This window comes from Miscanthus floridulus, chromosome 6 (assembly GCF_019320115.1).
Source record: "Miscanthus floridulus cultivar M001 chromosome 6, ASM1932011v1, whole genome shotgun sequence".
Taxonomy (NCBI): domain Eukaryota; kingdom Viridiplantae; phylum Streptophyta; class Magnoliopsida; order Poales; family Poaceae; genus Miscanthus; species Miscanthus floridulus.
Window position 1 is genome coordinate 21,951,515 of NC_089585.1, and position 69,643 is coordinate 22,021,157.

Here is a 69,643-nt window from a genome sequence, read left to right on the forward strand (position 1 = left end):
GGATATTATCCGGATATTATTCAAACGACCTTGGATGGAGAAATGATCCAAATAAAAATTGTAGATCTCAAAAAGTTATGAAACTTTGTTGTTTACAACTTTTTCGTTTGAAATCATTTAGTGCTTCAAAATTTAAACTGTCCAAACTTTCTCAAATGGAAAACTAGTTTATAGGCGTCAAAATTTAAAAATCACAAATTTGAACCATCCAAACTATCTCAAATGGAAAGTTGACCAAAACAACAATTGTAGATCTTGATGCGTTGAACAAACTTGGTATTCAAAACTTTTCAATTTGAAGTCATTTAGAGTTCATAATACTAGAGTCAAAGTGTTGTTTTTTCATTTGACCAAATTTGACTTGGTCAAACTTGCTCAAATGAGACACTAAATGACCTCAGATGAAAAAACTCTGAATACCAAGTTTGATCGTCTCAGCAAGATATACAATTGTTACATAGCTCATTTTCCCATTTGAGAAAGTTTTATCAAACACTAGTCATAAATTCTTGAATCTCATATAGACTTTCTGAAACTATGTCACACACTTGTGAAATTTGAACTATATTTTGTTCAAACTTTCTCAAATGAAAAAATAGCCTATATAAGGATTGTAGATCTTGATGAGATGAACAAATTTGGTATTCAAAACTTTTCAATTTGAGACAATCTAGGGTTCCGAAAACTAGTTTGTAAACGTCGAAATTTAAAAATCACAAATTTGAACCGTCCAAACTATCTCAAATGGAACGTTGACCAAAACAAGAATTGTAGATCTTGATGAGTTGAACAAACTTGGTATTCAAAACTTTTCAATTTGAAGTCATTTAGAGTTCATAATACTAGAGTCAAAGTGTTGTTTTTTCATTTAACCAAATTTGACTTGGTCAAACTTGCTCAAATGAGACACTAAATGACCTCAGATGAAAAAACTCTGAATACCAAGTTTGATCGTCTCAGCAAGATATACAATTGTTACATAGCTCATTTTCCCATTTGAGAAAGTTTTATCAAACACTAGTCATAAATTCTTGAATCTCATATAGACTTTCTGAAACTATGTCACACACTTGTGAAATTTGAACTACATTTTGTTCAAACTTTCTCAAATGAAAAAATAGCCTATATAAGGATTGTAGATCTTGATGAGATGAACAAATTTGGTATTCAAAACTTTTCAATTTGAGACAATCTAGGGTTCCGAAAACTAGTTTGTAAACGTCGAAATTTAAAAATCACAAGTTTGAACCATCCAAACTATCTCAAATGGAAAGTTGACCAAAACAACAATTGTAGATCTTGATGAGTTGAACAAACTTGGTATTCAAAACTTTTCAATTTGAAGTCATTTAGAGTTCATAATACTAGAGTCAAAGTGTTGTTTTTTCATTTGACCAAATTTGACTTGGTCAAACTTGCTCAAATAAGACACTAAATGACCTCAGATGAAAAAACTCTGAATACCAAGTTTTATCGTCTCAGCAAGATATACAATTGTTACATAGCTCATTTTCCCATTTGAGAAAGTTTTATCAAACACTAGTCACAAATTCTTAAATCTCATATAGACTTTCTGAAACTATGTCACACACTTGTAAAATTTGAACTACATTTTGTTCAAACTTTCTCAAATGAAAAAATAACCTATATAAGGATTGTAGATCTTGATGAGCTGAACAAACTTGGTATTCAAAACTTTTCAATTTGAGACAATCTAGGGTTCCGAAAACTAGTTTGTAAGCATCGAAATTTAAAAATCACAAATTTGAACCGTCCAAACTATCTCAAATGGAAAGTTGACCAAAACAAGAATTGTAGATCTTGATGAGTTGAACAAACTTGGTATTCAAAACTTTTCAATTGGAAGTCATTTAGAGTTCATAATACTAGAGTCAAAGTGTTGTTTTTTCATTTGACCAAATTTGACTCGGTCAAACTTGCTCAAATGAGACACTAAATGACCTCAGATGAAAAAACTCTGAATACCAAGTTTGATCATCTCAGCAAGATCTACAATTGTTACATAGCTCATTTTCCCATTTGAGAAAGTTTTATCAAACACTAGTCACAAATTCTTGAATCTCATACAGACTTTCTAAAACTATGTCACACACTTGTGAAATTTGAACTATATTTTATTCAAACTTTCTCAAATGAAAAAATGGCCTATATAAGGATTGTAGATCTTGAATCCATGACCATGACTCCATGAGACCCATGAAGCCATGAGCTTGGCTATTTCTACTCATACCGCGAAGATTGGTGCTTGTATGATGTTTGATGTATGATGTATCTGTATCTTTATCTTATTTGTTGCTTTACTCTTTAGTCTTTCGGCTTAATCTAGATGGATTATGGACTCATAGAGTGGTGTAATGGTTTGCGCACATATGATATATATATATATATATATATATATATATATATATATATATATATATATGCTGCTTTTACTCAATATCCGAATAGATATTTGTATCCGACCTTCTCCGAATCCGATTCATACCGTATTTGATACTCATTATTCGTATCCGTAACCGAGTCAATCCGTATTCGTATATGTATTCGAACGCTATCCGTGTCCGAATCCGAATCCGAACAGAAATATGAAAACAAATATAATATGAGTAATATCCGTTCGTATCCGATCCGTTTTCATCCTAGCAGACAGCGACCTACACGCTTGGCTGGCGCGTTCCGTGCTTCCAAGTAAACGTGCGCATCCGGAGACCGGAGGACAACGATCTAGACTGGGCCACTGCAGGCTGACAAGTCACATGTCCATCAACAGGAAACGCAGTGGGATACCAATCGCAATATGGATCCAGATGAAGAGCGAGCGGGACTTTCTACCATTTTTTTATAAAAAAAAAAATCTATTTTCAGGAGACGAGAGTTCATCTATACACGAGAAACGACGAAATTTGAGAACAATGAAAAACATATCTCCAGAGACATCGACAAGTTCATGGTTTCTGAATTCTGATTGATGACAGGGGGAGTAGGGGAAGCACAGCTAAACTACTGCTCGAACACAACCCCTCACTGCACACACCAGGTCACCTACGATTGGCATTCTTGCCGTTCGCTTATTTCTGAAACTACATGAAACTGGAAAGAGTCTCCAGGTCCAAGGATGCTCGGTTATGTGCTTGGCTGCATTCTCAATCACCAAAACGGCGCCGCAGCATGACTAGCAAAAGCACATTATTCTGCAACACTTAGTTCCCGTTCAATCTCTTCAAGTGATCGCCCCTTGGTCTCGACCACATTCCCAGCTATGTAAAGAACTGCAAGGGCGCACACTGATGCAAATCCCAAATATACATTGCTGATCCCGAACTTGTGGACGACACTCAAGAAGTACAGGCCAATAAAGAAGTTGGATACCTGAAGAAAGAAAAAGAAAAACAGGTTAAGGACTCAATGGTATAAGTAAAGCCAAGGTTAATTACTTAATTATGGTAGTGTTCATCATCTTAGCAGCTAGAAAGGATTTCATAGAATTTAGAAATTTGAACAAATTTAAGGGCAAAAGCTTCAAAAAATCTAGATATTGACTAACATACCTCAGGTGAATAAAACATTTTTTAATGGAGCGAATGGGGAATGGCTGAAGCTTTTACTAGTAATGCCTTCAAAGTTCAAACTAAACCTATCTACCAGAGCAATCGATATTAATCAAGGACGATAAGAAAACGAACTTAACATGGCCAAACATTCAATCAATCTCTATTCACCAGAACAATTATCTTACCTTGTATTTTGCAAAATCATGTGTCGCAAATTATATAGTGGAATGAGAAAAACAAAGCAAGATATACCGCAACTTAGGACAACTATATACATTTGGTATTAGCGTATGTATGAACAGTTGTGACTCACCCAGTGCATGCCTAGAGATAATGCAACAGCCTTGGCCCTTATTCTAGAGGCAAATATTTCAGGAAGAAGTAGGGCAGGAACAGGACCAGCTCCTAGAGCAAAAGACAGCACATACCTGCACAAAATCATACTCCAGTTATATCAAACATTCAACTTATACATTCAAATAGAATCAGCAAGACCAAACAAGATGAATCATTAACTTACAGAACAGTGCCAACAACAGCAAGAGTACCAGAATAAGGTGCCAGAGCTTTCCAGGTGAAGGACAATGCTAGGAGTAGCATTGAAGCACCCTTCAAGGGAGAAAAAAGTGAATATGAACCCTCCATTGCTGATTGAGTTGAAATAAACACATGATTTGTTGAACACAAGGGCATTACCATTCCAGAAAAGCTTGTTATCAGAAGACTTTTCCTTCCTTGCTTGTCCATTAGAGAAGATGCAATCATGGTGCCTACAAGTAAATATATACCCGCATCAGAAAACATGTTCTGTCAATATTAAAATCTTGTTACTAAAAAGTAAACTTACCAAAAACATTGGCTGCTCCAACAAGAGCACTAGCAGCAACATCAGATGCAATGCCTGCACTGCGGAACACCGATGTAGAGTAATATACAACGGCGTTTATACCAGCAAGCTGCTGGAACAAAAACAGTGCTGCCCCCACACTCACGACTGCAAATGAAAGATATATCAGAAAACATGTCTTGTAGCGTCTTCACCATAGTATCAATTCCTTGACATTTTAGGTTGTATGCAGTCAACATATCAAAACTTTCATCATCAATTACTTTGTGTACATTCAATTGAATATTACAAATGCTAGTAAAAAAAGATTTTAATAATCGTACAATTTTGCTATGGTTTCTCAATGTTGTAAAGGACAAACTAGTAGTCAAAGTTGTGTCTTTGGGGATGTATCAATGTCCACAACATCGCTTTTTGGTGACTGGAGGAAGTAATATAGGTTGTTCAGATGTAACTATGAGAGATGACATATGTCCATGAAACACAAGGCCATTGCAAATGTAATAGCATAAAATCCATTAACATACTTATTTTCCTGATAAGTAATGAATATGCATTTTTGTTTCCATAGACATGACTTAAATTAAGCAATTGATATGCACCAAACCACTTTCATCCCATTAAAAATATTTGGAATTCCAAGAACCATCAATTTCTGGTAAAGCGGCAGATATTTCCACCAAGTTATTAACTTCATTATATTGGATGATGCTAGCAATAGAATGGAATGAGAAGAGAAAATAGTCAGAGAACATTTCATCATGCAATTATTAGGGAACCAAATTTGCCAATTCTGAAACTGTCAAAACAAAACTACCTTTCCAGTAACGCCTGCTGAAAAGATCAAACCAGCCAGCTTCGGGTTCAGAAGAACTTTGGCCACTAGCTCTCAGATCATACATAATTTCGGTAACCATTTCTTTTCCATACAGTCTTTTTACAGCTGATTCTGCTTGAATAACCTTTCCTTGCTGCAGTTAATGTCAGAAAAGTAAATCTTGAGTATTGTGCCACAGTCTGGAGGCCAAAGTACACAGTATGTTCAAAGAATTTGCAAACAGAAACCTGGAATAGCCAACGAGGGCTTTCAGGCGAAAAGGCCATTCCTACAGCCAGCAAAACGGATGGAACTACAGCAATTCCAAACATTGTCCTCCACCTGATTAATACAGTTACAAATGACTAGAGCATGAATATAATCCATATATCATATGGAATTTGTTGCCATATGAATTGCATATCTAGATGTAATTTATAGGATAGAAAGGTTGAAAAAAAAAATGTGCAGTTCTTCCACTGTCAATATTTCAATATTGCTTCCGTTAATCAAGAAGTAAAATGAAGTGGGGAAACAAATGAACAGACTAATGGAGAACTTACCAGGCAGGATTTCCTGCCAAAGGCAATCCAGCTAACAAAGCTGCAAGAATTCCAATGCAGATAAAAAGTTGATTAACAGAACCAAGCGTTCCACGAATTTCAGTTGGTGAGATCTGCAAAGTACAAGAAGTTCATTTGTTGGAGATGTTCATTAACACAGGCAGTAGCTATTGAACAAAGACAGAAGTAACTGTAACATATCATAATAGCATTAGGTTTTGAACAAAGCAACTGTCATTTCAACATATCACAACCTCAGATATGTAAAGGGGTACAAGAGCAGATGAGATCCCAATACCAATTCCAGCAAGCAACCGACCAATAATCATGGTGCGGATATCTTGAGCTGTTGCACTGCAGATGTTTCTGTGTCAGTTTCATATAAGATTGTGTACTTACAAGTTACAACTAAATAGTTCAAAACACACCTCAAGAATGCACCTAGAGCAAGCGGGACTGCATCCAGGATGAATGTTCTTGTCCGCCCAAATTTATCTGCCAAAGATCCCCCGGTAAAAGAACCTAATGTTGCACCAGCCAGGGATGTGCTAACCACCCATCCTGAGTAACAAACAGATGTCTAGTGAAGCATATATGGCAAAAAGATATCTCACAGAAGCAACTATAATCATTGAGTGATTATAGTCATCTATCTGCTACTTTAGAAAACATGCCAATTGTATGCCTTGGCAAAGAAAGCATCACACTGCACAATCAATCCAAGTGCCAGATGTTCCTTTACAAACACGGAGAAAAAGTATGTGTAAGTTGAGCATGTAAAAGTATGTCATACCCTGTAAGACAGCATTTTCAGCAATCCCAAGATCCTTCGCGAGATATTCAAGCGCGCCATTGACCACACTACATTCCATGAAATGGATTCCTGTTATTATCTAACAGTTTTTGTGCTCACAAGAAAAGTGCAGAAAAGATGGAACTATTTTACTTTCAGCTTGTTATTCATTTTCTTCATTTAAATTTAAGTAAATTATGCTTTATCCAATTGTGTTTAAGAAACAATCATCTTGTAGCCACGATAAAGTACATACCCAAGATGATAACCAAACAGAATAGCCCCCAAACAAGCAACACCAACATATGGCAGAACATGTCCTGAGGATTTAACTTGAACCTTTTCCAGTGGAATATCTTCAGGGTCAACTGTATAAGATAGTCAAAGCGAGAGATTAGCAGGGACTAAACACCATTGCTATTTAAATTTGCAGCAGAAAAGTTAGGTGCACATGAAAAACATCTGCAACACCGAAGGTGATACAGTAATCTACACATCATCTTACGTTATGGGTCACACAAAATACGTGGACTCTATAATCATGCAGATTCCTCTTCTGCAAGTATTCTTATCCACTTTCTCTGGTTTCTAAAAAGCGACTTAATTTAATTGTGAGTGGCAATGTTCCTCCTGCCTTTCTTAAAAACAAATATTTGAAACTCAGACAGCACTATTCAACATTACACATAAAATTTGCATTCATAGTAGAGACACATGGTTCAGAGGGACCATACCAAATATTATGACGCCTCAAAAACCTGAATCAAATAATAAGCACGGCAGGTCCCCAACCAACCACCACCCAGGACGATCACATCAGCTTATTCAGATAGTGAAAATGCACACCGTTTCCATGAATCCCCAACGCAAACACAACAAAATTGCTGAGCATAAAACAAGCACTACCAAATCCATCGACCTCCAAATCCAATACCACGATCCCCTGGCAGCTGGCACAGAATCTAACCGCAGTCAGCAGTTACAGAACCCCTCTCCCAGAACCAACGGCCCCAGTACCACAAGCGTGTGTTCGTGACCCCAACCCCAACAGCATCGATCCGCAACTCCAACGCATCAATCAATTCGTAGCTCGAGAGTCGAGACGCACCTGCGGCCGTGGCTTGCAAGCGCCCATAGCGCGGGCTCGAGCGGAAGAGCCCCCCGACGCCGCCACGAAGGCTGGCCATCTCGAGGCCGGCGAGATCCGCCGCCCACGAACTCAGGCCGCCGCACCACCCACCACCGTTGCCCGTCGGCATCCGCACGCTGCAGGGGTTGACCGCCGGCGACCTCCGATCGCCGCTCCACGAAGCGACGCACCCGCCGCCCGTTACAGCGCAGCGTATCATCCCTCTTCTTAACGATGGTGACTGTTCCTGCGATCGCACATCACCACCACCACAAAAAATTACATCTGTATATAATTAAAAATAGGTTAAAAAAACAGTCGCCACAATTTCGCGTTGATGAGTTGACTAGTGGCAGTGGGTACTAGTAGCAGTACTACGTTAGCTTGCAGATTAGGAAAACGACTAAAATTTAATCCGAGACCTCGCGGCCGTACCTTCGATTAGAAGCTCGGAAGAGCGGCGAGGTCTCTGTTTGGGGATTCGAAATGCGATTACGAGGGAGACGAAGAGGACGATGCCTTCGCAAGATCCGATAGTTGCGAGGCAAGCAGCGGATGAGGCCGGAGCTTGCCGAATCCTCTCCTCCCCCACTTTTTAGTTTTTTTTTTTTCAGGTTTCTTTTGGCACGGCTGCTGGTGGCTACACTGCCTGGAGTTGGAGGACTTGCCGTGCTGGCAACGACGTCGACACGTGCACCGGATAAGAATCGTCCGAAAATCGATAGCAGCAATTTTTTATCGGGTGCACCATGGCTTCATTGGCAACGGAGAAAGCGATACCCATACCCATGCGGCCTGGTAAGACGTGTGCTTCAACATGGCCCAATTGAAGCTACAGTAAGGCAACCTCAGACTTTGGCACTTTGCCCAGTATCAATATCAGCTCGGCCCGGCACTTTGCCCAGTCGTTCCCGGCGTCAACATGGCCCAATTGAAGCTACAGTAAGGCAACCTCAGACTTTGGCACTTTGCCCAGTATCAATATCAGCTCGGCCCGGCACTTTGCCCAGTCGTTCCCGGCGAGAGCGTAAGTTTTGGCTTGACGAAATACATTATTTTTTTTATTATGTACGAGTATCTACTAGACATAGTATATATATACTATATATATGAGAACATATCTAGTGCAAACTAACCACTCCATACAATCTTGGAAACTACGAATCTGGGTCACAAGATACCAATCCAATGGACATGATTAAAGATGAGATTTTGCACTTAAGCCCCCCACCAGCAGACCATTTTTTCAATACCCCCTGACCCCTCTAACCATGTCCATTGAATTAGCGTGTTGTGGCCTAGATTCACAGTTTCCAATGTTGCACGGAGTGGTTGGTTTGCACCAGATATGTTCCCACTATATATATGTCTATATAGCATAGTAAAAATTACATGTATATAGAAAATTCAAAACGTTTGTTTTTTTATGCTGATTGGAACGAAGGGAGTATTATTCAATATGCTGATTTTCTTTTTTTTCGTTTATTTTGTTCAAGTTCAATTTTTGCATCCCAGTTACATCCATATAATTCTTTGATGACCAAGACTCAGCCGCTCGGTTGCTAGTATTTTAATTATTTCTAATTTCAAGAGGACAGAGTCTTTCTACAATAAAAAGCCGCTGCTCTGGGTGGGACCTTCGTTCAGCAGAGCGCCGGAGCAAAAGGGAGCAGTCAGTTCAACCATCTCAATCCCTCACAAGTAGTAAGGACTGTACGGTTAGTGTGAAGTAACAGAGCTCAGCAGAGACATGTCACACACACTGACGGTACTGCCACGGTAAAGAAAATGCAACTTAAATTTAATTCTAAGTCAAAAGATCTTAAAGTTGAACAAGTTTATATAAAAAGTAATACTAACATAATAATATTAAATTTGTGTCTTTTGTTGAGTGTTGACACTCGAAATTGCCCGAAGGAGGTTAATTAAAGGTTTTCTATGAAAAAATAGCTAGGTTGGGTTCAAATTTTGGCATGGTCAGGTCTTGTAACTTTGTCAAAATATAGAATGAACTTCACCATTGTTTTCTCTCTTCGAAACAATAAAAAACATATATAGAACACTTTTTTTAGAGTTTGAATGAGAAAATTATGACTTCGAAAAGATTCACCACGTAGAACTCAGCTAGACCAGGCAAATTATAGAAAACATGCAGTATTTGATAGAGATTTAGATAAAACCACCCTTTTCTATATATGAGAGGCCTATGATTGGTCGAGACATCCAAACAATAAAAACACAACCAATCTAATATTAACCCTACCTTTTCCAACCTTCTACAAGCATCTCGACAATGTTTAGGTGGTATTGCTGACCCTAGAATAATCCTAGATACGCTTTCTCGATGGGCTTCTTCCCATGAGGCGTTTCTTGGTTTTCGTCGCGGTTGACCTCCAAAAGTCGGCTAGGCTGATTTTCCCTGCTAGGTTGTGAATTCGATTCTCGAGTGGTCTGTGTGATTCGGGCATGGCCGTTTGAGTATGTGATCGATCTTTGCGTCAACATTTTTTTTAAGACTCTGTTAAGGACGAAGATGTTTTGGTTTTGATGGCCGAAATCAACTCTAACAATATGTTGTCACTTGAAGAATTCGTTGAAGAATTGGATAAGGAGTACATGCAAGAATTTAAACAAGCAACTACAAGATTGTTTATGTCCTGTTACAAGACGTCGTTAAGGTAAAAGAGTGCACCAAGTAGATGCAATATTCAGGTACATTATCTAGTCATCCATCCAATCTCATCAATCCAATCTCATCAATATCATGTTTAATAAGATGATTAGGATCCAATTCCTAATATTCAATTCGGGTATTGAAGAAAATAAATTAATTAGTAGAACAACTGAACAACCGGCTATTGCTAATATTAATACAAAACTTGTTATTATTGTTTAACTTGCAAAATAGACCGGCTACTAATGTTGTTGGCCAAGATTCGTCCGTCTCAAGCCAAATCTAATGTAATTAGTAACGAAAATCTAAAACCTATTGAAAAAACATAGAGCCTACATCCAGTACTTTTACATTCGAGGGCAACAAAGAGAGGATTTGCCTAACCGATTAGATTCAAATCGGTGTATTAAAGCAAAGCCAAATATATTATTAGACCAATAAAGCATGAGATTGGTGTTTGAAAAACTATTGAATCCAAAGTTCCTAACAAGCATACTACTGAGAAGCTTTTAGTTAAGTGCTAAAAATAAAAAGAATACCAAAGATGCTAGTCGGCCTACCAATTCCAAACAAGTCAAATCATATACTATGAAGCAATTTGGAATCGGAATCGACAACGAAATAATTATCATGAATCATGTCATGTTTTCAATATGTATCATATATGGCTAAACCATCTATGCCTTATTTCAGCACACCTTATTTTGTATCATATATATGGCTACCCATCTATGCCTTATTTCAGCACGTCTTATTTTTCTCTACTATGGTATTCTTATAATCCATGGATGGTATCTACTATACCTAAATAGAAGGAACCCACTACAAGAATCCTAAATAGGAGGAACCCACTACAATAATTCTCTGATATCTCAGCAAGCCACGTCATCCATGGACCCACATCCTGAAGCGTCGTCCCCTGGTGACTCTCCGTTTCCATTCCCAAACCTGGTAGTGGTATGCGAAGTTACAGAACTGAAGGGCCGTTGGTGATTGGTCTTCTTCTGTCTGCTCCTATTCCCCAGCCACAAGCTGCCACCCTTTAGGGCATGTAAACGCCCGACAGGACATACAATCCATGGTCTATTTCATTGTCTACAGGTTGTTTAATGCTTTGCATATAGTCAAGATCAATAATAAATTATTTTTTGTATACCATTATGTTGCATGTAGCTTCTTGATTAAACACTAGCCTTGCAAAGGCACGTCCAGGTGTTCTACAAGTCACGTGCATTCCAACAGTTTCGGATATGGAACAAATAACAGTGATCGGCAAGTCTGAACATATGGATAAAAGTGATCTGCAGGTCTGAACATACATAAAAGTGATATTTTCAGAACTGAAATCTCCAAAAACACATTCCCCACCAATTGAAATCATCAACATGGTGAGATCAACTACAGCAGTGAGTGAAGTCACAAATATTCACAAGTATTCAGTCCAAATTTTCAGACAAGCTACAGCAACAGCATCCAATAAATATTCAGGTATTTTTTTTGCAAAGGATCACAGCAGCAGCATCGCAGCAGCTAGCATCATAGTTCATACCAGGATGACCCTAACATGCTTAGTAGTTCATAGTTTTCAGAAAATTAGTGCAACGCCGAAACAGAAACCAAGTGAAATGTACAAGTACAGGTACCACTTGTCATCGTTCAGTTCACTAGTAGAAAACAAGCAAAACTGCTATTTCACATTCAGACTCACACTATTAGGTAACATTTTACACTGTCATTTCCAGAATCAAACAGATACACTAGTTTTCAGATAACATATACACTAGTTTTCAGATAACAATAGTAACTGGTGTCCTTTGACAATGACTGAAATTTCAGAAAAGTAGCAGCTTGCAAAATCAGCCACATAATCTGCTTCTCAGTCCTAACCATTTCGTTCTCGTCATCATTCACTAGAACAGGTTGCTGCTAGTATTGGTTGACAACAACTGCTAGTATTGTTTAAGAAAAATAAGATCACTGCTACTACTAGTGTTTAAGCAAAATAAGATCGTTGCTACTTCAGATCTGTTTTCAGAAAAAAATGCAGTAATCCGATAATGAAAACCATGTACTGATAATCAAAATTCAGAAACATCTACTGATAATCAAATATGCCCCCGCCGTGGCTAGTGAAGCCGCCGATAGGGGAGGATTGGGCCATGCCGGATGCAGCCATGGATGAGTACGATGCTGATGTTCGCCGTTGCCGCCGCTGATAGGGAAGAGAGGCGCCGCGCGGGCCGGATACGCCGCCAAAGGGGAGGAGGCCGGCCGCCGAGCCGGATCTGCCTCCAACGGGGAAGAGGCCCGCCGCCCTGCTGGATCGACCAATGAAGGAAGATGCCCGTCCGCCGCCGACCTTGCCCTTCGGCCCCGCCGCCATTCTCATCGCGGTGCCGCCGCCATGGATTTGGCGCGAAAATCCATTCCCGCGCGCCCTCAACTTCCTCTGCGCGCGCGTCCGTAGTGGATGGATCCTCCGGCTCGTCGACTCCCCCGTACAACGCGACTCTAGAGAGACGAGGGCTTCTTGGACCAGCTCGTGGTCTCGCGAAACGACGGGGCGAGCTCATCTCCTCACAACCGGGTTCTTTTTGTAAAATATACGACGTACAGACGGGTTGTACAGACGCGCTGTACATGCCCTTAAAGCTAGCTGAACCATTTACTGTGCCACCGTGATCGTGAGCAGCTGGGCTGCCTCGGTTGCTCGCCGGTCGCCGCAGACCAAGGGACAGTGCCAAAAGGTCACGATAGCATCGTTCGGACCATCTTCTCACGACACGGATACGAAAGCAGCAGCGTCGCAGGACCCAGCGGCTTCCGACGCCGCCTCGGGCCTCGCGCGCATGTCGACGCGCTCCACGCCGTGCTCGGCGACCTCCTCGACTTCCACGAGGCGCAGGCCGCGCGCTCTCCTTCTCAGCCGGCGGCAGCGGCGACCGCCTCCTGGATGCCTTCCTCCGCCTCGATCGCGCGCGCACGGCAGCTTCTAGGTGGCCGTGGTGGAGCTGAAGCGGGACGTGGGAGAGGTCGCAGCGCAAGGCCGTCAAGGACCTCGCCCGCCTCGCGGCCTCCGCCTGGGCCTGGGACAGCGTGACCACCGGCACGCCCTCACGCCTCGACCTTGGCGGCGCAGTGGAGGTCGAGGTGGCCGGGCTGCTGGTCGAGGCCGCCGTGGCCACGGCTGCCCGGTCGGCTGCGTTGTTGAACACCGTCGCGGCCATGTTGGCGAGAACTCGATGCAAGCAAGCGCCTGATCACGACGGAGGAAGTTTTTTTTTTTGGACAACAGACGGAGGAAGCTTGATCCATGCGGAAGAAGATTGGCGACATCGACGAAACAATAGGCAGCGGCGTTCCAAACTGAGAAACTCCAAAGACACTTTTACATGTTGGGCGTCAGTAGTTATATGTATGCCTTTCTCCTTTTTTGTCATATTTATTTACTATATACATCTATTTTATTTATAAAGAGATATATAATGTTTGGTCAATAGGTGCTTTATCAGGCTTGGATCACTGTTTTTTCCATTAAAATTTTTAGCTACATTCACGAAGAAGCCAAGGAATATTGTAATATATAGGTGCATTTTTCTCTACATGAAGGGAACTATCTAATAGTTGCTAAAAATGACATGTTTTCTGCTTACGTACAACATTATAAAATTCCCACAGCAACGTGTTGGGTATCATCTAGTTCTTATAATCCATGGATGCCGCCTCTTCCTAGATATTTTTGTTCGGATTATGTTACTCACTCACTTACTTATAGAGAACCAGAAATTCACAAGCCATCACCTACAAATAATGATCATTCTAATCAAACAAACCGGTCTGTGGAGAAAAGAAGCACAAGGTGATTAGACAAGTCTATCATGTCAAGAAGGATGAGAATTTGAAGAAAAAAAAAGATTTGGCACAAGACAAAGAAAAGCTAGTAATTCAAGAAATATATATCAGCTAGTTTTGTTGATCAAATTGTCCCTGATGACGAGCATGTTTCAGAAAAGATAGCTGAATAACAATCAAGTTTGGCTAGGGGCAAGATAGGAGCAAAATTGTAGGTGCAATAGAAACTAGCCTAGCCGATCGCAAAATTAGCTTGGGCGATTTTTCTAAAAAAAGCTGAAGAGGGTTTCAAATTAAAGAGTAAGGTGAAGACGAAGCCATGTTTCGAGGAGCTTTTATCAAAATACCAGTAGATAGCCATGCAAAAGCAAAACAATCAGGCAAGGCAATATCAAAGGAAGAATTCTTCATCACCAAGAAAAGACATGCATGAGCATCACTGGCGGTCACCTCATTCGTCTGCATCATATACATCAATCCATGCGCCATGGACTATCTATTCAGGTATATCTAACCATAATTCATGTTTTTTATATAATCCCTAGTTGTCATATTATGAATATCGAGGTCCTCATTATCCTTAGGGACATAATTTATATGATCGGTCGTTACGGAGGAGAGAGTGAAGGTGTATCACCATGATGAATTGATGATATAGTTTTGACACAAAATCAGATAGTTTAGCATTAAACTCAATAGTTTGGTCCCACTTTTTTGAGGCACGGTGGATGAGAATAAGTTCTCTTGATAGTATTATTACGTATAGTAATAGAACACTTAAACCAATTTTTTAGAGTTTTCTTAAGTCAAACTTTTTTTGTAAGTTTGATCGAATTTATAGAAAAGAACATCAGGATTTGTGACATGAAATTAGTATTATTAGATACAACATAAACCGTATTTTCATAATATGCTTATTTGGTGTCACAAATGTTTGTACTTTTTTTATAAATTTGGCTAAACATAAAAATGTTTGGCTTAAGATAACTTTAGAGATTGATTTATTTAGTGATAGAGGTAGTATATATGTATTACAGAAATTGTTTCTTTGAAAAAATTCAATGCCTCCATACGTTATGAGAGTACAATACTCCCTCTATTTCACAATATTGTTCTAGCTAATCTCACACAAAATAAGGAGCGTTAAAGTGAAAAATATTCTCTCATCATTAAGTATTAAAATCGCAATCCATCGGCTTGTGCCTTTGGATAAGGGGATGTGATTGGCTGTTGGGGCTATATTGATCAAGGATAGCAAGTTAATGATGCTTTAGAATGTGAGAATGTTGAGTTATTTTTGGAAAAAAAAAGATGAATTCAAAAATAACAAGTATTGTGAAAATGGTGAGTAGCTTAATCTGATGTTCAACTAACTAGTGGGCCACTGGGCCCACGAACGGAAATGAATGCCGAATCTACCAAACCTCTGGGAAATTTGGAGAAGTACTGTGAATAGCGTCAGACCGGCTGGGAACTTGGGAAGGGTGGAAAAACTGTGGGAGCAGAGCACCCATGCGCTCACGCGCCGAGTCCCTGTGCGTCGAGGACTCGCGCGTTGCAGGCCCGGAGAGGACGTGACGCACTGACGCCAAACGTGGGTGGCTGGCTCAGGCTCGGAAACGGAAAGGGGGAGGCGCGACGCCAGGGAGGCAACGGCTAGCTCGGTTCGAATCGCGAAAAGGGCCCTCCCGCCAGCTCAGAGGCAGAGACGGCACGGACGGCTCGGGCTTTGCCAGTCGCCACTGATCCGACAAAACCACCGCCCTCGGCGAGCGCTTTCGCGCTCCAGGTCCAGCTGCGAACCCCACCACCAGTCCACCACGCCACGCACCACCACTCGTCTCCTCCACTCCACCACGGCAAGTGAGTCGAGCGCGCGGGGCGCGGGGGTGGCGCTGGCGCGTGCTCCAGTGACCAGTCGGTCGCCATCGGTGTGATTTGCTCGGGTACCGGGGCCAGGCCCGCGCCCACAGCACAAGGCGCGGGCCAGTTACGCCGCCACGACGATTTGTTTGTCGGTTCCTACTGCCGCCACACACACTTGCTCCGGCTACGTACACCGTATGATAATGATAATCATGTGTGGATCAACGATTTTTCGCCGTTGTGCTAATGACGGACCACACCAGTGGTCCATCCCGTGCAAGGGTCGGCGAAAAGGCCTACGCGGTATACGAGCAGAGTGTTGAAAACCGCTTGACGTGGCGAGGCTATTTGCTAGGAACGCGTACGCCGTGGCGATTGGAAAGCAGAGCAGTTACGCACGCTACCCGGTGCGAGTAGGATCACCGGTGCTTCGCTAAAAATATGAATGCGGCGATGCTACGAGATCGCGATCGCTGCACCCGGTACGCCAATGCCCAACAAGTAGCTAGGTCCTAGATACTGTACCGGGGAAGCAGATTTCTCGCGTTCATTGGCTAGATCAGCACTCGCAATCTGACTGACTGACTGACCCAGTGGGAATTGTATAATATACGTATACTGGTAGCACAAACACGTAGCCCATCGATATACAGATCGTGGTTTATAAATCTACCCATGATGTGCATATCCGGATCCAACAAAAACACCATTTCAATGCGAATTAACCCCGATCCCGGTAGCCATTAACGAGCTGATGTAAACCGAAAAGGGAGTAGTAGCAGTACTACCGCTAAAGGCGCACCACCACGATACATTACTCTGCGTGCTACTGTAGCTTCTTGTACGCACGATCCAGCCAGCGGCAGCGGCAGCGGCAGGGGCACAGGGCAGCGGCTGCACAGGAGCCGTGCCGCTGCCGCTGCACCCCAAGCCCCACCACCCAGCATAAAACCCCCCGCACCACCACTCGCACTCTCGCAGCAGCCAACTCGATCCGCCTCCCTTGGCCAGCCCATTTGGAATGTGAGAAAGAGAGGGAAACTGCCGCCCAGCTATCAATCTATTCGTCGCCGTCGCCGTCGCCGGCCATGCCGAGATCCTCCACCCCCGGCTCCGGCTCGGGCTCCAAGCCCATCCTGGGGAGGGCGATGGCGGCCATCCTGGCGCTGCCGCTGACCCCGATCTCCAAAGCCAAGCTGGGCCTGCTCCTCTTCAAGAAGCGCGCGTCCTCCGCGTCCGCCGCCGCCAGGCGCCGCTGCTACAACTACAAGCCGTTCCGCCACTACAACTATGCCTACGTGGGGGAGTACCAGTTCTCGCCCTCCCGCTCCCCGCTCCTCTCGGCGCCGCCGGCGCCCCCCGGCGTCACGGCCTGGCGGAGGGCCAGGGCCGCCTCCAAGAGGCGCCGGAGCAGGGCCAGGGTCATCCTCGCCTCCCTCTTCTGCGGCGCCGACGAGCTCGACGTCGCCGTGCTCGACGGCCTGCAGGCTCGTCGGGGTGGCGATGCCGAAGGGCGCGGGGACAGGGACCAGCTGGTGCTCGCCCCGGCTCTGGAGTGGGGCCGCGAGCGCGACGACGATGCCTACGCCTACAACGACGACGAGGAGGAGGATGAGGAGGAGGAGGTGGTGGACTACGGGGAGGAAGGGGACGAGGAGGTGGACGGCCGCGCCGAGCGCTTCATCCAGCGGTTCTACGAGGAGATGAGGCTGCAGAGGCAGCGCTCGCTGGTCCAGCGCCGGCTCTAGGCACCTTCTCCTTTCGTCCGTTGCTACCTACTGCTTCCTTTTCGATCTGGGTAGAATCAGTTGATTGTCGCTGCTATCTTAGCTGCAGTTCGGTTAATCTCTTCGTGTCTTGCATTTGCATCGTTCGAATGTTACCGTTGCTTTTTATCATGTGATAATTCTGTTGTTCGAGTCTGTGGGGTGAGACATTCGTCTCCCCTGCTGTAGTCTTAATTTTAGTATTTACCTATAATCCATCCTTTGTGTTGCAATGTTCATTTTTGCAGTGTTTTGAGTTTGTACAATTATTACAAATCAATGCGTGCTAGTACCTGTTTCTATGGGCACAAATGGTAGTTTCGGATTCAAATTCGTGTTCATGGATTCTTTAATTCGGAATTGGAATTTGGAAAGGAGCGGCCACCGGCCAGAGTAGGTACCAGAGCAAGAGCAAATCATGGAAAATGATCAGCATAGCATATGTATATAATGTGGGGAGAACAATTGGCGGTCAGCCGTCTCGTATCCTGGATAAATTAAGCTAATCGAGGAATGCCTTTTTGACAGAGTACTGCTTCGAGAACTGGCGCTGATTTGTTCTCTAATTTTTGCCTGTTTCCTGCCAAGTTATCCTACACTTGACCGGACAGTTGACAAGCTGACAAGCTGTACAAGCCCAGGAATATATATACAACAGCAACAAAGCCTTTAAATCCCAAACAAGTTGGGGGTAAACCCAACAGAAGCAATTAAGGTTCAGTCACATGAATAGCTGTCTTCCAAGCACTCCTGTCTAAGGCTAAGTCTTTGGATATATTCTATCATTTCAAGTCTCCTTTTATTGCCTCCACCCACGTCAACTTCGGTCTTCCTCTGTCTCTCTTCACGTTACTATCCTGCCTTAGTATTCCACTATGCACCGGTGCCTCTGGAGGTCTCCGTTGGACATGTCCAAACCATCTCAACCGGTATTGGATAAGTTTTTCTTCAATTGGTGCTACCCCTAATCTATCACGTATATCATCGTTCCGAACTCGATCCCTTCTTGTATGACCGTAAATCCAATGCAACGTACGTATTTCCACGACACTTATCTATTGAATATGTCGTCTTTTCGTAGGCCAATATTCTGCACCATAAAACATAGCAGGTCTAATCGTCGTCCTATAAAACTTGCCTTTTAGCTTATGTGGTACCCTTTTGTCACATATGACACCAGATGCTTGCCGCCACTTCATCCACCCTGCTTTGATTCTATGGCTAACATCTTCATCAATATCCCCGTCTTTCTGTAGCATTGATCATAAATATCGAAAGATATCATTCCTAGGCACTACTTGACCTTCCAAACTAATATCTTCCTCCTCCCGAGTAGTAGTGCTGAAGTCACATCTCATATACTCAGTTTTAGTTCAACCGAGTCTAAAACCTTTGGACTCAAAAGTCTTCCGCCATAACTCCAGTTCTGATTCATTCCTGTCCGGCTTTCATCAACTAGCACTACATCGTCCGCGAAAAACATACACCAAGGGATGTCCCCTTGTATGTCCCTTGTGACCTCATCCATCACTAAGGCAAGCAAATAAGTGCTCAAAGCTGACCCTTGATGTAGTCCTATCATAATCGAAAAGTCATCCGTGTCTCCATCACTTGTTCGAACTCTAGTCACAACATTGTTGTACATGTCCTTAATGAGGCCGACGTACTTCGTTGGGACTTTATGTTTGTCCAAAGCCCACCACATAACATCCAGGAATATATATATATAAATGTAAAAAAAAATAACATTTCTAACATTTCCGATTCAATTAGTGGTAAACTGGTACTATTTCATTTTGCAATCACCATGCCAAAAAGGTCGAACATGTTGATTTTGAATTCTCTTGGTTGCATCGAGATTCAGAGTGGGATCCTAATGCAGAACATGGGCAAACTAACGGTCTTCCAATTCATGCTTTTGCTTAGCACTAGATCCAGCAAAAGGTGCCTTTTTCATCACACAACAAAATGTACCCTGGCGTACAATGTTATCAGTTGGGTAAAAAGGAGAGCGACGAAAAGGCCACAAAGATTAGGAGACACTTTTAAGCTTTAGCACGTTTCCATTAGTAGAACATACAAAGGGTAAAACAACCGGGAGGCCCTTCAACCTTACATGACTTTGTACAAAATTTACTGCAGAGAAAAAAAACAAACATATCCGCAGTATCTTATTTATCCATAATCATGCGAGCAAAGTCCAAACATGTCAATATCTCACATAGAGCAGTCAATACGCCGTTTCACCAAAGGTCAACTGCGAACTCACAAACAAGCGCCTCAAGAATGTCGTTCTCGATTGCAATGCTGATATCAAATGCTTCAACCTGGCTTGCATCCCACCTGTCAGTCACTTGGTCCACTTCTTTGTCAGACACTTGTCCAAGAGCAGTCCCACTTGACTCCCTCCAGTTGGTGATATCTTCCAATACCTGGCGCTTCAACAGATCTTTGCTCAAACTGAGAGGCAACTTCAGCCAAGCCTTGTATCCACATTTGCCAAAATTGCAGAATTTTGAATCCAGTGATTCTATAATGCAGTCAAATAGGAAGTTGGTATGTTGATACTTCTTATCTTCAGTAAAATCTGAATACTCTCCTCCACTAAACATATCCATAGTATTTTCCAGCACTGCAACAATGAAAGGATGGCGTGGAAGACCTGATGTTGTGCTATGCAAGAGGCTACTGCCCAAAAGCAGTTCAGCATTTGATTTAGCTTCTTCAATGCTGCAGAGCCTGGATTCTAAGATATTAAAATCATGTGAAAGAAAATTCTGTAAACATAGTAACTTGTCATTGCCGTGGAGTGTTTCTTCAGCATCAGTTTTCCTTGTGTCAACTGACATTGCTAAATCGACAATGTCAGACTCCAAATTAAAGAGATCTTCCATCTTGTTCTCAATTGACACAATCAAGTCTTTTCCTTCTGAAAGCAAGAAGATAGAGTTCATTAACACATCACAAGTGCTACTGCTACCAAAATAACATGAACAAAACTTATACAGTACCTGCCCAAAATTTACAGGCTAATTCCATTGTACCACTCATAATAATTCTGGACTAAACGCTATCAACTCTAATCAGAGCAGCCAATTACAACAACAACAACAACATAGCCTTTCAGTCCCAAGCAAGTTGGGGTAGGCTAGAGGAGCCAATTACAAGCATTTTTTTTTGCTAGAAATGTCGAATTGTAAAACAATTAATAATCTGATTAACAATAACTAAGCATCTCGACCTGGCACAATTCAGAATTAATTTTCTTAATGGTTGAGCTCTGACAAACATGCCACTGAATTTGGTACTACAGTATCCAAGACATGATACACTTGTCAGTTTTGTGCTAGGCAGAATTTGGTTTCTTTTGACATTTCAGTAATATGTTTGATAGCTCCAAGCGCTGACAAACAAATAATACAAGTACCTATAGAAAAAGTCAAGGTAATAGAAATATTTACCATTCTTTTCAACTGGACTTCCTAAAGAAGTATCATTTGAGAAGGATGCTTCAAGGACTGATGTTGGACTTGGCTGATTAGGCTCATTGTTTAATGATGTGGCAGAAGAATCAACATCTTGTTCACCCTGTACATAGAATGAAAGAGGATGTCCAAATAGTTACCAAAGAGTATAGTAGTTAATTCATCAACCTTGTACAAAATTGTTCTGGAAGCTACCAGTTTGGTAAATGGTTAATTAAAAAAAGTTCAACAGTGCTCTAAACAAAAAAACAACTTTGTTGATAAAGAAAACATGAAATATTGTAAGTTCTATAAAAGTAAGAAAAGGATGTGGATGGCAGATCAACCGTTCATTTGCACAACAATTTCCAATGCATCTGACAATTGTATAAGGTTCATTAAAGAATGGTTCATAATGATGACTGATTTAACGCCATAAGAAATATTTTGATATAATCTTTTGTGTGGGACCAGAAATCTTCAATGTATAAGAATGCATGTAGAACATTGGTTAACAAACTGTATAAGTAGATGCATGCACTGATAACCTTAGTACCTTACCACATAGGAACGTCATATAGTACATGTTTTTTTGAGCAATAGTAGCCATCATACAACTTGGTTCATGTAACACTACAAGCACTAAAACTACACCATGTATTTACTAACCAAATTGGAAAAGAAAATGACATGAATAAAAATATATAGTTGTGAATCATCATGATCAACCATAGCAGCATTTTCTACAGAAACAACAAATCAGAAGCTCTGAAATAATAAGTGATAACAGACTAACAGTAAAGAAGGGTCCTGGCCTCTAAACTGACCTGATAGCATTTCCGAACATCGGGTGATTGATCATTGGAGAATATAAAACGCTTTCGATTGATGCAGTCAACATTTCCATTGCAACTTAAGGGTGCTGATGCACCAGAGTAGTTGCTACATTGGGAGACTGAAGTGCCCATGTCGTTTGTAAGGGCAGAAATGAGCTTTTGCAACAGAGGTGCATTCAATTTTGCTGAAGGTGAATCATCTGGTGTACACTCAATCCTGTCCGGCATGCCAAGCTCATTGATTCTTGCTTCCAACAGCCTGTTAAATTCAGCTTTCTCAGAAGTAGACATAACAGAAGGTGAAGCTTCCATATATCCTCTTTCACGAGCCGGCATATCAGTTGCTAGTCTACTTGGGGATCCACTCTTCGATAGATTGCTCCGCGATGAAGCTCTGGCCACTGACTTTGTAGATGATCTAGAAGTAAATGCAACTGCATTTCTGTCATCTCTGTTACTAGTTGCTCTATCATGCCCCACCTTCCTCCCTGATCCCCTTTTATGCGCAGATCCATTGCTTGAAATCCTACTTGTGGATGCAAATCCATTTTGGCTGTTCAAATCCCTGCGGATCGTGCTCCCTTGTCCACTGATCGATCCCACGAGCTCTCTTCTTGGACCAGAACCACCGTGTGCAACCTTCCTAGTAGCAGACACCAATTCACGAGCGCGTCCAACTAGGCGCGTCGAACCAGCCAAGTCCCCAGACTCTGTAATCCCAGAAACCTCCGGACGAGTAGCTGTTGCCCGTTTGCGCAACAACCTCTCATCTCCAGTTTGAACGGCAGCAGCACTCGATCTGACTCTGGCACAAGTGCGCATTACCTCATTTCTTACTCTACTCTCCCTGTGCTTGGCATCCATACCAGAGCTCCGTTTGCTCCTGTTTCCATCACCAAAATCCATTCTAGGCAACAATACCATGCTGGTACTGGTACTGATCGCTGCATCGGCATTGTTAGTGGAGCAATGGTCGTGCCTACGCGAGACAGCAGCGGTGTCGCAATCTGTCTCCGCAGGAAGACCAGGAGGCTGTACCTGTACCCGCGCGGAACGCTCCAAGGGCAGGCTGTCCGAGCGAGACAGGAAGTCGTCGGCCATTCCCGACGAGCCGTGAAGCAAGGCGCCGGCGTGGCCATCCTTGCGGCGGTGCTGCGGGGAAGAGCAGGCGTACGCGAGGGCCACCCTGGCGCTTGCCCGTGAGCCCTGGTCCAGCAGCTTGGCCGCGGCCGCGTGCACGAGCCGGGTCCGCCTCGGGCTCCGCGCCGGCAGGTCGGCCCCGTGGTGGCTCCTGGCCGTCGTCGGCGCGGGCGCAGGAAGGCGACGGCTCCGGGTCGTAGGCAGCACCAGCTCGACCGCCGAGTCGGCGGCGCCGTCCGGGCGCGACGCCTCCACCTTCCTCTGCTTCTGCGGTCTGGGCGGCGCGGCGGTGGCGGGCCAGGAGTCCAGGCCCATGAGGCGCGCGACGACGCCCGGGGCGGGCCCATCATCGGCCGGGTGCGGCGGCGGCGGCGTCGGGGAAGCAGGAGGCGGGCACGGGAGCCTGCGTGGGGAGGAGGAGGAGCGGAGGGAGAGGGAGGAGGGGAGGAGGCGCCGCGGGGAGAATAGCCTGCGCTTGCGCGCGAGGCGGCGGTGCCAGTCGAGGAGGTGGAAGAGCACGCCGCCCGTGCAGCCGCCGCCGGGGAACGGCGGCGGCTTCTTCTCCACTATGGCGAGGCTGCTCATCCCTCTACCTCCTCCTCGCCTGCTGCTAATGCGGCCTCCCGTCTCCGTGCCAGGCCGTGCCGCTCGGGGCCCCGTGCTTTAACCGACCCGTGCTTCGATCCGGGAGCTGAAAGGTGTAGTAGCTGGCACGCAACGGCAGCTAGCTCCTCTGCCTCTGCTCCTCCTCCACCCCGGCACGCGCCGCGAGGAGGAAGGTCCAGGGAGGCAACAGGGTCGAGCGTGGGCGTGGCCTCCCTTGAAGAGAAGGTGGCGACCCGGTCTGTTCACGGAGGCAGGGGTTGCGGATGACAGGTGGGGCTGTGTGAAGTGCGGGCGCAGGTGTCGGACTGTCAGTGAGAGGAGGTAGCGTGGAAGAGAAGAACGCGTCGCGAGGGAAGCAACCTTCTCTGGTGGCGCAGGGCTCTGCACGGGACGCGAAGCGGAGGAAGAAGGACCGAGGACGAGGACGATGGCCCATGCATGGGCATGGAAATAGAGCAGCCGAGTAGAGATAGCACAGTAAAATGGTGACTGCTGGTTCGGTGTGTCCGTGTGTGCGTAACAGCTGACAGGTCGGGCCTGGGCATCAGAGTAGGAGGCAGCGCGCTTCACCGACGAGGTAGAAGGAATTGGAGGGACGATGCAAGTGGATGGCAGCCTTCTCCGCTGCCGCCTGCTTGTCCTTTCTTTGTGCCGGCGGGAGCGGAGGCGGTGGCCGTGCGCTCAAAGCTGCTAAATAAGATAAGGTTAGAGCGGAGAAATTTGTGGCTTTTCAGTTTCCTTGTAATAATTTCTCAGTATGGTATGTAGTGGCCGGTCAAAAGCTTCAAAAACATATACTACAGGAGTCCCGAAAAGCAACAAAAGTCGAAAGATTTTTTTTTTAAAAAAACATGAATGGGCTCACAAAGGTAATCTGTATTTTTAGCTTATTTTTAATTAAAAATTTTCTCACAACAAATCCCTATTTCATTTTTTTTTCAGGCCCGCGACCACCGACAGGGGCAGAAACTCGTCTGTTTCTCTCTCCATGACTATCACGACGTAGTCATGCTCAAATCATGGCGCTGTGTTTTTCATGCGTACTGTAACAAAAGACAAGGACGTACTCCTCAGTCCCTAAATGTCTCGTTTTCGTTTATGGATAAACAACTTTTACTAAATATATATTAGAAATATTAATATTTATGATACATAATTAGTATCATTAGATAGATATTTGAATCTAATTTTTTAATATATTTATTTTAAAATAAAAATGTTGCACGTATTTTTTATAAATCGAGTCAAAGTTATCGACATGTAAATCGTGGCACTAACATTTACGAATGGAGGGAGTACTGTTGTCTGTCAGATTAATGGCGACGGGATATGCAGCCTGTTTGTTTGGCTGGGCTTGTTCGTTGCTGAATCGTGAAAAAGTACTGTTTGTTTGGCTGGGCTTGTTCGTTGCTGAATCGTGAAGAAGTACTTGTAAGAGAAAAATACTATTGGATGAAAATTGGCGGAGGGCAGGAGATTGTAGAGACAGGCGTCGAGCCGAGAAGAGCTCCGCGTGTGTCTGGCCGACGGATCTACACACAGGCGAGGCGAAGGCGATGCGAAAAAAGGGTTCCTCGCTTCTGACACTCGTGTCCCCGCAGCGGACGTCTGCGCCGCTGGCAGGCAGGGGCAGGAGTGGATCGATTAGTCAAAGCGGCGGTCGAAGCGACTCCGTGATGCCGACGACGGCTGGGCCACGGGCCAACAGTGCCGGCGGTCTGCATCGGCAGGAGCAGGGATCACACCGACGCCGTGTCGCCGACACCCTCCTCACAGTCGCACCCACAGCACAATCTGTTCTCGCAGCGTGTGCCCAGCTGCCAATGCCAGTAGCCTGGCCAGCCGAGGGCCATTGTTGCAGTTTGCGGCTTCGGCAAGCAAATGTTCGCTCACAGCTCTCGATCGGATCGGCATGTGCATCTGAGAATCTACGGTCACAGTTACTCTACTCATACAAATATTATTATTATTTTTAAAAAATGTTTAATTAAACTTAAAATTGTTACTTCTAGACAAGCCAGATTTCATTCTTTCCGGTAGTTAACCCAGTTCAAAGGTCGTCTGTGATTAGAGGATGACCAGCAGAAACACTGGCATCTAGATATTCATATGCGTAGTAAGTACTTGAGTGGGCAAATTATGTTCCTGCCCTCATTTTGACATATAATTACACATTTGCCCCTTCTTTTTAGACTTTGCAAATTTGCCCTTATTTTTCTAACTTCCAAACTTCCGTTTACCCCTACTTCAACAAAGCGTCGCCCGAAGCAATTTAATGGAAAATAAAAAAAAGAAATGAAAATGGTAGTCCAAATAACTTTAATACCCCTGCTTTATCCTCGAGACCATCCGTCTATTTTCTTCTCACGTCTGGATCATATCTAGACTCCCTGAACGGTGGACGCACGGACTGGAGGAGAGGTCTGCCATCGCATCTCACGACGCAGGCGGGTGGCACCGTGGCCTAGCAGCACGGTAGATGGGGCAGGGTAACCGAGTTTTCGTGAGCGGGGTAGGCACGAGACCGGCGTTGCGAGCTGCGCCAGTGGGCGGGCGACCAACGCAACAATATGTGTGGGTAGGCAATACGGCACGACGGCAAGCTCTGGCAAGCGGCATCGTGAGCTTCTCTGACGAATAACGATGGTGGAATTGCTTCCTTGGTTACTGTGTAAACTCTTCAACTTTTATGCAAGTATAGGTTTGTTTCGGTTTATTGGAAGATTTAGGATTAATAATTTAGCATTTACTCTCATTATTTTGGTCTACTTAGATGTGACTATTGTCATTTACCTGGAAGATATATTTGACAGTTATTTAATATATCAAATGTATGATGCCATTGTTATTTAATCGGAAAATATATTCTACCATTTTTTTCATATCCAGGTATAAAAACGTATGGATCATAGGGTCATTCATGCCAAGGGCATATATGTCTTTGTGGCCTCTAACACACACCATTAGTATTACCGAATGAGGGCAACATGAACACGCAATTTCAGAAAGTAAGAGCAAATCTGTAAATTCCAAAATGGAGCAAACATGCAGTTAGATGTGAAAACGAGGGCAGAAATGCAATTGGCCCCTATGACTTTAATATGGAAGGAATTATAGGTTAACACCAATGACAATGTGAGAAGCATGTTTTTAAGGTGACGGATAAAGGATTTAGGTTTATAGCAATAACGTGTAAGAATTTTTTCTATAAAAAACTGGTGAACAGTCCATAGACAAACAATAACCGATGGTTACGGTACATTATTGCTAGCCTGCTAGCGCGCTACGTGGAATAGACTGTATCATTGTAAGCGCCAGCCCTTTGTTCGAACGGATCCATGATGCGCGCCTCATGATCTGCAAATCATTTTCCTCGAGAATTAAATCTTTTTTGTTTTGAGTGGCCCCACCACCCCACCAACCAGCATGGCTTCATGGCTAGGTGCTTCAACTAGTAGTGGATCATGGCCTCATGGGATGGTGATAATGATACCACTGTGAGCAAACTAACCTTATTGTTATGCTCCAGAGTGATTATAAGTCTCATTTCTCGATGTGTTAATTAATCTCATATCTAATTAAATGTATAAAATATAACTAATATTTATGATAGGTAACATGAAATATATATTCTTAACTTATTTAGAGATACAAATGTTGTTTTGTTTTTCTATAAATCTAGTTAAACTTAAAATCGATTGATTCATAAAAAAAGATTTACATTTCATTTGGAACTGGAATTGTTAAATTCATTCTTTAATACTCCCTCCGTTCCAAAATAAGTCTCCGTCTAGCATATCAAGGAGTCAACCAATATTAATTTTGACTATATTTATAGAAAATAGTATCATAAATATTAATATTTTTTAATATATATTTTGTCAAAGTTTGGATTGTTTAATACTCCCTCCTTCTGCACACAAGTGTCAGCTCTAGCATCCACCTATCACCTGCAACAGAGTAGGACAAACCATGAGTATTCAATTGTACTCCGCAAGACTTATCCGTCAGAAGAAAGGAAACGACTCCAAGGATATGTAAGGCCATCTGACTTATGGATTTATTGTATCAACAGGAGCATTACTAAATGTGCGTCCTTATATTCAATTTATTAGCAGTTATCATTAGTTTATTAACTAACCATTCTATACAAGCACCTATTCTAGTTTCAAGCAGGTGGTAAGCAATCAGAAACATTTTACCATCTTTCATATTCTAGTTCTTACTACGGCGCTTGATTTATCGGAGACCAATACTAGGGTACCCAAAGAGGAGGAGCTAATTACCATAAACATTGATTCATCCGAGCAGTCAAGAGTGCGACTACGGCTCGAACCGACCCCCAGGCGCGCAAGCTCCGCCTCGCCCGACCCTAAGGCCACAGGTTCCGCCTTGCCCGACCCTAAGGCTACGGGCTCCACCTCGCCCGACCCATGGGTTTGCGCTCTGCCTCGCCTAACCCCTAGGCCATAGGCTCCTCCTCGCCCGACCATTGGGTTTGCGCTCTGCCTCGCCCGGCCCTTGGGTACGTGCTTCGCCTCGCCCGACCCCGAGGGGGCAGGCTCTGCCTCGTCTCCCTTTAGGGGTAGGCTCCGCCTCGCCTGACCTTGAGGCCGCGTGCTTCGCCTCGTCTGACCTCCGGGGACAGGCTCCACTTTGCCCGACCTCTGGGGGCAGGCTCCGCCTTGCTCGACAGCCGAGGCCGCGAGCTCCGCCTCGCCCGACCTCTGGGGACAGGCTTCGCCTCGCTCGACCCCGAGGCTGCGGGCTTCACCTCGCTCGACCTTTGGGGGCAGGCTCTGCCTCGCTTGACCTCTTGGGTGCGGGCTCTGCCTCACCCGATGGGGTTCCATATCACCGCCAACCACTCTGGGTACAAGCATATGGGCCTGGGTCAAAGCTCTAACGCCAAGGAAAAGACCAGCATGCCCTGATATAACCTGTGGCCACGATGGGCCATGCCTGAGGATTCACATCAAGAACAGCATCGGGCGTACCGGTACTATTCTGCCTAACCCTCGTAAGAACACTGACAGGCACGCTGGTTCACCATAACGTCCACTAGGACAGAGTGGAGCGCCATGATCGGTAGACGACGCCTGCGCCTAGTGCCAGTGACGGACAAGACCGCGATATGGCACCATCCCTATTGACATCTACAGTGTCTATGGGACCCGCATGAAGGAGAAGAAGGACCCGATGATCCTGAAGGCCTTCGGCTCTCCCTCTCTCGTTCTCCTCTTTCCCTCTGCTATAACCCGTGCTTTCCCCTGGCCTATAAAAAGGAAAGCAGGGCACTCCATTGAAGGGTATCTGATAACCAATCGGATCGATTCAAGCCAGGTCCAAACAAACCCATCGAACCCCGAACACACGGCTAAGCAGCAACCGAGCTCTCTCAGCACCCGTTCACTCCTTTCACCAGAGACTTGGGACCCGTCCCTCTCTTGCCCCTTCATAACCCCTACTATAAACTTTCTGTGCTAGTAACACGAGCAGCAGCAACAAACTGAACATAGGGATATTCTACCCGAACTAGTATAAACCTCGTGTCCTCTAAGCACACTATCCGAGCCAGACGCGTAATATTAGAAATTTATTCATCGTTGGTGACTCGAAACATCAACAATTGGCACGCTAGGTAGGGGCCTTTTGCTCATCTTGACATCCACACCAGGCCTCGAATGGCTAGTCATAATGTTAGCTAGGTCTAGGGCGCGCATGTGCGCTTTGAGAACCTGGACTTTATCGTCACAACAGAGGGAGAGTTGGTGTGGACTCCTATCATCGTCCAACCTCTCTACTCCACCGTCCTCGATGCGATCGCCGAGGTGGTTGAGAACTGCAGCAGCACGCACCGGAGGCCTACGCCTCTGGGAGTGACCAACTCCTCAGCTTCGACTACGGGAGGTTAGAGCGCCAGCTCGGTGCCTTCCTAGGACCCCGACCATCCTGAGAGAACCTGCGCCACCTCACCTTCTCGTTCGCTAATGTCATGACATAGCTCGCTGGAGGAGAGCCGCTCTCCCTAGAATACCTCATTCGGAATGCCCCAACAGCACTCCTGTTCGGTCTTCGCAACGCCGTGGAGACCGTTGGCCACCTTATGGCGCAACGCACGCCTCCATCCCCTGTGAACGACGAGTTCATGGAGATGACCGAATATATCATGGAGACTTTCCACAGACTCCTCATAGGAGAATTAGAGTTGCCCTCTAGCTCTGACTCCAGCAGGGGGAGCCATCACCCTTCTCATGAGTGTTTCATGGCAGGTACCCCCGAGAGACACATCGAAAGCATTCATGAAGAAGAGGCTACCCCAATGAATGACATTGATGGTGAGGTTGAGGGGGATGTTGGGGCCCCGCCTCGCCTATGGGTGGAGCAGCTAAAGGCCTAGCACCAAGAGCTCGAAGAAGCACGACTTCAGCTTGAGCAGGAACATGCAGAGCTTGTGCGAGGGATCGAGTGCCACAGAGACGGTGGGCGTGCGCACGCCATGGCCCATGATGTGAATCGGAGGATCATCGAGGATGATGAAGTGCTCCCACACTTCACCTGAGCAAGCCAGAACATCGCTACTGCGGTAGCCTTGATCCAGGTGCTCTAGGGGCCCACGACGCCCAAGGATCGTCGGGCCCATCGCGAGATTTGCACGCTACTCGAGCGTGTGGTGGCATAGCAGGTCGAGAGCTCGCTGTCCCGATGACATGAGCTCAACGCTAGCCAGCGCACTCCCTTAGAGCGACCCAACAAGGACATATCAGTCCACCAGGTGCTGCAAGGTGGTAGGCCACGCGCTGCAGTCCCGATGCATGAGCGTCTCGGCCGCCACCCTTGATGCCCGTAGGCATACCCACGACGATGCGAGGGAGGGAGCTAGCTGTGGCTACCGCCCTCATCATGGTGGACGCTACAATAGCGGCGAGAACCGAAGCCTAAGCGCCGACATGCCGAGACCTCAGTCCTTTGGCCGACACATCCTAAACACTATCTTCTCACTATAGTACCGACCACCAACCAATATCCTAAAATACTCTAGGGAAATGAACCCCAGACTGTGGCTCGAGGATTATTGACTTGCTTGCCAAGCCGGTGGAGCGGAAAATGACAATTTCATTATCCGCAACCTTCCGTTGTTCCTGGCCGATTCGGCACGAACATGATTGGAACACCTTCCACCCAATAAAATCCAAAGTTAGGCGGACCTGAAAGAGATCTTTGTGGGGAACTTCTAGGGCACATACATGCATCCTAGAAACCTATGGAATCTCAAAAACTATTGACAGAAGGCTAGGGAAACCCTTTGTGGGTACATCTAGCGCTTCTCCTAGCACTGCAATGAGCTGCCTAACATCGCCGATGCCGATGTCATAGGAGCTTTCCTTTCTAGAACCACCTATGAGTCCCTGGTCCATAAGCTAGAACGTGAGGGCCCATGAACCACCAAGGAGCTCCTCGACATCACCACCAGCTATGCCTCAAGCGAGGAGGCGATCGGAGCGACCTTTGACCTTCCTCAAAGGCAAGGCAAAGCGGGATGAGGATGTCGGTGGAGGTGCCTCCAACCATCCTAGCAAGAAGAATAACAAGCAACAGCGCGAGGGCTCGCTCGTGGACACCACCGACCATAAGGGGGGGTCAGAAGCCCACAGTGGGTACCCCGAACCACTTCGAGAAGCTGCTCGAAGAGCCATGCCCGAACCATGATTTCCCCATCAAGCACCTATACGAGGACTACAGCCTCATAAAGCGGTTCTTGTCCGGAGGCTCCAACAAGGGCGAGCACAGGGGTGACCCCAACCTAGCCATAGAAGACGTTGGGGAGAAGGACGATGGCTTTCCGACACTAGATGGCTGCCTCATGATCTTTAGAGGGTCGGCGGCCTATGACTCCAAGCATCGCCAGAAGTTTGCATGCCACGAGGTCTATACAGCAGAGCCGACCATGCCTACCTTCCTTCGATGGTCGGAGTTCGCCATAACCTTCGATCGGACCAACCACCTAGAATGCATCCCATAGCCAGGATGATATCCACTTGTGGTCAACCCAATCATCGACACGAAGCGACTCACCAAGAAACTGAGGGATGGAGGCAGCGGCCTCAACATCATGTACGCGGAAACGCTCGATGCCATGGGCATCGACCGAGCGCGCATCTAGCCAACCGGGGTGCCTTTCCACGACATTGTTGATGCAAAAGTGGATCTACAAACACAAAGGGCTAATACCCGAATCGATATCCAAAGCGTGCCAGTCGATTTGACCTGTTAATCAACAAGGATGAGGATACGAGCACTTTGGTCCTGACAACAGCGATACGCCCGAAAGTCACGGCCAAGAGGTACTCACGCGGAACTCGAGAATCGCCGAAGGTCGCACTGAAGCGATGCAACTCGCCGAATCAATGAGAACTCGTAAAAAGGAAAAAATATACAAATTGACGAAGTCGCCGAAAAGTAAGTAGATGCAAATAGGAGTAAAAATTGGTTTTGATATTGATTGATTTATATTGCATTGCCCCTCAATCTATATTTATACCCTGATCTAAAGAGACATAACCAAATACGACTAGGACACCAAGTCCATATCTAAGGAAACACGTGACTCTTACATGAATCATACTCTAACAAATATAGAAAAGGAAATCAACTCCTATCTATTTCCCTGTCCGCCTCAATTACGATAGAATTCTCACCGACCTCCTTTCCATCGGCATACTTCCTGTTTCATCGGCAGTAGTTTTCAAGCCTTCCTTCATCGGCATCGACTATAACATCTCCAACCTTATCGGCAACGCCCGAGTCTAAATCAACCTTTCTATCGATCACCACCATTCATCGGCAACCATCTTTACAAGCTGATTTTTATCGACTGTCAGCGTATACAGTAACTTTCCTCCTGCCGATTAGCCCACTCTGATCATTTTGACACGTGCCAAAAACGGTGTCAACACATGCCCCCCCAATTTCAGAGTATAAAACCATTAATGCTCTAAAATTTACTCCAGATAACGTTTGCCTTCGCCCAATTACCGTAACTCATCCTCCAAGCCAAAACTTGATCTATTATCAAATCTAATCAAATCTAGTCCTGATTCACGCACCTCAGTAAACATCGCACAATTTCCAACCACTCTTGCCCTGATTATGGTTAAGATACCGAAACAATAATCCATCGGCAAGATCCTAACATAATAATGCCGCCATTTTCAGAATTAAAATATCCTATACCGAGATCTCTTCCAAGTCATAATTACTTGCCATCAAATCATTTGTATAATCCCTTGATTATCATGCGAACAGTTACCATATCCATCTGAACCACCTCGACCCACATGCGCGCGGCATAGAGATAAGTCCAGAATACCCCTACTCCAAGCGGCTTATAAATAGATTTCTCCGGAACGCTCGTCTTCTACCCTCAGACTCCAATCTTTGGCATTCTCTCTTTTCGGTGGCGACTCCGATGAATAACTGCGCGACCTCAACCAACAAGAACTTTTCTCTAGCGTCAACCTCGAGTCTCCAGCTCGTGCCTCCATCTACCTCAAGATAATGGCAATCAACTTCGACGTCCCTGCAGTTCGTTCCACTTCTGTTACTTTTTACCTCGATTCCTCTGGTCTTTGCGAGTTCATACAGTTGGTAATTTTTTCTCTTTTTCTTTGTTCTTCGGATCCTCTAAACTTAGGAACTTCGCAACAAATTAGTTATTCCAACCGATCAGCCGCATTTCTAATGCCTAGGACCAATGGGCAACCCAGATCCAACTGATCTGATTAATGTAGAGGTTAACAGAATCCCTTTTAGAGCCCAAAATTTCTCTCTGAATTTATGGAAAGATACATTCCGATCTTGGCCCAAAACCACCAAAGGGTGGAAAGATTGGTACTTGAGGGTCAAAAGGTCGATGCAAGTACACTAGGCAGAACGGAAGCTAGACCAATGCATTAGGCTATCCATTGCCGATATGCAAAAGAACGAGTCAATGATGATTGCAGCTGCTTACTTCTGGTCAGACACAACAAACACTTTTATGTTTGGACATGGCCCAGCTACTCCCACACTTGCCGATGTCTACATGCTCACTGGCTTAGACATTTCAACTACCGATGAAGGCTCCATCTATGGCAGAAAATCTGAATATAGGGTGAATACCCGCAACATCGGCGGTTGGACGGGATATATTCAAGAATGCCAGAGGATCGGGACAGTTAACCAGACGGAACATGCCACATTCTTGAATATGTGGTTAGAAAAATTTATCTTCTGTGGTCGATCAGTAGGACCATCCAACGCCTTCCTCCCCACGGCTGAACTCTTGGCCAATGGTGTAAGGTTCCCTCTTGGCCGATACCTTCTGAGCTCCACTTATCATCTTCTTCATCAAGTGTCTCAGAAACTTTTGCTTGGTGAACCCGTCGGCAACTTAGGAGGCCCGTGGTGGTTTATCAACATGTGGCTGAATGCCCATATGCACAAATGTTTGCAATGGGACTTCTTTGCCCAACAATTCCCACGAGAAATTGCTGAAGACCATGTGCTTGGGGATGAGGAATCGGCAACATGCTCACCCCTCAATTTTGGTGAAGCCATAATTGTCCTCCCTGGAACAAAGGCCAATGAAGACCAGATCGGCAGATTCTTCCAAAGCTTCTATAATGGTCTTTCTCGTGATCATAGGGCCTGGGTACCTTATATTGACGAAGAAAACAAATTCCCCCTTCTTTTCAACTTTGCCGATGACACTCTGAATTAGGATAATGAACTCATGATGGTCATCATTACTCCTAGGGCAATCCCAGTAAACACATTCGGTAGCGGGAAAAACACCAATATCACGTATGAATTTTACAATCCATCGGCAGTATCCTGTCAATTGGCTTTTGGGCAACTGCCAATCAAACTTTGTTTTGCCGATGTGATCAAACCCAGAGAAACAATCACCTGCGGAACAGATTGGAGCAGGGTAGTGCGACTCTCCCCCGATACCGATACTACAGATGTCGATCTATCCATCTGGACGCCAGCATCTTTCATCACCGAATCATATAAGCAATGGTGGCGAGAGTGGAGGGAACAACTGTTTGCAACATTTGCTCACACATATCGGCACATGATCGACCCTAAATACGCCATTCCCGATGACGCAGTAAGTTTCTTTTAACTCCCTTCTGCTTTTTCCTTTCATATATCGGTAACTAACTTTCTCGTGATAGGTTAACAACCCAGCACCATCTATGAGCAAAAGTGGGAAACCCTTCGATCTTCGGCCTGTTTCTCCGATATCACCGATCGGCTACAACGCCCCCACCTTAGCTGCTTTGACTCACCAGAAGACTCGTGCCAAGACCATCACCTCCAAGTCCAAATTGGCTACAGCTAGGGCTACTCCATTGGCTGCTGCTACAACCCTGATCAAGGCATTCAAGGTAACAACCCTGTTTATTTCTACTCATGCCGATCACAGACTGTATTAACATTAATCATCAGGGTGTAAGAGCCGCTGCTGGATCGTCATCAAGCACCACTACCTCTAATAAACCTTCAGAGGTATTCCTTTGATTTTACATTTTATCTGTTAAATATCATACCTTACACTTGTTTTGCAGCAACAAATGGGTACATCGGCAAGCGTACCAGATGTTCAAGCTCCACAACCAACAAGTGCCGATGCCCCCAGCCAACCGTTGCTGAGGCCCAAGCAAAGTGCAAAGCCTTAACAGATGCCGAGGCACAGCCAAAACGATAGAAGTCCATGCCGATCCCCACATCTGCCCCAACGTCTGCAAGCCGGCAAGAATCAGTCGATGCAACTGAGCAAGCAGTTAATCCTCCTGTACAGGACATACCATCGGTCATCATACCCCAAGGGCCAACCACTGATGAGGCCACAGAGGATATCCCATCGGCAAGCTCAGCCAATCCTCCACATGGCATACTCCAGGCTGCTTCCTCCAGCCAAGTACAGGAAATTGCCTTGAAACAGGTAAGCCGATTGACCTAGTTGATTTATAATATTCATACTTATCCTTAACTGACCTCTTTTTCTTTTTCTCAGGAACAAGACTCCCCAAACAGCCTATTTTCCTTTGCCATTGACGTTTCTGATGATGATGGAGAGGAAGCAAGTTCTTCCCTTGCACTAGGAACAATATCGGCAGAAATTAAGTCCAAGTTGGAAGCTCTCCTGGACTTGTTACAGCAGGATACCACCCAACTGGTAGATGACTCAGACCCCGCAAAGGCAATTTTCAAAACAATCCGTGGCCAGGTCCCTACGGATATTGAAGAAGCACTCTTCCCAGCAGCCCATTTAGAAAGCCACCAACTGCAATATCAACGGGCTGCTCAACGCATTGCCGATAGAGCAGCTCAGGCTCAACTCAAAGAAGAGATGCTACAACTGAAATAGATTGCCGATGAGAAGCACAAGGGCATCAGCAACTTGCAGACTTCGGGCGCTGAACTTAAGCAGAAAATCTTAGATTTATCGGCAAAAAGGATGGCTCTATTGGCTGAATTGAAAGAAGTCGAGGCAGCCTTAACTCATGCCCAACAAGAAGAAAGCTAGCTACCTGATGCCATCAAGTCCCTTCAGCAAGAAAGAGACATCCAGGCTCGCAAAGCCTTGGCCATGAAGAAAAAACTCAAGCCTATGAAGGGTGCTGCCGATGAAGACATCAAAGAAATGAAGGAAGCCGACCAGATTCGCCTGCGTGTGATATTGGCTATCCAATCCTTGTTAAACTTGTAAATCTTGTCTATTGCATCGGCACTTTATGAGACATTGACATCCTTATATAATTCTAGCCGATAGGACTGTTATCGGCACTTATACTTTTATACATCCATCCAGATACTAGGGTAATATTTCTTTAAATATTTTCCATTTAATGCTCTGGAAAACACAACCCCTTCAAGAGTTTCTAGAATATATGCGTTACTAGAAACAGACTGATTTATCCGATATGGACCTTCCCAATTAGGAGACCACTTTCCAAACTTTGAACTTTTAGTCCCAATCGGTAAAATCAATTTCCAAACCAGATCTCCATCGGCAAACTCCTTTACCTTCACCTTCTTGTCATACCATCTGGCTACTCTTTTCTTATTTTCTTCGATGCTAACTAAAGCCCTTAACCAATGACCCGCCACATCTTCCAACTCATCCTTCATAAGAGTATCATAATCATTGGTTGTCAGCTGATTTTGAGAACGTATTCGCCTAGAGCCATTTTTAATTTCCCAAGGCAATACTGCGTCGTGTCCATATACTAACTGATAGGGCGTTACTTTGGTTGCACCATGACATGACATCCGATATGACCACAAGGCTTCATTTAATACTATATGCCACCTCTTAGGATTTTCTTTAATTTTGCGCTTAATGAGTTTGATGATACCTTTGTTAGAAGCCTCAGCCTGACCATTAGCTTGAGCATAATATGGAGAAGAATTTAAAACTTTAATTCCCATACCTACAGCAAACTCATCAAATTCTCCCGATGTAAACATAGTACCCTGATCGGTAGTGATAGTTTGAGGAATACCAAATCGGTAAACAATGTGCTCTTTCACAAAATCGATCATATTAGCCGATGTCACCTTTTTTAAAGGAATTGCCTCAACCCATTTTGTGAAATAATCGGTAGCAACCAGAATAAATTTATGTCCTTTGCTCGATGGCGGATAAATCTGACCGATGAGATCAATAGCCCATCCCCGGAACAGCCAAGGTTTAATTATAGGGTTCATAGCCGATATAGGCGCTCTTTGAATATTACCAAACTTTTGACACCCCTGACATCCTTTAGAATATTTAAAACAATCTTCAAGAATAGTCGGCCAATAGTATCCATTCCTTCTAATCATCCACTTCATCTTGAAAGCCGATTGATGCGCTCCACACACTCCTTCATGAATTTCACCCATCAAGCTTTTCGATTCATCACTGCTAACACATCTGAGTAAAACTCCATCTATAGTTCGATAATATAATTCATCATTGAGGAGCACATACTTGGTAGCTTGGAACCTTATACGTCTTTCAACCTTTTTATATGGATCCTTTAAATAATCGACAATCTCTTTTCTCCAGTCATCGGTATCGACTGCCGATGTTAGCACTTCCTGAATAGGCTGATACCCTGAAGCATGCTGAGCTAGTCGATTAGCCTCTTCATTATGCAGTCGAGAAATATGTTCAAGACAAAAATCTCTAAACCCTTTCAACAATTGCAAACATCTTTCATAATACGAAATTAAAACTTCACTTCGGCATTCATAAATCCCAGTCAATTGATTTATAACTAGCATAGAATCACCAAAGATTTCAACAGCATCGACACGTATCTCCTTCAGCAATTCTAACACTTTTATCAAGGCTTGGTATTCAGCCTGATTATTTATCGATGTAGCAACAATCGGCAATGAAAACTCATACTTCCTTCCTTAAGGTGAAATCAACATAATGCCGATACCTGCTCCTTCACCACATGTGGACCCATCGAAGAAAAGTGTCCAAGGAGCAACCTCCAGAGAGTCCACTGTATTACAATGCTGAGTGACAAAATCAGCCATAACCTGCCCCTTAACTGCCTTAGTCAATTCGTAACATAGTTCAAATTCTGATAATGTTAAAATCCACTTGCCGATTCTACCACTTAATATCGACATCGACAGCATATACTTGACTATGTCGTCTTTGCATATGACCGTACATTCGGCAGATAACAAATAATGTCTTAATTTGACACAAGAAAAGTATAAACACAGACATAATTTTTCGATGGCCGAATACCTTGTCTCAGCATCCACTAATCTTCTGCTCAAATAATAAATAACACGTTCTTTCCCTTCAAATTCTTGAATAAGAGCTGAACCGATAACGGTATCATCAGTTGACAAATACAACCTGAAAGGTTTCCCGTGTTGAGGTGGAACTAGCACTGGAGGATTTGTTAAATATTTCTAAATTTCATCTAGGGCTAACTGCTGCTCAGCTCCCCATACAAATTCCTGATCGGCTTTTAATTTAAGTAATGGATCGAAAGCCTTGATCTTACCCGACAGATTAGATATGAATCTTCTAATGAAATTAATCTTACCGATCAAAGATTGTAATTCAGTTTTATTGACAGGAGCAACCACCTTGTTAATTGCATCAATAGACTTCCTACTGATTTTAATGCCCCGCTGATGCACCATAAAACCCAAGAATTGACCTGCCGATACACTAAATGCACATTTATTAGGATTCATCTTCAATCCATGCTTCCTTGTGCACTCCAGTATCTTTCGTAGATCAGCTAGATGTTTTGTGATATCTCCAGACTTAATCACTACATCATCAATGTAGATCTCCACTAATGTACCGATGTATTCATGAAAAATAAAGTTCATAGCTCTTTGATAAATAGCGTCGGCATTTTTCAAACCAAACGTCATGACTATCCACTCAAACAACCCTACATGACCTGGACATCTGAAAGCAGTCTTGGGAATATCTTCTTTAGCCATGAATATTTGATTGTAACCTGCATTACCATCCATGAAACTGATAATTTGATGTCCGGCTGCAGCATCAATCAACAAATCAGTAATCGGCATTGGATAGCCATCCATCGGTGTGGCTTTGTTGAGATTCCTAAAATCAATACTAACATGAAGTTTTCCATTTTTCTTATAAACAGGAACCACATTAGAGATCCACTCTGCATATCGACACTGCCAAATAAACTTTGCCTCAATTAATTTAGTTATTTCGGCCTTAATGTCAGGAAGTATATTAGGGTTGCATCAGCGCGCTGGCTGCTGATGTGGTCGAAATCCAGATTTGATAGGTAACCGATGTTCAACTATCGATCGGTCTAATCCAGGCATCTCAGTATAATCCCAAGCAAAACAATCTTTATACTCTTTTAACAAATCAGTTATTTGCTGCTTACACTTGGAATCTAACTTAGCACTAATAAAAGTAGGTCTTGGCCTATCGCCATCACCAATATCTACTTCTACTAAATCATCTGCCGATGTGAACCCTTGACCTAATTTTCCATCATCGGCAAACCTATCCATTAAAACTCTTCTTCAGAACCGACTGCTTGGATCGGTGGAATTTCATAATCAGCAACTCTAAGGAACCCTTTTTCCCAAACTTCTCCTGATATGCATTTAGTTCGCTTATAAGTATCTGATTCTGCCGATGCGATGATATAAGAAGAATCACCAGGGACAAACTCAATCTTATTCCCAATCCACTGTACGAGGCATTGATGCATTGTAGAAGGAACACAACAATTAGCATGACCCTTGCCATTAATAACAAAGAACGTCATCAGCAAGGTTTTGCTGCCGATGGTCAATTCAACGCATACTGCCCCTTTAGCCGGTGACACATTGCCTTCAAAATCCTTCAGCATCATATCGATTTTGGTCAAGTCTTGATCTCCCTTACCAAGTTTCCGATACATCTCATAAGGCATAATATTAGTCGTAGCCCCTCCATCGATAAGTATCTTAGATACAGGCTGCCCATCAACTCTGCCTTTCACAAACAAAGCCTTAAGATGCTGTCTCTCATCATCGGTAGGTTTCTCAAAAACAGCCATCATTGGATCTAGTGTCAACTGAGCTACTTGATTAGAGAGAACAACTTCTTCCTCATTATCAGATAGTGCCAAAAACTCCATCGACAACATGAATACCATATTAACATCTGCCGATGGACCCTTATTTTTGTGTTTTACCTGCCACTGCTGATGACCGGACCTCTCATTGGAGGAATTTTCCTCTCGGTATAAATCCTCCTGATGCTCACGTTGCATCCTCCTTTTCTGTGTCTTTGTCAGACCCTTCGGGCACCATCGAGGAAACTTGGTTTTCCAAACCGGCTGATAACAGGTCCCAGTTGATTCTACACGGCATATATTAGGGTCCCTGTAGAATATTTCTTCATCGGGAACTCTTGCGTTTGCCATCTCCTCAAGCTCCTCTTGATTTCTTGGAAAATATCCAGCGCGTTTACCAATCCTTTCATGTACACTAAGTCTGCCCCCCCAGCCGATCATGCACTGATGCTCTGCCTCTGATCGGCTCATTGATAAATAAACCCTAATTGCCAGGTTGAAACCTCCTTTCTGACCGATTGACCCCATAATAACCATTGCACTCGGGGCAATTTTCAACAGTTGGCAATTTAATACCTTCTTCCCAGCAATGGATGAAAAATGGGCACCTCCAATGATCTTTATGCCGATACCATTCTTCCTGATGTCTCTCTTCTTGCTGTTGTCGATATCGGTCCTTACGCTGATGCCAACCCTCCTGCTGCCTTCGATGGGTAATCACAATGCCAGGTCGAGGAGGGTTTTTGGAACTACTGCTTTCTCCCAGCAAACCCTTACTTTTTGCATTATCGGTAGTTATCCGATGTTGGGGATCCACTGATGCATTTTTCTCAGCAGTCTCTGACGTCAATACCTTGGTCTTCCCTTTGGCCTCCAACATATTTGCTGGAAAAGGGTGTTGATCAATTTTCATCGACTTCTGGGCCTTAGAAGTACCAAACTTAATTCTCCCAGATTCAATAGCCGATTGTAACTGTTGCTTGAACACCTTGCACTCATTTGTACTGTGTGAAGTTGCATTGTGCCATTTGCAGTACAAGATCTTCTTCAACTCTTCTGCCGATGGGATCACATGATTAAGTGACAGCTTAATTTGGCCCTCTTGAAGCAGAAGATCAAATATCTTGTTGGCCTTGGTGATATCAAAGGTAAACTTTTCTGGCTCTTTCTGACCAAAGGGACAAGATATCGGCTTTTTATTCTTAACCCACTCAGCTAAGCCGATAACTGGTTCTTCATCAGAATCAGAATCTCCTACTTCTTCAACAAATGATACTTTTTTACTCCAATTCTTTTTAGATTCAAAAACCCTAGTATCTTGATCAGAGATCCTTTGCACAAGATGACTGAGGCTTTCAAACTCCTGAGAAGCATATCTGTCTTTAAGATGTGGCAATAACCCTTGGAAAGCCAGATCGGCAAGCTGTCGATCATCCAGCACCAGACTGTAGCACTTATTTTTTTTACATCTCGTAGCCTTTGCACAAAGCTTTCTACCGATTCATCATTATACTGTCTCAATTTTACTAAATTGGTAAGCTTCTTTTCATGGATTCCAGCAAAAAAATACTTATGAAATTGTTTTTCTAGATCAACCCAAGTAATAATAGAATTTGGTGGTAATGAAATGAACCATGTAAATGCCGATCCAGACAAAGATGATGAAAATAATCGAACTCTTAATTCATCTCTGCTAGCTGCCTCTCCACATTGAATAATGAAGCGATTGACGTGTTCTATTGTTGATGTATCATCTTGCCCAGAGAATTTAGTAAAATCTGGTACCTTGTACTGATTTGGGAGAGGAATTAAATCATATACAGGAGGGTATGGAGTCCGATAAGAATAAGTATTGACCTTGGGCTTTATCCCAAACTAATCCTTCATAATTTCTGCTATCTTATCGGCCCAAAAAGCATCAGCCTCCTGCTGATGAACTGGCTGAATTTCTACAGAAGGTGCCTGCTGATATCCCTCCACATATCTTTGTGGCCCACGATCTCCAGCAATCGGCATATTTGCCGTTACTTGTGGTCCATTAACCTGTTGGAAAGGATTCATCGGCTGAGCTGCCAATGCTTGATTCTGGAAACCAGCTTGCATATGACCTTGTTGAATCCCTGCAACCTGTTGATTTTGCTGAACTATATATTGAACAGGTAACTATCCTGACCAACCATTATTAGAACTCATCGGTACAAAACTTACCGATGACTGGTAATTTGCTGACATTGTTAGATAATTATAACCAGCTTGAGGAATGAACTGAACCCCAGTTTGACTCATAGCAGGGGCTTTCTGCTGCATCGGCAGTAAGCTTGCCGATGGACTTGAATTGGGTGTTTGAACCAAAGGCATCTGGAAACCTCCTGGAGTTGGTTGCACAGTAGTTGCTGTGACATATTGAGGCACTTGAGCCATCAACGAAACAGCCGATAGTATAGGAGCTTTTCCTACTGCATCAAACACTTAAGGTAACCTAGGATTGAAAGCAGATGACTCCGGAGGCATACCATATCCCCACCAATTAGCAGGAATCTGGCTATTCTGAGACACAGGGCCTAACATAGCTGATGCCGATAGATCTGTATTAAGCTGAACTCGTCCTCCTGGTTGTACCGGATCTGATTGTATCGGTGTAGATTGAATATTAGGTAAGCCTGCCGATACTGGAGGAGAAGTAACTTCTGTACCCACAACGGCCGAGGGAGCCGATGGAATATTGACAGATGCTGGCTCTGGTTGGTGATAGGCAGGCCCAACGTAATGCGGTGACGCTTGTCCTTCTTTGAGAGTTCGAACCACATCATTATGAACAGTATTGGACAGCACATTGGAATGATTAATCAAAGCATGATTTACTGCAGAATTAACCATCTCTTGAAGTTTACCAGGATTGGAGTCAAAGGTAAACTGCCGAGGCAACGACAAATCTTGCTTCTGGATGACTTGTCCACTCTTGTTCAGGCTAAACAATTTCAGACAAAGCTGCCTGTATTCTTCTATAGCCTTTTCCATAGCCTGCCTCTGCTCTTCCTTAAGATCTTCTTCTGATACCGCGATAATGTTCCCTGAATCGATATCGGGATTGAACATATTGATCGGATTGATTTATCCCACCGGGCGTGCCAAAAGATGTGTTGATGCAAAAGTGGATCTGCAAACACAAAGGGCTAATACCCGAATCGATATCAAAGCGTGCCAGTCGATTTGACCTATTAATCGACAAGGATGAGGATACGAGCACTTTGGTCCTGACAACAGCGATACGCCCGGAAGTCACGGCCAAGAGGTACTCACGCGGAACTCGAGAATCGCCGAAGGTCGCACTGAAGCGATGCAACTCGCCGAATCAATGAGAACTCGTAAAAAGGAAAAAATATACAAATTGACGAAGTCGCCGAAAAGTAAGTAGATGCAAATAGGAGTAAAAATTGGTTTTGATATTGATTGATTTATATTACATTGCCCCTCAATCTATATTTATACCCTGATCTAAAGAGACATAACCAAATACGACTAGGACACCAAGTCCATATCTAAGGAAACACGTGACTCTTACATGAATCATACTCTAACAAATATAGAAAAGGAAATCAACTCCTATCTATTTCCCTGTCCGCCTCAATTACGATGGAATTCTCACCGACCTCCTTTCCATCGGCATACTTCCTGTTTCATCGGCAGTAGTTTTCAAGCCTTCCTTCATCGGCATCGACTATAACATCTCCAACCTTATTGGCAACGCCCGAGTCTAAATCAACCTTTCCATCGATCACCACCATTCATCGGCAACCATCTTTACAAGCTGATTTTCATTGACTGTCAGCGTATACAGTAATTTTCCTCCTGCCGATTAGCCCACTCTGATCATTTTGACACGTGCAAAAAACGGTGTCAACAGACATCATGCCTGGAAAGCAGGCCGTGGCACTCAAATAGATTGATCTTCTCGTCAACTTCGAGGGTTCGTCCAATTATAGGATGGAGACCCTTACCTTCGAGGTGGTCAGATTCCATGAAACCTACCACGCCATCTAAGGACGTCCATGCTACAAGTTCATGGCCGTTGTCATACCCCAAAATTTTTGATTTTGGGTTGTGCATAGAAAACACTAAATAAAATGAATTATTTTAATATTTTAAATAAAATTTACCAAGTTTAGTTTGAGCTAGCGCAAATTTAGTTATAGAAAAATGTGAATTTTCAAAGCTTTCTAATTTTGATGGGCGTTTGGATGTTGTGATGTTTCCTTGTTGTTTCTTTGTTGTTGATAGTGAGCAAAGTCTTTAAAATGTGTTAGTAGGTCGATTTTTCTTCTCCGGCATGTTTTTATCTTTTTCTATAATCAAATTCTTGGTTTCTCGGCTCAAGTTTTCATTGGGAGCTTTCTAAAATCTTTTCTTTGTAACGCAAATCACTCCTTTTAGTTTCTCGTCCGTCAATCAATCTCTACAATTTTCTCAGAAAATTTTCTAGCTTTTTCTAGAACTTGTTTCTACTTGTCTGTGAGCATAATTTAATTTTTAGATGCTCCAAATTATCTTATCATGGGCTTCAAATACTTTATTTGGGTTCCTCATGTTCCATAATATCTCTGGGAATTGTCCCCGAATTTTCAGAGCTTTCGGAGTATTTTTCGCTGCTTAAATAATAATTCTAGATTTTTCTAAAATTATTTTATCCATGAAATTAATTAATTCTGAAAATAATAAATTTCTCATTTTTCCCAATGCTCGAAGCACACGTGCAATAATCCTCGTAAATCCTAAAGACCCATGCATTTATTTACTAATGGGCTTTAAAGATTATTTAGGTCCATTAGTAAATGTGGAGGGTGCAACATTAATTAATAGCATATTGCTAGTTGATGTAGATGTGGAGAGTTTTTCTCCCTATAAATGTGTGCCAACTTCTTGGGCAAAGCACACCAAAACTATCGTAAGGGGAGCCCCTAATTTAGGAAATCCCCCGTGTAGTAACTTAGATTTTTCTCCACTTTCTCTCGCCGTCGCCGCCGCGCTGCCTAGCCCGATCATCCTCTCCTCGGCAACAAGTAAGGCCGCCTGCCATGTTCCTGCCGATCTCCAACGTGGTTACGTCCGATCAAGTCTTTGTTCCCGACAATCTGCTATTTGCTGATCAACAATCACATGGTGCCTTGCCAACTATACATGCCGACCACATCCATCACAGCATTGCACGCACGCCGCCCAGTCGCTGGAGGAACACGTACTGTCTATGTCGTGATTTACATGCTGAATAGCTATCAACACTAATCTGCTCCTCTCCATGTGTGTCGCAGCGGACACGTAATGCCAGCACGGTAGCCTCGCACCGAGTGCCTTTACTGAGCGCCATCGCCGTTGCCATTGGCCGCCTGACTCGCAAGGTCCGCAGTCTTGAGTCGGAGACTCTAGCACCGGTCCGATGCAATCTGAGGTCGTAGTTTTGCTGCTGAGCAACATGGCCTCCATCAAGCTGCCAAGGCGGCCATGCACCTGCAGTCCATCTGCTTCCAGCCTTGGAGTTCAGCAAGCAAGCAAGCTCATCATTCACATGAAAGCAAACAAGGGCCATGCGTGTGTACAAACAAGCAAGTAAATCCCCCATGCACTGCAGCAGAAGCAATTGGCCAATGGGAGAATATCCGTCCGCACTTTTACTTTCCTTTGATGAGCTATACATGGTGAATCAAGAAGCAGATCTTTGAAGATATGGATCGAAAGAAGGATCTAATTTTAACGCAATGTTGTCGTTTGTCTCGCTGTCGTTCCTCATTGGCTGAAGGTAAAGAAATCATCTATGTGCCTCACATCCATGTACATTACAAGTTGGCCTTTCTTTTCCTTCACCCGTGGCACACATCTCTCTGCTTGAAGAAGTCCATGATTGCTGCTACACTGAACCGTGTGGCCTTCTGCTTGATCTGCGTGCTGCCCTAATTATCACCAGTAGCCAAGGCCAAAGTGGTTGTCTGCTAGCTCCATCACTATTTTCATCAAAGAAATAGTACTTTGTATCCGTATCAGTACGTGACTGGACAATCACAGTACGTATCTACTTCTCCTAGTTTTTTTTATCCTCTGATGTTTTGTTTCGTTTGAATTCCATTTTGCTCCGTTCAAGTTGCGTTAGATTCGTATCGATACGCTCTACGTAGTAGTGTTCATGTTTTGTTTGTCACATGTTTTTCTATATGTAGTTAAATATTAATATACGTGCAACTAGTTGTATAATTAAAATCGATATAGGTTTTATACTCCGATATTTTTATACATAAACACTAATATGATTAATTGCTAGTATAAACATGTTCCTAAATTATAATCTGCTTAGTTCAAACCCGTTGCATAGGATAAACTTGTTTAGGTGCTCTCACATGTCTTTTATGTAAGGTTAAAGTTTAACTTTATTAAATAATATGAGACATGCTCATAAATAAAATATAACTAGTTCTTACTTGTTTTTTTAAATTAAAATTCACATTATTTTTCTTAATTAAAATAAATCAAGCTCATAGATGTTTCTTTTATAATATAAAATTCTCGATAGTCGTTTCTTTTTAATGATAGTTCCACTATCGATATTTCTTGCGATTCCGTGACCGTAGAATTAGCTCTCTTTGAGTACGTTGTTTTATCTTGTGTAGTGTACTGTTCTTAGTTGCTTTTATTCGTTGTTTGTATGTTTGCCTATGTGTGGTGCTTGCTACGAGTAGAACAAGATCCGTTTATGGATGCTGAAGATCAGAAGGTGATGACCAGAAGCAAAGTATGAGGAAAATGTGAGCAAGAGTAAAAGACAAGTATAGCATGGGATCTTCCTTGTTGTCCTATACACCTTTAATCATTTAATTCATACCGCATGTGCCTACCTTGACTGCCACTAAGGATTTTCTAGTACTTTGTACCTTGTGCCTTGATACCTATGGGGTATTGCATTGGGTAGTATGATGCTAGTGCTCAACTACAACCATGATATTGTAATTTGACTAATGATATATGCAATAAACATTAAAAGATGTTTTTAGCAACTTGGAACCAGGGGGCTAGAGCATTGGGCTATTTTTATGGTGCTCTAGATTTCTGTCCCTAAGGACTTATCTATAAGTGATCATCTGGGACTTACAGTACAGCTGTGAGGGCTACATAGCTTTGGCTTTAGCTCAGTATGATGACCTTTTCTAACTTGTTAGAGGTTACCTTTATGGCGTAAGAATGGCTTGCCGAATCGGGTATAGGGCAGCCTTTACTCTTATGTGTATAGCCGCAATGGAATTATGCCATTCGACAGGGGGTTCCTATATCTGTTTGTCGAGTGAATCTAATGGCCCTAACTTGTTAGACAAACCTTTGAAAGGCTTCATAGTGAAACCTGCCGACCTTCCTTGGTAGTGGGTCAAGAGGCTGATCACCTCAGGCGAAAGGGTAAATCATGACTCACAGTAAAAGTGTACAACCTCTGCAGAGTGTAAAACTAGTATATCAGCCATGCTCACTGTCACGAGTGGCCTTAGAACATTTATGGAATAGATGATGAACACTGATGATACTGATGATAAAGATGCTCATTAATGATTACTGTTTATGCTATTCATTATTCATGTTTACCTGATCATGTGTTTATATGGGCTTATGAATAAACTTGTTGCTACTCAATTGCTAAAAGATGACTCATTAAAAGCTAATCGCAGTTAAACTAGTGTTAGCTTTTTGAGCCTCATGAACCACATGTTATATTTGTTGAGTACGACATGTACTTACACTTGCTTTACTTTTTAAATCTTTGGACAAATCCTGGATGGGTACCAGATTGCTAGAGTTTAGAGGAATTAGGCTTGTGATCAACCAGTCAGTTGTCTCTATGGAAGTGGAGTCTTCACCTGAAGATCAGAGTTGTCTTTCCACTGTCTATACTCTGAGGTTGTATGCTTTATACTAATATGCTATGTATTTGAGCATTGTCTTTTGATATTACCCTTATTTGTAGCTATATGTGAGATTTGACTTTCTGGGCTCACATACAGTGCGTATCTGGTTTTATTCTTAAAACCGGGTGCTAAAACTATCCCCAACTACACCTATCTAAAGCTGAAGTGTGGGGTCATCACCATTGGCACCTCCTTCTAGCGTGCCTACGAGTGCAAGGTCGAGTGCTGTGAACACACCACAGTAATCGTCGCCTCTAAGGAGCTTGCGGCCATCATTAAGGAGGTCGCCGAAGAAGCACCCGACCCCAAGCGTTCGGCTAGGTCTTTCGGGCCAGTGGAGGGCGCCAAGGAGGTCCTCATAGACCCTAGTGGCTCCAAGAGCAAAGTGGTGCGCATTGGCACCACGCTTTCCTCCAAATAGGAAAGCACACTCGTCGACTTCCTCCACGCCAACAGAGACATCTTTGCATGGAAACCCTCAAACATGCTAGGCATTCTTAGAGAAGTCACCTAGCATGCCTTGAAGATTAGGCTAGGCTCCAAGCTAGTGAAGCAATGCCTGCGTCGCTTCGAAGAAGGGAAACGCAGGGCCATTGGAGAGGAGATTGCGAAGCTTTTGGGGGCTAGATTTATCAGGGAAGTATACCACCCCGAGTGGTTAGCCAATCCCATTCTTATATGAAAGAAGAGTGGAAAATAGAGAATGTGTGTTGACTACACGGGTCTCAACAAAGCGTGTCCAAAGGATCCAATTCCTTTGCCACGCATAGACCAAGTAGTCAACTCAACCTCAGGGTGCGAAACCCTTTGCTTCCTTGATGCGTACTCTGGGTACCATCATATCATGATGAAAGAGTTCGACCAGCTCGTGATATCTTTCATCACCCCATTCGGATCATTCTGCTATGTCACAATGTCGTTCAGTCTGAAAAACACAGGGGCTACATACAAGCATTGTATGCTCATGTGTTTTGGGGACCTCATCAGGCGAATCGTTGAGGCATACATGGATGACATCGTGGTCAAGTCCAATGGGCTGACCAGGTCGTAGCCGACCTTAAGTAGACCTTTGCAAAACTCTAAGCAAATGGCATTAAGCTCAACCCCGAGAAGTGCGTTTTTGGGGTCCCAAGGGATATGTTGCTAGGTTTTATCGTCTTCGAGCGTGGCATCGAAGCCAACCCGGAGAAGATCTCGGCCATCATGAGGATGGGCCCAATTCAGAACATAAAGGGTGTACAATGAGTTACAGGGTGCCTCGCCACGCTCAGCTGCTTTATCTCAAGCCTTGGCGAACAAGGTCTCCCCCTCTATCGACTCCTAAAGAAGACCAACAATTTCGAATGGACATCTGAGGCCTAGGAGGCACTTGACACGGTCAAGCGGTGTCTAATGAAGGCCCCAATCCTAGCCCCCCAGCCGACAGGGAACCACTTTTGCTCTATATTGCGGCCACCATGCAAGTGGTCAGCACCGCCCTGGTGGTAGAGCGAGAAGAAGAGGGACACGCCCTCAAAGTGTAGTGTCCCATGTACTTCATTAGCAAGGTCTTGTCTGACTCTAAGACTCGCTACCCCTAGATCTAAAAGCTCCTGTACACCATCCTTATCGCTAAGAGGAAGTTGCATCACTACTTCGAGTCACATCTGATGATGGTCGTGACATCCTTCCCTCTCGGTGAGGTCGTCCAAAACTAGGATGCCACGAGAAGAATCGTGAAGTGGGCACTCGAGCTGATGGGTCAAGACATTTCATATGCCCCCAGATGGCCATCAAGTCCTAAGTGGTGGCTGACTTCGTTGTAGAGTGGACCGAGGTCCAAATGCCACCAGTGGTCATCGACCACAAGTACTGGACGATGTACTTCAACAAATCGCTGATGAAGAAAGGCACCAGTGTGGGACTGGTCTTCATTTCTCCCCTCGGGGTACGCATGAGGTACATGGTTCGCCTCCATTCCCCCTCCTCCAATAATGTATCTGAGTATGAGGTGCTTATCAACGGTCTACGCATCGCCATCGAGTTGGGTATCCAACGCCACGATGTCTGGGGTGACTCCTAGCTGGTCGTCGACCAAGTCATGAGGGAGTTGAGCTACCACAACGCCAAGATGGCTACATATTGCTAAGAAGTTCACCAGCTAGAGAACAAGTTCAATGGTCTCGAGCTCAATCACATCCCGAGGAGTCTCAATGAGGCAGTCGACGCACTGGCAAAGAGTCGGTGCCAACGGGCATCTTCGCCAGCGATCAGCACAAGCCCTTGGTCTACTATGAGGAGCCAAAACAAGCAGGTGATGGGCTACCCACCCTAGCCTCAGGGGCTGACTAGCCGGTGGCTCTGTCCGACCCCAAAGTCATGGAGCTTGAGGAGGATCTAGCGATAGAGCTCAACCCTCTAGCCGATTGGAGGACGCCCTACCTCGACTACCTCCTCCGTGAGGAGCTACCGACGGACAAAATAGGGGCTCGGTGGCTCGCACGTCGTGCCAAGTCATTTGCCATTATCGATGGCGAACGCTACAGGTGAAGCCACACTGGGATCCTGCAATGCTACATTGCCATTGAACAAGGGAAGCGATTGCTGAGCGATATTCACGGTGGGCTCTACGGTCACCATGCTGCTCCTAGAACCCTGATCCGAAATGCGTTTCGACAAGGCTTCTATTAGCTGACTGCAGTATCGATGCCGAATAGATCATACACACTTGCAAAGGGTGTCAATACTACCACTCTGGGTCTAAGCGTATGGTCCTAGGTCAAAACTCTGATGCCAAGGAAGAGACTGACATGCCCCAATGTAACCCATGGCCATGATGGGCCATACCTGAGGATTCACATCAAGATCAGCATCGGGCGTACCGGTACTGTTCTGCCTAACCCTCGTACGAACACTGACAGACACATCGGTTCACCACGACATCCACCGGGAAGGAGTGGAGTGCCATGATTGGCAGACGATGCTAGCACCTGGTGCCAATGATGGACAAGACCACGACATGGCGCCATCCCTATTGACATCTACAATGTCAGTGGGACCCGCATGAAGAAGAAGGACCCACCAATCCTAAAGGCCTTCGTCTCTCTCTCTCTCTCATTCTCCTCTTTCCCTCTGCTATAACCCATGCTTTCCCCTGGCCTATAAATAGGAAAGCAGGGCGCTCTATTGAAGGGCATCTGATAACTGATTGGATCGATTCAAGCTAGGCCTGAACAAACCCATTGAACCCTGAACACACGACTGAGCAGCAACTGAGCTCTCTTAGGACCCATTCACTCCTTTCACTAGAGACTTGGGTCCTATCCCTCTCTCGCCTATTTATAACCCCTACTATGAACTTTCAGTGCTAGTAATATGAGCAGCAGCAACGAACTAGATGTAGGGGCATTCTACTCGAACCAGTATAAACCTCGTGTCCTCTAAGCACACCATCCAAGCCAGATGCGCAATATTAGAAATTTACTCATCGATGGTGACTCAAAACACCGATAGTTAGCGCACCAGGTAGGGGCCTTTTGCGCGTCTCGACATCTACACCAGGCCTCGAATGGCTAGTCACAACGTTAGCTGGGTCCTAGGCACGCATGTGCACTTCTAGAACCTAGACTTTATCATCACGATAGAGGGAGAGTTGGTGCGAACTCCCATCATCATCCAACCTCTCCACTCTGCTGGCCTTGATGCGATCACTGAGGCGCTTGAGGAACTGCAGTTGCATGCACCGGAGGCCTGTGCCCCCAGGAGTGACTAGCTCCTTTGCTTTGACTATGGGAGGTTAGAGCACCAGCTCGGTGCCTTCCTGGGACCCCAACCGTCCTAGGAGAGCCTACACCACCTCACCTTCTTGTTCGCTAATGTCATGATGCAGCTCGCTGGAGGAGAGCCACTCTCCTTAGAATACCTCATCTAGAACACCCCAACAGTGCTCCCGTCCGATCTCTACAACACCGTAGAGACCGTTGGCCACCTTATGGCGCAACACATGCCTCCATCCCCTATGAATGATGAGTTTGTGGGGATGACCGAATATGTCACAGAGACTTTCTACGGCCTCCTCGCTAGAGAATTAGAGTCGCCCTCCAGCTCTAGCTCCAACAGGGGGAGCCATCACCCCTCTCTTGAGTGTTTCATGGTAGGTACCCCTGAGGAACATGTCAAAAGCATCCACAAAGAAGAGGCTACCCCAATAAACGACCTCGATGGCGAGGCTGAGGGGGATGCTGGGGCCTCAGCCTACCTACGGGTGGAGTAGCTAAAGGCTCGGCACCAAGAGCTCAAAGAAGCATGACTCTAGCTCGAGTAGGAACATGCAAAGCTCGAGCGAGAGATCGAGCGCCACGGAGACAGTGGGCGTGCATGTGCCATGGCCCGTAACATGAACCAGAGGATCATCGAGGATGATGAAGTGCTCCCACACTTCACCTAGGCAAGCCAGAACATCACTACTGCGATGGCCTTGCTTTAGAGGCTTTCAGGGCCCACGACGCCCACGGATTGTCAGACCCATCGCGAGATTCACACGCTACTTGAGCGTGCGGTGGCGCAACAGGCCAAGAGCTCGCTATCCTAACAACGCAAGCTCGACTCTAGCCAGCGCACGCCCTCAGAGTGACCCAACAAGGACACAACAGTCCACTAGGCGCCGCAAGACGGTAGGCCATGCGCTGTGATCCTAGTGCAAGAGCGTCTTGGCTACCACCGTGACACGTGGGACACCCTCGATGCCCGTAGGTGTACCCACGGCTACCACCCTCGTCGCGGTGGATGCTAAGATAGCGGCAAGGACCAAAGCTCGAGCCTCATCTTGTTGGGACCTCGCCCAGCCCTTGGGTTTGTGCTCTGCCTTGCTCAACCCCAAAGCCATGGGCTTCGCCTCATCCGCCCTTTGGGGGCAGGCTCCACCTCGCCCGACCCTGAGGCCACGGGCTCCGCCTCTAGGGGTAGGCTATGCTTTGTCCAACCTCTAGGGGTAGGCTCTGCTTCGTCTAACCTCTAGGGTGGGCTCCGCTTCATTCGACCTCTAGGGGCAGGCTCTGCCTCGCCTGACCTTGAGGCCATGGGCTCCTCCTCGCCCAACCTCTAGGGATAGGCTCCGCCTCGCCTAACCCTAAGGCCTGAGCTTTGTCTCGCCTGACCTCTAGGGGCAGGCTCCACCTTGCCCAACCCCTTGGATGCGGGCTTCGCCTCACCCGATGGGGTCCCATACCACCGCCAGCCACTCTAGGTCCAAGCGTATGGGCCTGGGTCAAAACTTTGATGCCAAAGAAGAGACTAGCAGGCCCCGATGTAACCCATGGCCACGATGGCCATATCTGAGGATTCACATCAAGAATAGCTTTGGGCGTACTGGTACTGTTCTACCTAACCCTTGTACGAACACTAACAGGCACGTCGGTTCACCACGACGTCCACTAGGATAGAGTAGAGCACCATGACTGATAGACGATGCCTGCGCCTGGTGCCATTGATGGACAAGACCGTGATGTGGTGCCATGAAGGAGACGAAGGACCCAACGATCCTGAAGGCCTTCGGTTCTCTCTTTCTCGTTCTCCTATTTTCCTCCGCTATAACCCATACTTTCCCTTGGACTATAAAAGGGAAAGTAGGGCGCTCCGTTGAAGGGCATCTAATAACCGATTGGATCGATTCAAGCCAGGTCCGAACAAACCCATCGAACCCCGAACACATGGCTGAGCAGCAACCGAGCTCTCTCAGTGCTTGTTCACTCCTTTGACCAGTGACTTAGGACTCGTCCCTCTCTCGCCCGTTTGTAACCCCTACTATGAACTTTCAGTGCTAATAATACGAGCAGCTGCAATGAACTGGACGTAGAGACATTCTGCCCGAACCAGTATAAGCTCATATCCTCTAAGCACACCGTCCGAGCTAGACATGCAATATTAGAAATTTACTCATCGGTGGTGACTCGAAACACCAACAAGATCATAGCTATGTCGTACCGTATCACACAGCGATTCACGAACCAATGTATCCCAGCTGGGTACCTCTTAACACACACCCCGCTTGTACCCTAGGCACAAGCAGGACCAACCCACCACTCTCCTATCAAGGGGTCCAGGTCCCCGTCCAAACTTGGATTCAAAGTCCCCACACCTAAGTCCTAGACTCAGTGTGGTGCTTAGACCTCCACCATCCCCGCCTCTAGTTAGTCTGTCCAGAAAGAGTCGAAACCCACGACAAGAGAGCAACAAGCCTTCCCGCCCTCATAAGCAAGTATGTGCTCAGGATAATAAGTCTGTGACTTGACTAGAATCCAATGCACGGCCGGCCCTTAATCGACACAAGTGGAGCAAGTGCAATCCGAACCTCGCTCGAATGCCTAACCAAGTCTAGATCTAAAGTACCATTACGCCCGGTCTCCAATTATCATTCATTTATATTCTATGTGATAGTAATACAGTAACAACAATAATATATTTTCTATCTCTCGCGAGTGATAGGTTATCACTCGACTTCTACCAGGTCCTATAGCATAGCAATCTACATGATACTGACGTACTAGTAGGACTCATAGGATAAGGATATATATATATATATATATATATATATATATATATATATATATATATATATATATATATATATATATATATATATATATATATATATGCAAGTGGTTTTCATTCAACTCCTTAAAACTAAATGCACAAGCATAAGATAAAGTGCATAATAATAGGGGTTATGCACTGGGGCTTGCCTGGGTAAGATATAACCAAGTTAGCTTTCATCTTGGTGGCATGATCATCAAGTCACCATCTTTTCTTCTACTTCGGTCATGTCCATGATCCATCATTGTTCCTATTATGATATACGTGGATGCAATGCAGAGACACAATTAACCAATGGTTACTGCAACTCTATAATACGATTACGCTCCACAAGCTAACGAGCTAGCTTAATGACTAATGTATTAGTCTGTGTATCCACGTTGCCAAGTAAGGCTTGTTTTCAGAAAATGTTTTCGTTCTACAAACCCCCAATTATTTTTGACATTTGATTGATTAAATATATATTTTTATACTAGGGCACATTTAGTTACCTTAAGAAACTAATTGCTATGGAGCTACAAAAATTATAGTGAGCACCTAATAATGTTAGGAATTTACTGTAAAAATTTCAGAGCCAACACTATTACCAATTTATCACGAAAATTCCTACAAGTTTATGCTTAAATTTGTTAAAATTTTTAAGGCAACCGTGAAATATTTTAGAACCATGGGAACCAAGTACACTAGCAGGTAGATCATGATTTTATGAACTTAACAAAATTAGTTTCATAATTTTTGGTCAACTACATAAATTTCTATTGAATTTAGAAGTTTACCTTGGAAACCTAATTAGAAAATGCTTTAGAAAAAGAAAAGGGCTGATGACCAATGATTCGGCCCAGTAGCCTAAGCGGCTCACGCGGGAGCGGCCACGCGTGTAGTAGGCCGGCCCACCAAGCGGCCCGCGGTGAGGAGCCCGCGCGCCTGCCCATTTTGGAAAAGAGGGCTCTTAGTCTTAAAAATTCAAACGATACCATGCAACACAGTTCCACTAGTCTTGTGTTTTACACAAAGGACCTCAAAATACCTCGCCTTCACAACGGGAAGGTCCTTGGTGTGCCCGCGCATGGTGGCACGGCACATCGGTGGCAACGGTGGCTACGCTGGGCCAACTAGGCTCGCTACGATGGAAGTATGGGGCCAACAACCATCTATAGCTAAACACGCAAGGATGGGTGGCGGTTAGGGTCTCAGAGGCACACTATCACAGCTATCCGCGGTGGTGGCATGACTGTTCTGGTGATCCTATGCCCTTATGGCTCGGTAGAGATGGTGGAGAAGCATCCATAGGTCACCGTGGTGTACACCCTACTGACAGTTGAAGCTGAGAAGTGTTGTGGTGGCCTAGCCACATGCGACCGAGCGGTGTGGCGGTGCTCTGCGATGGACACCGGTGCATCACCACATCGCCAATGAGTTCCCTAGCCAAAACAATACGAGCACCGGATAGAGAGTCAAGGTGAGTGTAGGGTTACGAGCAATCAAACTACTACCACTCCTACATGCCTTACCTCCTAACCTACTGATTTGGCGATGCCCACGGCCGGCGGTGAGCAAAACGCCAAATTGGCCGACTACAAGGTCCGTTTATGCTTTGGTGTGGGTCGGTTTGCTAGCTAGCTTCCAATCCTAGCCACTGGGGCACTGAATTGAGATGGGCTATCATGGACCGCGCATTTTAAGCTTGCAAAGCGGTGCGGCACCTTCGGTAGCAAGGCAATGGGGCAGTGGCTTCTAGGCCCAGCCAAACTCGGTCGAGGCTATGTTTAATGAGCACGAGCATCCGCATGGTGCAGCATAGATGGAGCATGTCATGGGGTGCCAGATGGGATGGCTTTATCTTGGCACGGCACGGATGGCGGTAGCGGAGATATGACCACACGAGCGAGCGGCACATCGGTTAGCGCCTATGTGTGGCCACACAATGGCGTCGAGATGCGGGCGTGGTAGGTGGGTTGAGAGGTGGAGGTCGAGCACTATAGTGGACGAGGTGAATCAAAGGGTAGGGAAGACACCATGATGACCGAGCGACGACAGTCGCAATCTCGCCTCGGTGCTGCATGTGGCACAACGGCTCGGCGTGGCCTGGCCAGCAAGAGGGCAGGCGAGGTGAGAGGCGCGTCGTGGCGTCATCCTGGCAGGTGGCACTAGCCTATAGGGAAAGGTCATGACCAGCCCAGGACCGAGCTTGGTGCCAGCTGTGCACGTGCGCGAGGCGACCGTGCCCACGGGGCCAAACGGACGAAACGGTGACACGCACGCTTATTAAAGTGGGCCAAAAACTACTTACCAACTCGATGAAGACTCAACGAACTCCATGAAGCCAAAGTTGATACTAATACCTAGCTAATGAAGCAAACCTCACGTCCAAAGAGCGACCAGAGAGGGAGATAGGGAGGTGCCAAAATGGGTTCATCACGCTGAATGCCGATTCGTGAACCGAGCACCGAATCAGGGTTCACATCGCATTCTAGTGAAGTTAGGCCAATTTTAGAGCGGACAACGTGACATCCAACACAATGTCGACCCATGCCATGCTTAAGCACTCGCTTTGATGCAATCAACAATACCAAAACGTGCGACTAGTGTTTAAACATTTTTGTTAGAAATTAAATATCAAAATAGCATTGTCTTACTACTTTTCCATACTTAGAAAGTTAAGGATTTCAATTGCGGCTAACTCACCATTAACTCTTTTGTCGCAATTTTTACAGATCTAAACCTTGTTAACTTCAACCAACAAATACTTCATGCAATAGTCCATACCCTATAATAACCCGTAGGAGCAAAATATTTAATCACCATTTAACTATTTCGCTCAATATAATTTTGCCAAAAATGGTATTTTAACAATCATTCAAGTGCTTGCCGACTTAACGAAAAGAGCTTATTTTAACATCAAGTTTGATTTTAGAGCTCCCAAAACACTAGTTAACAACATTTATCTTTCAAAAGTTAAAGTTGCATTGTCATCTACCAAGTTTGTACTTCCAACTTTATTTAAGTGTCAGATACATGTTCTATAGTATTTTTGCTTAATAAAAATTGGTTTTAAACCCTAAGTGATATAACATGACTATTGAATCAACTTCGTTAAGCATTTTTGTTGATCATTTTGAGTTATAGAAATTGATCTACACACTTTATCACATGCATTGACACATAAACATGATGTTTATGACATAGTTTAGCAAGTTATTTAAGTGGTAACACCGGGGGTGTTACACGTGATTGGGAGAAGCGGAGCAGCATGGGTTTTTAGATCCTATTGAATAAATGCATGTATCATCTCCACAAGGTAATTAACTAAATGGGCCAAGATTATTTCATCCTTTTCTAGTTTCCATAATAAGCATGATTCAGTAACTCATTCTTTGTACACAAGGACTATATTTTAGGTTCAGAACAATGAATTAGTGCAGAGGCTAGTTGCTGCAACATTACATCCTAAAATCATTCATCTTGCAACTTTTAGATTAAGCATGGTTTGTTCAGATTGAGATATAGAGGATGGATCAATCACTTAAAAAATTAGGATCAGGATTTATGTAGGTTGAGATCTTGCTCCACGATCTGAGTAAAATGTGAATGCACAGTGGATTTAAAGTGATATCAGCTTTACTAAGACGTTGATAGAAATTCGTCAGTGTTTGCTAAGGCTAATAACATTAGAAGTTCATATAGATAGAATAATTTCCAATTTAGTTCCTTAATTTATTCTTGTGTTCTTTTATTAAGGATATCCCGCAAATAATAATCCTATATAGTTCAAGTAGTAATTTACATTGTAAGTGATAATAAAAGACATTATTATTTGCTCATATGTGGTGTTCTTGATTTTGCAGCCACTTCTAGAAATGGTTGCACTTGTGAAGGACATTGCTGTTGAATATGTCACTGATCTGGTAAGTTTATTTTGTGTAGTTGTGTGTGATAGTGGGATGAAAATGACCCAGAACCCAGATCATTCATACATGTAGCCTGTAGCTGTACATACATGTTTGCAATTTCTATGCGAGATGTAGCAGCCCTGTTGAATGCTGTAGTTCACAAATTTTCAGCAGGAGTTTGTAGTTCACAGAACCTGAGAGTGCTGCATGTTTTTTTTCTGAACTCTGAATGTCATTGTGCTTTTTGTGCTTTTTCTTAGTTTATTGGTCAATTTGTTGACTGCTATTATTATTATGCAGACCCTCTACAAAACATTAGTGTGGTAACTGATAGACAAGCTGGAGCATCAATACTAGGGAGATGTGGGGTTGCAACAACAATGGCGAGGCTACCATTGTTGCTTCGTCCAGTACTCTGCTGGTAGTAAATGCTTATCTAGTATGTACTCATGGTTGTGCAAGAGCTTGTTATGCTAATGCCAAATATTTGGAGAAGTTGTTTTGGGTACATGGGTGTCAAATGTTTAGATGTATTATGTATTTTGGTATGTTGATGCAAGACATCTTTGTATGTATTGGATTCATGTTATATTTATTGGATTCAAGCTATATTTAAAATAATTGTGTATTTTCTATGCAAATGATATTAAATATATTGTTTTTTGAAATGTATAGAAAATGTTATTGCATTCATTAGATGTATATCATTGCCCTGCGGGTTGTAATTTCCTCGGCGGTTTAACACCGACAGGGAAAATATTTTCTTGACTGTTGTAAGTCGATAGGGAAAAATCGATACCGACAGGGAAAGTGCAATTTTTTGACGGTTACTCAACCGATAGGATAACTACCCTTTTTATTCAATCGTTTTTTTACCGTCAGGTTAAATAATTATCCTATCGGTGATGTGTGATTTCCTGTCGATGACGAACCGGCGGAACATAGCCTCTATCCCTGACGGTGTACAATTAGCCTGATGGTTTAGAACCGACAGGAAAATCAAGATCAATTTTCCTGACGGTGTACATTTATGTATTTCCCTGTCGAGCTAGCCCTGACGGTTATTCCCTTATGGTGTACCATCAGGGAAATTGAATTTACATTTTCCTAACGGTATTTTCTGTTTTCCTGACGGTAATTGCATCGTCAGGGAATTTCTACCTTCCAGTAGTGTACCAGCGTGTCCCACAAGGTTGCTAGTAGGGCCATAAGCCAAATTTGACCCGAATTTTTTATTTTTTAGCCCTTTTTTTGAAAGTTTTTCACAAATACGTCCCTAGAGAAAAGATTTCAGAATCTAAACCCTTAGTTCAGCGCCATCGATGCTGGCACCAAGCTAACACGTCTCGGCGACAGCATCCCTAGCGTCGAGCTCTTAGGCTCGAGACCCACATGGAGGTGACATGGTAGGGAGCTCGGCGCCAGCCACCCTGGCGTCGAGCTCGGTGCCGTAGATCTTGGCTCCGAGCTTGGCGCCAGGGTGAATGGCGCCGAGCTTGTGTTTTATCCCCGGCCCCAACCTTCCTACCCGAGCCTTCTTCCTCTTCTTTCTCCTCCCTCTCGGGTTTTTTCTTTCCCCACTTCGCCCTACCTCACGAATTGACATATTGGACCTTGGAAACTTTGATTTGATCCTTAGAGCTTCGAGAGCAAGGTATCCTCGCTCCCCTCCTAGTTTTTTTGCATCGATTTGGTATATATTAGTTGGATTTTTCAACCTAAGAATCATCATTACTTAGGGTTTCATTCTATCCCTCAAGATTTGTATTATACAACCATAGGATGATGCAAAGGCATGGAAAAGCTAGCAAACCTAGGCGCATGTAGTTATGTTATGGGTTCACTATTGTGCATCAAATGGGAAACCCTAGGTTTAGGGTTTAATGTTAATTTCTTTCGGTTCTTAGAACAAAATTGGTTGTATTATAGTTATGGTTCTAATTGACATTTATTTGTGATGTTTTGATTTATGTTTGTTAAATTACATCCATTTTGTTAGATGCAAGAAATGTTTCGGGAGGAGTTTTGGTGAAAACGGGGTCATCCTCTAGAATTATACCCCAACGCATCTAGCAAAGATGCCCCTATCCCTCCTGACCTCCCTGTCCCTAACTATGACTATGGTTTCCCGGCCCATGTTTTTCAATTGAAATATCCGGACACAGCGGCACGGTGCTTCTACACATGTAGTCGTTTTAATGTAAGAAATTATTTCCACTATCTTTTTTCTTTATTTGTGTAAGTATGCTACTAATATTTTGTTGGAATCTCATTGTGTAGGACCATCGGAGGTGCTTTTTCTTTTAGTAGATCGATGATGCAGATAAGTTTGATCCTAGGTAGCTCCTTTTCGACGATTGGTTTAAAGGGAGACATCCACGTGAGCACTTCAAGTGGTGGGTTCCACCCCCTAACCCTCCACCAATGATGGCTAAGGAGAAGCACCTAGCCATAGTTAGACGACTCGAGGAACCTCTTCTATGCGATTGCAGAGATCGAGCTATGATAAACCCTGAAAATACGTTGGAGTTTATGTGTCTAAACAAGCATGAAGTAAGTGCAAAGTGTATGTGTTGAAATCTTGAGCTATATGTGTTCATGTACTAATGTCACTTTATTTAGGTGTTTGCAATGGCAAAGTGTTGTTTCAAGGAGTGGTTATATGGTCCTAAGAACCAATGGTCGAAAGAACCGCGAAAGGTTAAGGAAAAGAAGAAAGAAAGGGTAATTAACAAAGCACCTCCTGTCATATGCGAATGTGGTGTTAAATCCAAGTATGGCCTAGTCCCTTCGGAGCTTGGAATATGCCATTATTGCGGCCATATGGTTGAGTATGATGAGGTTGGTTATTTTTGTGGTAAACATGAAATCGTATTTTGTTTCTTTTGCTAAGACATATATGCTTTTGAATAGAGCACTAGGAAATGCATGTGTGAATGTTATGATGGTCAAGCTAAGTTCTTGGATGAACTAAAGGGGAGGCAAGTAATTACATGGAAGAGGGGATATGGACCTGACTACGTCAACCTATTCGTTAAACATCACAAAGAAAAGATGCGTGAGTTTACTAGACAGCGCGGTATTTGTAACCCAATCGATGTTGGGCTTAACAAATGGGGATTGGAGAGGCGGCTGACGTTAGAGGAGGAGAGGGCAAGGAAGGATGAAGGGAGGAGACAAGAGTACAGATGCAGGTCTTGAACAAGCATGTTGTTGCATTATGTGCCAGTGAGTGCTTGAAAGCCTTTTTTCGTTGCCTGATTTTAAATGTAATATAATCACGTTGCTAACTGATTGCATTTTATACATAAAGGGATTGGTTGCAGTGAGGAACATGCCGTAAAGGTGGCTCCTACAAGGTATGAGGAGAAGAAGTTAGATGAGCATAGATTGTGAACTAGTCGCACCATTCAATCATTGATTTTGTTGTCTGATGAGGGGGACGAGGATGAGGATGACACTGGCAGACTGAGTGAGCTCATTGCTCTAGCAGAGGTAGGTTTGCAGGCGCAGGAGGCTGAGGACAATACTAGCAGACTGAGCGAGCTCATTGCTCTAGCAGAGGCGGGCTTACAGGTAGAGGAGGATGACGACGCGTTCTTCACTCAGGCCATAGTGGCCGCAGATGAAGCGGAGGCTGCTTACTACAAGCGATAGGCAGGTCTGAGTAACGTAGGTGAGCCTAGCCACAGCAATAGGGTTGTGGTAGAGGACTGGTACTCGGATGATGAGTTGCTTACTCAGTATGTTTCAGACTGAGGATTTGAAAGTACATTTGCCCCCTATGTCTATTGTCGGCACATACTTCTGGTATTATTATGTTGTTTAATATGACATAGTATTGGACTTTTTATTATGTGGTTGTTTTCATTATTTATGGTCTTAATATTCTGCTTAATATTATGGATGTATTGAAAATGCATTTGTGCCTTTTTAGCAATGTAGTATGATTAATGATTCACGGAAAAAATTCGCAAGAGTTTCCCTTGTTTCAGGAGCATCCACAGTTACAAACTGAGACATCATTATATATCCCAAACATTTAATCATGCAAGGAGCAAAATGCAACCACAACGAACATCACAACCAACATAACATGTCCGGCATAGTCCAAATAGTCCACAATGTTCATACAGTCCGAAATAGTTACAGGAAAGTAAATACAAAATCCATAATAGTACATACTAACATCTACCACAACCCTCACTGCCTCCTACTCTTGCCCTTACCCTTGTGACCAAGAGTGCTCATACCTAAGTGTAAGGGTCACGCGGACAGCGTCGCCTAGTGCCTAGAGGCAGTGTAGGCTGAGTCGAGGGAGCATCATAGAGCTAAGAGGGGCCAAGCTCCTCTAGCCTCTGGTCCATGTCATCGTCATCGTTGTCATCCTTGTCCCCGTCCCCTGTAGATGCTTCGCTAGAGGAACCCAAGTCTCCTCTACCTGTGGAAGGAACGTACATTCCTTGCGTCGTGTATGTCCTGCAACCACAACGAGCAGCCGCACAACGTAGCCGACGTGACAGCCTCTATTGTACAAAATTATGTTAACTCAAAGAATCTAACGTATTAATAATATGTTTGAAAGAATATTTTGAATCTTATGTCTAGGAAGCTAAGCATGTAGTCGTCCCTGACTCTCGGCCGAATGTGCTCAATCTCTTTAATGGAGCATTTGAGTGTATTGTCCTGCAACAAAGTTCTCAGTAATAATTCTTCTGAACAGATAGCAATAGGTTTTGTTTTCTTTTGTACAAGAATCTAATGTATTATAAGGTTGATACGGCTTGAAGGTGGCACTAACAAAAATAGATAACTCCTAATGTCAGTCCAAGAACACCTAATGTATTGGTATGCAACTTAACATAGAAAAATAAAGCAATTGACTTACCACTCTATCCAAGATCGGTTCTGCCTCCACCTGCCTTCCTGCACGAGTAGATTGGTCATATGCTGTGTCTTCATCGTCGGAGGACTCGATGTTAGCGTAGTCATCTTCTGTCCATTATACCCTCAGCCTGCAACATGTCGCACGCTGGTACCAAGCTTGGTACCACCTAAACTCACGGTTCCTGTGTGGCTCGTTGTTCTCTCCACGTTGTCATGCATCTCCTCCCATTGCTCAATGTAGGACTAGTGGTGCTTCTCCTAGTCAAAAATCTTTTTGTTCTTCTGACGATCCAACCTGCACGTATGTCATCGTTACTTGAATCCATGTACATGTCACCATATTAATAGAAATGGACCATCACGAGACATTTGAAATAGCAAAACGCTTACTTGTGTAAGTCAACGCTAGTCGAGAACGAAGCCATAGGCCAAAGCTATCTCACTCCAAATTGGTGTGTAACTCTATCTGGCAGGTGGAACTCGACAACATAGAAACAGATTAAAGGGCACCTCATCCTATAGAAGTCGTCGTCGAACCCACAAACGTTGCTCAACTGAAAAGGAAGTGCCCCTTCTCTATCATACAACTCCCAATCCACCTGCAAACATGTCCAAACAAGATGTTAGATGGTATACTAATCCATTTCAAACTAGCATAGGAAATAAAATTTACTTACACTAGACACCGTTAGCGTGTCTAGCTTGTTCGTGAACTCAATGTATGTCCGCTCTAACCTCATGTATGGAACCCTGACCTGGTCCCAAAGGTACACCCACGTCGGCTATCGACTTGGAGGCTAACCTTAGAACCACTCACGATGAGCCAGAACCTCTAGATGGCCAACTAGAAGATGAGCCCACATCCACAACTGTAATAGGTACACGCATCCACCAAGTGACGTGTTGGACGAAGTCCGACGACACCCCTCACATAGCTACCGGTATAGAAAACCCAAGACTATAGAGCCCTAGCTGTAGTGACCCGCCTGGTCCCAGTCACTGAGGCAATGGACCTACATCCAGGATGCAGTGTCACCCATGGCGTCAGGGAAGAGAACGTAGGCAAACAGGTGTAGGATCCATGCCCTGCTGTAGTACCCAACTATCTCCTCATCTGCCTCCTCGGGGCACTGTGCGAACTCTTGCCGGAGCTAGGAGATGAGAACTCCCGAAGTGCGAGCCCCTTGCTCGCCAAGCTCACGCCCAAGGAAGGCCATCACTCGTGCTCTCTAGCCTTCTGACCTGCACTGCCCGGTGACTGGGTTGCCGTGAATCCTCAGGCCTAGCATCTTCTGACAGTCCTGGAGCATGACTATCATCTCCCCAAAAGGTAGGTGGAAGCTGTGAGTCTCCTGCTGCCACCTATATTTTAGACAAATCAAGATTACATATCAAAAAGGCAAGTGCATGAACAAATGGCCATGAATGGAGGCAATGATTGAATATAATACTTGTCAACCAACGCAGTTATGGCCGCTGAGTTGAACTTGGGCAACCCACGATGAACCTGAAAAGAGATGACATCTAGGCTAGCTCTTTGCAGGAAAGGAGTGTACCTGTCGTCGTATCGCATGTCCAAGAACCCACTGTGGGTTCTAGGATGAAGGAGCGGAAGGTCCTACATGGAATAAAACATAGTCTCCTGTTACTTCACGAACACATGTACGCTCACCAAAATTTGAACAAAACGTATAGATTATTACCTGCCCCTGTGCTATGAGACGTCCTTGGTGGGTCTCCTTGTACGTCGGGTCGAGCAGGTGGAATTGCACCATCCTACAAAAAAGTCAATGAATTAGAAATTCAATATGCAATGAAACATGAACTTAGAAATGTACAAGTAATTGACACAATTACATGCATAATTTATTAAATGAATACGACAAATATTAAGTAATATAATCAACCAATAATCGCACCTCACTAATATGCCAATGGCAACTTCGTGAATTGTGGCCAAGTCTATCACACTTGCCACACTCATACTGCTCGAGGTCAGTAAAAAATGGGGTTCCTCTCCCATGCCTCGTTCTTCCGGGTATCTAACCCATGACCATCCCGTGCCTCGTCCTCTTCCTTGATCCACGCTTGTTCCAATGGTAAGCTGGATCCGCAATGTACTTCGGCCCATTATATGGAGGCCACTCTCCAGGGTCCTAGAAAGGCATGAAGTGGGGGCTCCATGTGTGCACAAGCATGTCAACACTGAACTTGTGAGGTATCCTACTCTCGATATTATAGTTGCGATGCCTAGCTGCTGCCACCAAATGGGAACAAAAAAGTGGTACTACCTTGGTTTACCATAAGTGCATTTGAAATCTTAGAGGACAACCACATGCATCCTCGACTCTCGGACCTCGCCGTTGGACATTGTACCATCCCTATGCTCGACCTGATAAGTCCCTATGGCATGATCAAAGCATGTAACCTCATGTGTGCCAACCCTTTCATTTGCCTTCTCTAGGTGTGCCTTCGGTTTCGGAGCCCATATCTCTCCATCACTCCATAACTTCAATGCATGGGCGTGTCTATCGTTGAACTAGGCCATAAGCTTGTAGAAGGTGAATTGAACGATTACATTCATGGGCATACCACGTATCCCCAATAGCAACTTATTGAATGACTCCGCCATATTGCTGCACTAAAACTCATACCTGCATCCACCGGTGTCGTGAGCTCTCATCCATTTCTCCAAATCCCTCATCAAACCAGTGAGCCATTGTCTACCTTCTGCATTTGATGCAGTTCTGACCTGCTCCAACTTTTTCTAAAAGTACTTGTCCTCAAGATATTGAGCAGCCTCCTAGAACAGATCAAAGTTACCCTTCATGCCATCCTTTTGGAGTAGATTCTCAGCAAGGTGCTGAGTACACCAACGATGGTGCAAAGGTGCGTACCCCTCATCTGCTCTCACACAACATTAAGTATGCCCTGATGCCTATCAAATATGACACCAACCTCTCTGCCAGGCCCAACCACGTGTATCCAGACTAGCCTCAAGAACCATCCCCAACTGTCATTGTTCTCCTTCTCAATCAAAGTAAATGCCAAAGGAACCAACTTGTTGTTCACGTCCTAGGATATGGCTATAAGAAGTGTGCCCTGATATTTGCCAATCAGGAACGTACCATCAATGGAGAAGACATGATGACAGTGCCTAAAGGCCTCAACACACTAAGGGAAGCACCAGAAAGCATGGAAGAATATCTGCCTCCCATCCTTCTATGCATTTGGTTTTGAGATGTACTCATAATGCATGCCTAGATTCACCATTTTGATTGCATTGAAAAGTACTGGTAGCTGCTCATACCCATCCTCCCAGTCCCCATATATCATCTTCCACGCTCGCTGCTTAGCCCTCCAAGCTTTACCATAAGTTGTCACATAACCTCCATACAATGCCTCAACAGTCCTGATAATTGTCCTCACCTTCATGTTGGGTTCTCCCTGCAATATTCCCATCAACCGCTTGGCAATAAGGGTAGATGTCAACTGTCGATGCCTCAGTGTCAGCTTATGGTAAGCACAATTGTGTGGCCCAATAACTTTTGTGATCTTCCACTTTCCAGTGACCGTTTGCTTCCTTGCACAAACCCTCCATGGGCAGTGTTCCTTGTCATACACAACTATGTAACGGCGCTCCGCATATGAATGCAAGACCTTGTAAGGTCTCTTTCGTATCACTTCAAACGTCTGCAACCACATCTTTAAGGCAGGGCGGTCATTGAACCCCTCCCATTCTCAATTACCATGTTAGGGCTAGCCTTAGGAGCTTCTAGGAGCTCATCATCACATCCTTCTATACATGCCTGATCGGAATGAGTAAGATTGTTGAACTCGTGAACTCTTAGATCATGACGCCCGAGAAAGATACGCCTCAGCATCTCAACATCACTCTATGTCAGCTCTCCAACAGGGCGATCATCATCAGAATCAAGAGCCCTTGCCATCTCATATGGCTTCGAATCATGCATAATTTCAACACTATTGGAGCCATATAATCCATCTCCAAAGTGCACTTGTGCAGCAATAGGGGGCACATCCACATTCTCAGGAATGTCTCCTACAACATAAGTAGAGAAATGAGGAAAGAATGAAAGAAATGGATGTAAGGAAGGGGTAAGCTCCCAAGAAGCATGCGGTTAAGACACTTACTCGGATGATTCTATGTCAAAGGGATCTCATGAGGAGGATCTGCCACAACAACATGAGTCTGACAAGCATCTCCAGCTACCGCATTGGGGGCAGATTGAGCATCGAGAACCATATGTGTAACCTCCACATCCATATCATGTTCCAGGATGGAAGGGTCAATGTGTGCATGCTGACCCATTGGTGGGGAAAACCCATGATGGATGGGATCAACTAACACCCGACGCACAACCACGTCTAAACATTGCAGCTGACTCTTCATAACGGATCTCACATAGTTCTCCCACTGATCCGTACAACCAATTGGGATCATTCTCCTGAGAATGTTGGGAGGAGAACCTAGGTGCAATACACCATCAACTACAATGTCATCATCTCCAAGGCAATGCAGCTCCTCCTGAGCCTGTGCAAGCATCTCAGTAAATGAAGGCCTATCATTGAATAGCACAGGCACGCTTTGCATGTCAACAAACTCAACATATCCATAGCGATCGTATTCAATGGTTTCTCTATGATATATGGTCACTAGGTTGTCCATCTAGTTCAAACACATAATGAAACACATGTCCTTTAGTCCAAATTAGACGCTAGATAGTACCTATCAAGTACTTTCTAACTACAAACTAAGTAAATAAGATAACAACTACATACATAGATACAGTGTACTAACTAAATAGCTAGGTCCAATTTAGTTAACTAAATACATAACTACCTATCTAAGTAGCTATCTAACTATATCAATGTACCTATGTATCTATTTTTCTATCTATCTACATATATATCTCACTAGATCACTAACTAAATCAACTACCTAAGTCATCATATTAACTAGTAAATAGCAAATACCAACTAAGTAGGTACATTACATATTCACAATTTTTACCTTTGCAACGACTGATCCGTGGACGTCGGCACGGGCAGCCAGCCAATTAGGCAAGGCCGGGCGCAGGCAGCGCGACACGGCACGATGGGCGCCAAGCGGCACGGCACGGGTGTGACGTGGCCACGACATGGTCACTGCACGGCGGGCACGGCTCCGGCGCAGCGCTCGCAAGGCGGGCGCGGCCGGCGGTGGCACGGGGCCGCGCGGCGCAGGGCGCGGGCCTGGCGCGGTGGCCGCCATGGCCGCGGCCGAGAAAGCGAGGAAGGGCGGCCGGCGCGGGCGCGGGCCTTGCCGCGGGCTCGGGGCGAGTGCGGGGCAGAGACGGCGGCCGATGCGGGCTCCGGGCGCAGCGCGGACTCAGTGGCGGCGCTGCGCGGTCGGCTGGTGGCGGGCTCCGGCGTGCGCCGGTGAGGGCGAGGGCGAGGCCGCGTGGGCTCGGGCGGCCGGTGGCGGGCTCCGGGCACGGTGGCGGCGGTGCTCTGCTTGGCTCGGGCGAGGGAGATGCGAGAGAGAGGGGGGGGGGGAGAGGAAGAGAGAAAGGATTGTGGCCCATACGTAATAAAGGCTCGGCGCCATTCAACTTGGCGCTGAGCTCGGCGCCAAGATCTACGGCGCCGAGCTCCTTGTCATGTCACCTCCACGTGGGTCTCGAGCCCAAGAGCTCGGCGCCAGGGATGCTGGCGCCGAGTGAAATCCTTCCTCCAGAGGCGTATTTGTGAAAAACTTTCAAAAAAGGGCTAAAAATAAAAAAATCAGAAATTTGACTTG

At 44.7% G+C, this 69,643-nt stretch overlaps 3 protein-coding genes across 4 annotated transcripts; 1 reads left to right on the plus strand and 2 right to left on the minus strand.

The window, feature by feature from the left end:
• Positions 1-2,902: 2,902 nt before the first annotated feature.
• Positions 2,903-8,359, minus strand: LOC136461849 (plastidic glucose transporter 4-like). Of its 2 annotated transcripts, none has more exons than XM_066461179.1 (14): positions 8,157-8,359; positions 7,701-7,968; positions 6,849-6,960; positions 6,593-6,660; positions 6,228-6,360; positions 6,054-6,153; positions 5,800-5,912; positions 5,485-5,578; positions 5,237-5,390; positions 4,420-4,566; positions 4,269-4,342; positions 4,093-4,181; positions 3,886-4,000; positions 2,903-3,390 (listed from the first exon to the last, which is right to left on the minus strand). In XM_066461179.1, the coding sequence occupies exons 2-14, from the start codon at positions 7,939-7,941 to the stop codon at positions 3,208-3,210; spliced, it is 1,623 nt and encodes a 540-aa protein (XP_066317276.1). In that variant the 5' UTR covers positions 7,942-7,968; positions 8,157-8,359; the 3' UTR covers positions 2,903-3,207. The 2 variants fall into 2 exon arrangements, with proteins under 2 accessions (XP_066317276.1, XP_066317277.1); XM_066461180.1 differs by having other exon boundaries at positions 7,701-8,006.
• Positions 8,360-17,102: 8,743 nt separating this feature from the next.
• On the plus strand, positions 17,103-18,171 carry LOC136457819 (uncharacterized). The gene has a single exon (XM_066457826.1). It carries the CDS (start codon positions 17,202-17,204, stop codon positions 17,859-17,861), a length of 660 nt encoding a protein of 219 aa, XP_066313923.1. The 5' UTR covers positions 17,103-17,201; the 3' UTR covers positions 17,862-18,171.
• Positions 18,172-19,911: 1,740 nt separating this feature from the next.
• LOC136457820 (uncharacterized) lies at positions 19,912-24,337 on the minus strand. Its single transcript, XM_066457827.1, has 3 exons — positions 22,171-24,337; positions 21,341-21,467; positions 19,912-20,808 (listed from the first exon to the last, which is right to left on the minus strand). The coding sequence occupies exons 1-3, from the start codon at positions 23,902-23,904 to the stop codon at positions 20,123-20,125; spliced, it is 2,547 nt and encodes an 848-aa protein (XP_066313924.1). The 5' UTR covers positions 23,905-24,337; the 3' UTR covers positions 19,912-20,122.
• Between the last annotated feature and the right edge of the window lie 45,306 nt (positions 24,338-69,643).

Excerpts from the sequence above, each read along its gene's own strand:
- LOC136457820 (XM_066457827.1), bottom strand. The coding sequence starts at position 23,904 with ATGAGCAGCCTCGCCATAGTGGAGAAGAAGCCGCCGCCGTTCCCCGGC. Across the intron at positions 21,468-22,170 it reads ATGTTCGGAAATGCTATCAG|GGTGAACAAGATGTTGATTC; the intron begins GTCAGTTTAGAG and ends TTCTATGTACAG. Across the intron at positions 20,809-21,340 it reads AAGTCCAGTTGAAAAGAATG|AAGGAAAAGACTTGATTGTG; the intron begins GTAAATATTTCT and ends TCTTGCTTTCAG.
- LOC136457819 (XM_066457826.1), top strand. The coding sequence starts at position 17,202 with ATGCCGAGATCCTCCACCCCCGGCTCCGGCTCGGGCTCCAAGCCCATC.
- LOC136461849 (XM_066461179.1), bottom strand. The coding sequence starts at position 7,941 with ATGATACGCTGCGCTGTAACGGGCGGCGGGTGCGTCGCTTCGTGGAGC. Across the intron at positions 6,961-7,700 it reads CTTGCAAGCCACGGCCGCAG|TTGACCCTGAAGATATTCCA; the intron begins GTGCGTCTCGAC and ends TATCTTATACAG. Across the intron at positions 4,001-4,092 it reads GCTGTTGTTGGCACTGTTCT|GTATGTGCTGTCTTTTGCTC; the intron begins GTAAGTTAATGA and ends GATTTTGTGCAG.